Source organism: Balaenoptera ricei, chromosome 20 (genome assembly GCF_028023285.1).
Source record: "Balaenoptera ricei isolate mBalRic1 chromosome 20, mBalRic1.hap2, whole genome shotgun sequence".
Classification (NCBI taxonomy): Eukaryota; Metazoa; Chordata; class Mammalia; order Artiodactyla; family Balaenopteridae; genus Balaenoptera; species Balaenoptera ricei.
The window spans coordinates 47300739-47372827 of NC_082658.1; the positions used below are offsets into that span (position 1 = coordinate 47300739).

A 72089-nucleotide genomic window follows, 5' to 3' on the forward strand; every position below is an offset into this window, starting at 1 on the left:
AGTCCCACTCGGGAGCTTTTAAAACATATCAGTGCCAGGGCTCTACCCACAGATTCTGATTGAATTGGTCTTGACATCAGAGTTTTCAAGCCCCTCCCTCCTGGTGATTCTAGTGGGTAGCCAGGGATAAAAACAGCTGCAAGTGATATGGGTTAGCAAGCAACTCCCAAACCTAGAGTCTGTTGCCATAGTACCCTGTGTGAGAACAAGTATATTATTATACTATAATTATTCTAAAGTTGTTTCATGTGTGTGTGACCTCCCCCCATAAAAGGAACTCCCCAGGGACAGGACTGGTGCCTCCCACTGAAACATAGAGGGTTCTGTCCATGGTGTGTGCTCAGTAGATGCTAAATGGGTGTCTGGTGGCCGGATTTCTATTAATGAAGACCTCCTTTGGGCTTATTCTCAAATACCTGACCACACTAGAGGGATCGCAACCTTCTGTAGACATTACATGACAATCGTAAGGAAAGGTAGCAGAGAAGTAGGGAGAAGATCCTACCAGCCTGTGGACACAGAGGGTGTCCCATTAACAGTAACAACTCAAAATTCCCTGACCCTTGTGCCATATACTCATGTACTTCTGGGAGTTTCCCAAAGGTGTTTCACGTGCGCCCACGGCTGAGGCCGCTCCTGCTGAGCCTTGGCTTCTCCACGGAGCTGTCACAGGGCACTACCATGGCCACCAGGCATCACCACCTCTCATCACAGCCAAGACCCAGGAACCCTTGAAATGTGAAAGTTGCAGGGGGTTCTGGTGCAAAGAGGAAGACAGGCCTTCTTTGAATTATACTCCTTTGAGTTGCCGGGGGGTGGGGGGTTCCCTGAACAGTCCATGGGAGGCTGGGCAGGTGTACAAATCTGGGTGAGAGATCATCAGTCACTGGCCTCTTTCCCTGCCTCAGTCATTCTTTTTTTTTAAAAAAAACATCTATTTATTTATTTGGCTGCATCGGGTCTTAGTTGCGGCAAGCAGGATCTTTCGTTGCGGCGTGCGGGCTTCTCTCTAGTTGTGGTGCTCGGGCTCTAGAGCTCATGGGCTTAGCTGCCTCATGGCATGTGGGATCTTAGTTCCCCGACCAGGGATCAAACTGCATCCCCTGCATTGGAAGGCGGATTCTTAACCACTGGACCACCAGGGATGTCCCCTCAGTTATTCTTTTTTTTATAAATTTATTTATTTATTTTTGGCTGTGCTGGGTCTTCGTTGCTGCGCATGGGCTTTCTCTCGTTGCGGTGCACAGGCTTCTCATTGCGGTGGCTTCTCTTGTTGCGGAGCACAGGCTCTAGGCCCGCGGGCTTCAGTAGTTGTGGCATGTGGGCTCAGTAGTTGTGGCTCGCAGGCTCTAGAGCGCAGGCTCAGTAGTTGTGGCACACAGGCTTAGTTGCTCCACGGCATGTGGGATCTTCCCAGACCAGGGATAGAACCCATGTCCCCTACATTGGTAGGCGGATTCTTAACCACTGTGCCACCAGGTAAGTCCCCCCCTCAGTTATTCTTAAAGTTTCCTTGTTACTCATGGCTGTATCGCCTTCTTTATTTAGAACAAGCTCTTGGGGCTTTTCCATTCTTCATGCAAATAGGGTTCTGGAAAGCCATCCCACTGGGTCTTCAGACATGTCTGAACCCGAGGTTGCATTCAAGCTGGTATCACCACTCAAGTCACAGTCTACATACCCAGTGGCAGCAATCAGTACTAGACGGCAAGCAAGGCACCTCCAGAATATAAAGATAAGGGGTGCCTCTAAGAGGCAAACCAGTCAAATCAATACTTAATATATGAGAGTAGCCACCTGAAATAGTGGAAAGCGGAGACAAGGAACATTTCCAGATCACAGATAGTTTTCTAGATATTACATCTATTTCATGAACACCTTTAGGAGGTGGGTATAGTTACCCCCATTTTATAGATGAAGAAACAGAAGCTCAGAGAGACCATGTGGCTCAGATTTTGATCTCAGAGATGTTTGCCCTCAGTGATCTACTTTCTGTCCCTACAGTTTTGCCTTTTCCAAAATGTCAAATAAGTGGAATCATACAGTATGCAGCCTTGTAAGCCTGGCTTCTTTCACTAGCACAAGGCAGTTGACATTCATCTGTGTTATTATATGTTTCTTTTTATTGTAAAGTAGTATTTCATTGTATGGATGTGCCACAGTTTGTTTTTACTTCTTCAATGAAAGGACATTTACATTGTTTCCAGGTTTTGGCAATTACTAATTATACACCTATAAACACTCACATACAGGTTTTGTGAGTATTCATTTCTCTAGGAGTGAGATTTCTAGGTCATATGATAGATGTATGTTAACTTTACAAGAAACTGCCAAGGTGTTTTCCAAAATGGCTGTAGTATTTCTGCATTCCCACCAGCCACGTGTAAGAGATCCAGTTACACGGCATTTCCAGAATTCCAGTTAGTCAGCATTTGATATTGTCATTACTTTTTATTTTAGTCATTCTAAATAGTGTTATATCATTGTAGTTTTAATTTGCATTTTATTAATTACTAATGATGTTGAGCATCTTTTCATGTGTTTACCATATATCTTGCCATCCATGTTTTTGCCATCCACATATCTTCTTTGGTGAAACATCTGTTGAAATCTTATGCCCTTTTAAAATTATGTTGTTTGCTTTCTTATTGTTGAATTTTGAAAGTTCTTTATATACAAGTCATTTATCAGTTATGTAATTTGAAATTATTTTTTCTGAGTCTATGACTTGTCTCTATTCTCTTAACAGTGTCTTCTGAAGAAGTCCAATTTACAATTTTTTTCTTTTACAGATCATACTTTTGGTGTTGTATCTAAGAAATCTTTGTCTAACTCAAGATCACAAATATATTCTCTTATTTTGTTTTCTAGAAGTTTTATAGTTCTAGGCTTTCCATTTTGGTTTATGATCCATTTCAATTTAATTTTTGTAGATGATGAGAGATGTAGATCAAGATTCAATTATTTGTATGCAGATATCCACCTGTCCCAGCACCATTTGTTGAACATCCTTGTCAATTTTGATCTAACATTACAGTCTTTTTCTGCCTGTAAATTTTACCTTTTCCACCATATGCCAATTTCTTGGGTCATTCATTTGCCCATCCTACCATCATCCACTTCTTCTTGCTTACTTAATTCCAGCCATACTGGTCTTCTTGCTGTTCCTCTAACATGCCTATTATGGACCTGCTGGGTCTTTGCACTTGCCATTCCCTCAGTCTGGAATATTCTTCTTCCAAATATCCACATGATTATAATTTTTGTGACTTTCTGTTTGAATAAAAAAAAAAAATCCCACAAATATCCACAAAGCTCACTCCATTTCATTCAGGTCTCTGCTCAAATATCACCTTATTTAAGAGACTTTCTTAAGGTCTGAAGACTCTGTTTAAAATGGCTCTCCCAACCCTATCTTGTGCTACTGCTTTACTTTATTTCTTTTCACAGCATGCATCACAATCTGACATTCTTTCTATCTATCTATCTATCTTTATTTGCTTATTGACTATATACTCCTTCCCCCAATGCTATCAGAATATTAAGCACCATGAGAGCAGGAATATTGTCTGTTCTATTCACTAATGTATCCCTGGTGTCTAGAACAATTCCTGTACACAGTTCATACTTAATAAAGAGTTGTTGGGGCTTCCCTGGTGGCGCAGTGGTTGAGAATCTGCCTGCCAATGCAGGGGACACGGGTTTGAGCCCTGGTCTGGGAAGATCCCACATGCTGTGGAGCAACTAGGCCCGTGAGCCACAATTACTGAGCCTGCGCGTCTGGAGCCTGTACTCCGCAACAAGAGAAGCTGCGATAGTGAGAGGCCCGCGCACCGTGATGAAGAGTGGCCCCCGCTCGCCACAACTAGAGAAAGCCCTCGCACAGAAACGAAGACCCAACACAGCCATAAATAAATAAATAAATAAATAAATTTTAAAAAAATAAAGAGTTGTTGATCTTACCGAATAAATTCAAACAAGAAATATTTACTGAGTGCCTACTAGGCACCAGGCACAGTGCTAGGCTCTGGAGATACAACGGGGAGAAAAACAAACATGGTCCCTGCCCTTATGGAGCTCACAGACCAGCAGGACAGACCAACGTTAATTAAATAATCACAGAAATGAAATGGATAGTAGCTTCTGGGCCTTGAAGAAGAAATACATGGTGCTGGGGAGCTTTAACCTAGTCATAGGGAATTAGTCATGGAGGTGAGGGAAGGGTTCCCAAGAGGCAGCTGTGACCAACCTGAGAAATAAGGATTAAAGGTGGTTCACTAGGTGAGGAGAAGGGAGAAAGGGCCTTCCAGGTACCTGGCACTTCCTGTACAAACACCCTGAGAGGTTAGGGAGCTTGGCATGTTTGAGGAGCTAAAAAAAGATGGGTGTGCCCAGTGGCAGTGAGTTAGGCAAGGAGAGAGGCAGGCAATGAGGCTGGGGCGCGAGCCAGGAGCTCACAGACCAGGTCACGCCAGCCAAGGAGGGGGCTGCTCTTTACTTTAAGAGCAAAGAGAAGCCATTGAAGGTTGGTTCCACCTTTTTAACCACCCAATGTACATGGAACATAATAAACACTCAATAAAACACGCCTGCATGTTGAAATCAGTCCTACATGTTACTGGTGGAAGTGTACATTGATCCAACTTCTATGTAGGGCAATTTCACCACACCGTTCAAAATTACAAATATAAAATATATATACCTTTTCACCCAGTAATTCCCTTCTCGGAACGTATTCTACTGATATACTTGCCCATGTATGAAATGACATTTGCTCAGGGTTATTCACTGCAGTGTTGTTTCTAACAGCAGGAGAATGGAGACAAACCAGATGTCTCTCAATAGGAGATTACTGAAAAAGTTGTGATGCCTCCATGCAGTGGACTAAAATGAACCATAAAAAAGGGATAATGAAGCCTTTAATGCATTTTTTAAAAAAAATTCCAAGACACATTATTAAGTTTTAAAAAATCAAGGTCAGAGCAGAGTTTGTAAATGACTACCATTTGTGTGGGTTAAAAACAACAAACAAACAAACAAAACCCCAAAACAACAACAACAAAAAAACAGGCACAGGGAAAAGAGATACGTACAGCTTTTCTGTGCTTAGCATATCTCCAGAAGGAGACCTAAGAAACTGGTAATGTTGTTTGCCTCTGGAGAGGGAAACTGGATGGCTGGGCAGTGGGTTGGAGGGAGACTTTTACAGTGTACCTTCTGAATTTTGAACCATGTGAATATCTTACCTATTCTAAAACTAAATAAATTCACATAACAAGTACTCACTGGTTAAAGGAACTAACGAACTAGAAAACTAATTTATTAAACAAATGGCTTCCATCCAGTACTCCTCTCTGCTATTTAGAGGAAAAGGTTACAGGGATTCCTAGCTTCTGCCCCTTCCCTAATTCCTGGCACAGTCCCCATGGGGAATCCACCAACAGAGGATCCCTTGTGGCCTTTGGAAAGGCAGGTGGGAGGAAAATATTTATTCCGGTCAATTGGCATAATTTCCAGGAAAGGCCTCCCTCTTTCATCTTGAAACCACGCTTGTCATGCGGCCCCACAGAGACACATCAGTTGGAGGCCTTTGCCAAGCTTGTTTAATTAGGTTCCTTGCTGAAAAGCTGCGCCATTGGTCTCCGAGGTGGCAAGTGGCCCCAAAAGATGGAATCACTTTTCCACAGGGAACTCTTATCAGAAAGGCTGATATTTAACGCCTTCCTGCATAAAAACAAGCACCTAAAATTTATTTGCAATATTGAGAAAAGCAAAGTGGTCATGCCAGAATGTCTTGAGCTCCCGAATTGCAACGACCCAAAGAGCTGGTCTGTGAGTTCTGATTAAATTCCAGTGGAAAGGCCAGTGAACAGCACGGGTTCGTGTCTTGGGCGGCTTGGTGTCATCACCCGGGCTTGATAAGGAGGATGAAAGGGAGACCAACAGGCTCACCTTCAGAAGGAGTTCCCTGTTCCTCTGGGACCAGGAGGCGGCTCCAGGTGCTCCAGGTACTAATGAAGGAAAGCAGCTGGGCTCTGCCCTGGAGTCCCCTCCGGAAGGCCTAAGGCTTAGGCAGGCATGCGGGTCTAGGAGGGGCCCAACAACGAAAGGAGCAACAGAAAAGAATGAGAAGGAGGTGAGGAATGGGGATCTTCAACCCTTCGTCTCCGTTTGTGCTATAATGTGATCATTTCTATAGCAACCCTATGGAGAAAAGGATTACCGCCCCCTGCCTACCTCATTCTACAGATGAGGAAACAGGCTCAGAAAAATGCAGTAACTTGCCTAAGGTCTCACAACTAGCAAGTTTCCGGCTCAGGGCATGAGCCCAGGGCTCTCTGATACCAGAGCCCATTCACTTTTTTTTTTTTTGGCCATGCCGCAGCATGTGGAATCTTAGTTCCCTGACTAGGGATCGAACCTGCACCCCCTGAGGTGGAAGCGCAGAGTCTTTACCACTGGACCACCAGGGAAGTCCCTGTTCACTTTTAAGTCAGAAATAAACATTTAGCTTTTAAGAACCTGTGCCATTTTTCTCTTAAATATTGCATCTCAATGTGCTACTTGACATCTGTACATTATTTCTATTCCAAAGACAAAGAAGATGAATTCTTTCTTTTTTCTTTCCTTCTCACCTTGAGTTCATCCATATGAGCTGAACAGGGGATTCTCAAATCCTTTTATCAGTCAAGAAGACAAAGAGAAAATACCCAGGAGGCCCAGGGCAGCCAGAGCCCCTTCCCGGAGGCAGGATCTGGCTGCTCCAGTTACTTGGGCATTCTAGATGCCAAAAGCTTTCCACAGGCACAAGACCAGTATATTTTCCATGCTGGGACTTTCCATAAACTGTGTCTTTTGCCTCTTCTGAAGACAAAACCAGGGAAAACAACCTTATGTTAGCAGTGTGGGCTTGAGTTAGACATAAGAAAGAACTTCCTGACAAATAAACAAGGGATGTTGGATCATAAAATGAGTGACCCAGAAAGGACAGTCTTGAAATAAACTGGTTGGCAGGTGCCATGCACATAATCCAGATTCAGGGGACTGTAGTCGATTTGATTATCTCACTACCTCCTGAGACACCCTGCCATCTAGTCTGCGTCTTGTCACAGCCCCACATATATTTCTACCTCTGAGCCTTTGAATCTTGCTGTTCCCTCCATCTGAAATGCCGTTCCCTCTCCCTGACTGTCCCAATTCTATCTATCAAGGTCTAGCTCAAGTCCCCGGGTCTGCTCAAAGCTTTCTCTGCCCACTCCAGCCCATGTGAATCTATTCCTCCTGGAATTCTCCATAGTCTGGAACTCAGTCATGATCATCTTGTTCCTGCAAAGTCAGGTGGCCAGGTTATTATCAGAGAGAGGGGGAAAGGACGCTGGGAAGCAGAAGCAGCAACTGTCACAGCTGTCTACTCTGCTGGAACCTGCCACACCAACCACGTGACCATTGTCCACTCTGCCGAGAACCTGCCACATGCAACCATCTGACCCTCATTTGCATTCTGTGGGCCCCTCTTCTGGGAAGAGAATGCCCTGAAGGCACACACAGATATCTGCCAACTATATTTCCCAAATGACACCATATTATGAAGCTGGCATTCTGGAACATGCCAGTTTTTGTTGGTTTGGAGCACAGTTTCCTCAGCATCCAATCATCCCTGATACAGTGATGTGTTATCATTTGAAAGGTGCTCTTACACATAAGAATTAATTTTATCCTCATAACAATCCCGTAAATCCCATTTTATAGATGAGAAAACTGAGACTGGGGCAGGGCAAGTAGTTTGCACCAGCTCACATGGCTAGAAGATAGCAAAACTAGCACTAGAGGCCAACCTCTTCAGACAACGGGCCAGGGTACTTTTCATCATACGATACATGGTTTGAAAAATGTCTGTCCTCTGCTGCATAGCACAGGGAGATCAGCTCGATGCTTTGTGATGACCTAGAGGGGTGAGATAGGGAGGGTGGGAGGGAGGCTCAAGAGGGAGGGGATATGGGGATATATGTATACATATAGCTGATTCACTTTGTTGTACAGCAGAAACTAACACAACATTGTAAAGCAATTATACTCCAATAAAGATGGGAAAAAAAAAAGAAGAAGAAAAATGCCTGTCCCTAAACCCAACCCCACTCCAAACTGCTGAGATGTACACATAGTGGACATTACCCATACTGTCATTGACAGGTGACAAGCCTGTCAGTGTTCGTACCAGTTAAAATTCAGACTTTGACCTTAGCATAGAAATACTCCCACTTAGTAATGTCTTGGTCTGGCATTTGGGTTCTGTTGTCCACCTACATAATCTATACAGGAGCATCCGGGTCACCTCCATTATTTCCTGCAGTTCACACCAAAGGCAGGGGATAGACCAGCCTGGCATACCAGGCTCTGAGTGTGATGCAACTTCTGCCATTTGAGCTGAGTCGAGAAACCCCAAAGCTGTCTGTGCCAGTAACCTGGCTCTCTTGGATTATTCCCAACCTGCCTCTCTTCAGGTTCATTTCTGCCAGACACTGAGAACTTGACTACAGACCACTCCGCAGGGTTTGCCTCTGTTTTCTGGTTTGACTCTTGACTTTCCCAGATAGACTTTGGCCTCCTGGTACCAGAAAACAGAGGTAGATTATAATGGGTCTTTATGTAAATTAATTAATGTTTGTAAGGTGCTTAGAACAATGACTGGCACATAGTAAGCACAAAGTAAGTGTTTGCTATTATTGTTATCATTATTACCCCATCATCATCATCATCACCATCATCTACCACCTGCTTGGTATAATACATCTCAAATACTTAATCCAGCCTTCCCAATCCCTTGGTGTAAAGTCCCAGATCCATAGCATAGCTCTGCCTGGGCTCTTCTAGATCATCTCCTGTGGCTCTCTTCCTTGTGCTCCGAAACACCTGGACTTCCTTTAAGTCCACGGATATGCCAAGCTCTCTACATCTTTGCCCTGCTGTATTCTCCATTGAAATGCTCTTCATCTCCTGTCTCCCTCACCACCAAACCCCCGCAACCCCACAAATTTCATCCTTCAATTCTCAGCTGGAATCTTACTTCCCCCAGGACATCTTCTCTGTGTCAATTCCCCACCCAACACATCAAGATTAGGTTAGGTCTTCCTGCTACACTTTCTTATAGCAACCTTTAGTGACTATTCTAAATAGGTATATAATTATGTCTTTAATGTCTGTCTTCCCACTACACTGTAAGCCTCATAAGAACAGGAGCCACAATTAAAGATTCATTGCTGTATCCTCAATGCCTAACAGGATTTTTAGAATGAGAAGGAGCTTAAAAACACACCGAATTGCACTGAACTGGATCAAGATAAATTGAAAAATGATGTTGGCATTGATGCCAATGAAACAATGACCTTAAAGCTTAATGTGCTATTATTTATTGACTGTATTTGCCATGACCTATTCAAAACCAGAACCTAGAATGTAATGAATAATAAAAGGATGAAGAATGGAAGAAACAGATAATAGAATCAATGTTTCTTTGTGCATCCATAACTATTGCTACCCTGAAAGGAGATATTAATTAAAGCTGAAAGGAAAAGATGAAGGTCATGGGTATCAGGGATCAAAGATCAATGAGCAGGGCTTCCCTGGTGGCACAGTGGTTGAGAATCTGCCTGCCAATGCAGGGGACATGGGTTCGAGCCCTGGTCCGGGAAGATCCCACATGCCGCAGAGCGACTAGGCCCGTGAGCTACAACTACTGAGCCTGCGCGTCTGGAGCTTGTGCTCCACAACAAGAGAGGCCGCGATAGTGAGAGGCCCGCGCACCGCGATGAAGAGTGGCCCCCACTTGCCACAACTAGAGAAAGCCCTCGCAAGGAAACGAAGACCCAACACAGCCATAAATAAATAAATAAAATTAAAAAAAAAAAAAAAATCAATGAGCAAGTTACTCATCTCTGATTGGTCAACCCAGAGGATGCTGAACTTTGCCTTGTGCACAAGGATACTGCCCAGTACTATTGGTGATGTCTTTTGAAGACCACTGAAAATGTCTTCGCCAACCCAAACAAAGCTGAAATGACCAACAAGGAAAGTAAAGGGCACCACAGCTACCTGCCTTTTCATAGTGATGGTTTCCGTGTACCAGGACCTAAGGTTCAATTCATTTCCAGGCAACAAGGACCTGCCCAATCCCTCTCTCTGCCCACAACAGCTCACTGAGTAAGTTCTAATTTCTATGATGAGCACTGGAGGGCTTGCCCCACAAGATCCATCAGGTTCTGACCCATCGCTGAGAACTTTTGTTTTTCCTGTGGATTAAGAGTAAGAAGTTCTCCTGACAACTCACTTAATGGAAGTGAGAGCTAAATGAGATAATGATATGTGATAGCTCTTTGAAAAAGTTGAAAATTTTATATTCCAATGTCATGATTTTATTGCTGTTAACAACAGCGATTGTTTCTTGCTTTTCCCAGTTAATTTTTTCTTTCCTGTTCTTAAAAAAAAAAAAGAAAATAATAATTGCGGCATCCTTCTCAGGAGAATGGGAATGCTGTTTAATGAGAGCTTTCTAAACGGCTGTTTATTAATGCCCACAGAATTTCCTCTTTTACACACCTCTGTTGGAATGGAGAGTCCTCTAGGGAATGGATGGCATCATCTACTCTTTATGAAATGCCTCTTGGGTCTGACTCAGTGTGGATGATAAAGTTGGGTGATTAATATGAACGCCATGACTTCCCCCAGCTGCATTTCTGCCTTCTGCTTCCCCGACCCAGCCCTCTACCCACAACTTTTCCTTGACTCCATCTGCAGTGCTTGTGAAGGGGTTTTAGCCTCTCCATAATTTCTATCAAGCCACTGTAAAGCTGCCTTACAGAAACATGCAGTCCATAAAAAGCAGTATGATTGTTGCCCAAATGCAGCTTCAGACCACTGGAAGGGAAGGAAGCTTCCCTTCCAGACTGTTACTCCAAGCCCCTCCTGTCAGGGGACTGTTGAGAATGCACAGCGACTACCCACTGTAGCAGCAACCACCTGCTGAGTAACCCAATTCAACCCGGCAAAACTTGATGGAATGTTGGAGTCACACAGACCCAGCGTCAATCCTAGTTCTACCATTAATGTCTGTGAGAGCCTGGGCCAGTCCTTCACTTCTCTGAGCCTGTGTCCTCATCAGTGGAAACATGAATGCATCCTCACATGGTTGCTGCCAGAATTCGAGGTAACATACACCGAGCACCTAGCTCCATATCAAGTGCCCACTAAATACACACAGAAAGGGTGGATATTGAGTAAGTGTGAGAAACAGTCTAGAGACGGTAGAATTCTTACGGAGAGATCAGGGTTGCCTGTGGATAGAGGTCAAGAAAGACTTTGCAGAGGAGCCTTGTAAGAGCCTTGAAAGAAGGGTGAGGGGTTTGGCAAATGGACTGAGGGGAGGGCACACTGGCCAGGGGAACAGCACGAACAAAGCTGGGACTAGAGCCCAAAGCACTGGGCCCACTGGGGCAGGTAACAGGATGCAGCTGGAGCAGAGTAGGAGTGGGGAGGGAGCCCTGGGAGAGGAGGCCAGAGCCAGGAAGCTAGATCAGAAGCACCTTTCAGGGTCATTGTTAAGTTGTAGGGGACATGGTTTTGCCCACAATATAGCGAGATTCTTGTCAGCAAGGGCCATGTCAGAATACATTAATTACAATAGCAATCGGATAATGAAAATTGAATGTCGTATATTAAAACCCCCAAAATGTAAGGGTCTCTGAACGATGGAGACATTTGTATCATCTGAGAAGAGGTTTCCTAATCAGAGAAGATGGCAGAATAATGAGAAGATGGGGAATAACGATGAGACTGGTTTAGGAGAACTGAGTCCTTTGGATGCTTCTCGTATTGGTGCATTAATGATGTTGTGAAATCTAGTTCCTCTCTAGTCCCAGAGGCTTGGATGGCAAGTCAGGTCTCCAAGTCAAGTGACAAGTCCTAAAAAAACAACCTTGGAGAGTCTTTCTATTTCAACTCTCATTGTGTTCTTACCACACACAGGGCATTGCTTTTGGCTTTGGGGGCACAAAGATGAATAGGACCCAATCTGTCCCATAGGAATTTACAGCACAGCTGGGGAGACACAGACAGGCCTCAGGGCCCACCCCAGACTGGTACCCACAGTGAATGTTCAAAGATGGTCAGAAGCTGGCTGAGGCTGGGTCTGAGGGGTTTTCCTGTTATTATATTAGACCCGTGCTTCATTTTATCCACGTTGGAGTGGCCATCTTTTTAAAAAATATATATGGGAGTTTTTTTCCATTAAGGAAAATGTGACAAATTCAGAAAGCTAGAAAAAATTACCCATAATTTCACTACCACTCTTCACATTTTGGTGGATCCCTCTCCAATTTCCGTTTCTCTACATAGGCAAGTTTGTCTGATGGTGTGTTTGTTAAATGATCTCACTGTACATACACTTTTGTGTACTACTTTTTCTCAGGAGCTTCATACCATAGGCATTTTTCTTTTCACTAAAGATTATTTTTAATGATCATCTTTTTAAAACCTCATGACATTTGATCACGTGACTATGTGAGAGTCTACTTGGTCATGTCCCTTATTGCACTGCAGGCTGTGTGGTATCCAGTGGTGGGCACAGGCTTTGGAGTCAGGCAGACCCGCGTCCTCTCTAAATCCCATTCTGACACTTAGCTGTGTGGCGTTGGACAAGTTACTTAATCTCTCTGAGCCTCCGTTTTGTCATCTGTAAAATGAAGATAATCAACCACTTTGCATGGTTATAAGGATCAGAGCTAACACATGTAAAGCACTAAATAAAGCAAGTTAGAGTCCTAGAAATGAATGATGTTCATCTTAAATTGGAAGATCTCAGAGGCCAGGACCTAAATCTAAGCATTTATACATAGAGCCTAACACAGCCACTGGCACACACAGGCACTTTTGCAGAGAGAGGCCCCAAAACGACCAATAGGACACCCCCTACAGCAGCAGCTATCCAAGGGTAGTGGTACAGGAGGAAGAACACGGGATTTGGAGCTTGACCGTGCTGGGTTGGAATCTCATGTCTACCACTGCGTGCCTCCGCAACTCATGTAACCTCCCTGAGCCTCACTTTTCTCATCAATGGGAATCATAAAACAGGACTTTGCCAAATTTCAATCAAATGAACTATTGCATGGAAAGTGCTTAACACTGTGAACGTAATAGGGGCTTAATACATCTTCCCGCCCCATCCTCACCTCCCCTAGAATCTTTCTGGTTTTCTGGTGATGAGATGATGAACTTGGAGACAGAGCATAGAGATGCTCTCCCTGGATTTGCCATACACTGCCCCATTTCAGGCCTCTTTGTGCCTCAGTTTCCCTCACTATACACTGGGGACAATAACTCCTGCTGCTTCCTTCACACAAGCGATGGGTAGTCAAGAACCGGCGAAAAGGAGAACGTGTTTGGGCCTCTAGAAAGGGCCCAACCTGGGAGATGTGTGTTTTTTTGTTTGTTTTTTTTAAATAAATTTATTTATTTATTTTTGGCTGCATTGGGTCTTCGTTGCTGCACACAGGCTTTCTCTAGTTGTGGCGAGCGGGGGCTACTCTTCGTTGTGGTGCGCGGGCTTCTCACTGTAGTGGCTTCTCTTGTTGCGGAGCATGGGCTCTAGGCGCGCGGGTTTCAGCAGTTGCAGCACGCAGGCTCAGTAGTTGTGGCTTGTGGGCTCTAGAGTACAGGCTCAATAGTTGTGGCGCACGGGTTTAGTTGCTCCGCGGCATGTGGGATCTGCCCAGACCAGGGATCAAACCTGTGTCCCCTGCACTGGCAGGCAGATTCTAAACCACTGTGCCACCAGGGAAGCCCGATATGTGTGTTCTTGAGATGTGGCCTTGGACGTACGTCTTAGCCTCTCTTGGCTTGTTTCTCTCTGAAGAAAAGTGAGAACTGCCCCAAAGGATTACAAAGCGAGCACAGTGGGTAAAGAAGGCATGAGGATTGGCCCTCATTCCCAGTAGAAAAATTCAGCCTTGGACACCACTGGAGAGAGAAGACAATTGTTCCCTTCAAAAGAAACTAATCAAGGAGAGAATTTTCAAGAAATTAATGATAGTTTGGGTGTTACCTTCCAGATGCTTTGGGATTTATTCAGTTTTCTCCTGGCATTTTATTTTATTTTATTTTTAGGAGTTTTATTGATATAACTCACATACCACACATTTCACCCATTTAAAGTATACAATTCAGTGGTTTTTAACATATTCACAGAGTTGTACAACCTTCACCATAATCTAATTTTAAAATATTTTCATCACTCCATAAGGAAACCCCACTCTTCCCAACACCAACCCCTCCCAGCCCCTAGGCTAATCTACTTTATGTCTCCATAGATTTGCCTATTATGGATATTTCACATAAATGGAATCATACAATATATCTTTGTATTTTGTGTCTGGCTTCTTTCACTTAGCATAGTGTTTGCAAGGTTCATCCATGTTGCAGGGTGTATCAGTACTTCATTCCTTTTTATTACTGAATTACATACTATTGTATAACTACACTACATTTATCTATTCATCAGTTGATGGATATTTGGGTTGTTTGCTTTTTTTTTTTTTTTTTGCTATTATGAATAAAGCCATGAACATCTGTGTACAAGTGTTTTGTGTGGATGTATGTCATTTCCCTTGGGTATATACACAGGAGTAGAACTGCTGAGTCATATGGTAACTAACTCCATGTTTAACATTTTGGGAAACTTCCAAACTGTTTTCCAAAGCAGCTGCACCACTTTACATTCCCACCAGCAGTGTATGAGGGTTCCAAGCTCCTCAAGCAGCAGTTTCTGACACAGCCAATTATGCATAGGGGCCTAGACCAGAGAGAACATGCATCAACTCTGCAGCTAAGATGAAAAAAAGAATGAGAATGTTCATTTACCTACATGCCTAGAGGCTGGATGTTGAGGCTAGACTGACAGTTTGGCGCCTTGGGCAATTCTCCTTATCACTCCAATTCAAGAATTTTAAAGATTTACGGTAATAGTAAGGTGAAAATGTCAGAAAAACATGTTTTCAAAGTCATTCACCATTTCTCAGCCAGACTTGTCAGCAGCAAATGTTATGTGTGTGTGTGTAAATGTGGGCTAATGTCTATAAATAGGAAACATTCAGGAAAAAATATATATATATATTTTTTAGTTTGATTAAAAAACTAGATTCCTATGGATAATCATGGGTGCCCAAAATGAAATCTCTCCATACATCTCCAGAAACCATACAGATCAATAAGGAGAGCAATTAAACCATCCATAACACAACCTTAATGAAACTATAGATGGAATTTTTGATACATAAGAGGTGCTCAATGTTGGCTGAATTAATGAATTAATGAATAAAAGGCAAAACAGCAGAGGAAATGAAGTGTGATTAACATGCTAGATCCACATTCTACTAATTCTGACATGCTGGCCTTATGAGCCAAAATCAATAGGAAAATGTAATTGGGATCCAGGTTAAGGCCTTAAATTTAGGTACCCTACCAACACCTGGCACAGTGCCTCACACATAGTAGGAGCTTCACATACATTTGCTGAATGAGTTGAAGTCATGATCCTTGCCACTGGAACTCACTATCTTGTGGAACAGAGAGACCTTTAATTCCATAAATACCATCCCGTCTGAGAAGTACAGGGGTCTATATGGGTAGCAGTGGGTCCCAAAGGAGGGGCATGCCCTTGAGTGGGCACTTGGATAGCTTCATTCAGGATCAGGTTTCTCCAAACCATCAGAATATCTCTATCTCTACCTCCTAACCTTTCATCAGCTGCTGTCAATACCATGGAGACACAGCATCTCTGAAGAGAATGAATCCCTTTCCATTGACATCTGGGGAGGCACCCGTTCCCTTTCAGCTTTGAGTAATGAATGCACAAGAGCTTCATGAGAACTCTGAAACTGACTAGGGCTTATAACCTTGAGGTTGGCTGAGCCCAAGAGCCCCTATGCCTGTTAATTTCAGCCACTGGCCCAAAGCAGGCCTCTCTAATCACCGGTCTCACCTACTCCTATTCCCAAACTGATGTGGGTTTTCCTACCCCCACTGCTGACCTCCCTCTTGCCATGTCCATGATGTTCTCTGGCACCCTTGTACCTTGCAAATAAATTCCTCACTCTCCCAGCACCCCAACCTGTTCATGCCATACATATTTGCCCATGCTTCTCTTCCCATCTGCAATGCTCTACTTGCCTCACTTATTCACCTGAAAAAACATTCTTTTCTCTATGAAGACTGAGCTTAAGCATTACTTCTCCTATGAAGGTGTCCTTTGCTTCCCTTAGCATCGTGTCTTCTAAGATTTTTTTCATGTTAACTGCCGAATGCAAACCAATCAGATGACACTGGTTCTTTAAAAAATGAATACAATCTTAGGCCAAATTAACAAAGGCATGGTATCAAGAAGGGAGGTAAAAATCTACTTTGTATTCTGCTTTATTCAGTGTACATATAGAGACAGTGATTTTCAAGTATGGTCCATGGACTCCTGGGAATCCCTGAAATTCTTTCAGGGGATTCTCAAAGTCAAAACTACTTTCATAATCATATTAAGACTTTATTTGAGCATCAGTGATAAGAACACACACACACACACACACACACACACACACACACACACCAGTGCTTGGCCAAGAAATAATCACCACCTTCCAGCCTCCCCCATTATTAAAAAGCAATAAACACTCTAACAAAAGAGAGACATCAGGTTGCCTGGTATTATCATTCTCCCATTCAACAAATGCTTACAGCTCACCACCTGGGCAGCAGGCACACAGCTGGCCCAGAACATTTTGCACTGACCAGCACATGGTCCCTGCCCTCCAGGGGTTCACTCTCAGGTGGGAGACAATTACATAAAGAGATGATTGTAGAACTGTCTCTTCCATCCACAGTGTCTCAACCACACTGAACAGCGTGGGAGTTCCTGAGCAAGTGGTGCTATTTGGAGCCTTTGCTTAAACTGCCCCTCTGCGTGGCATGCCCCTCCACTCCCTCCCCACCCCCAAGTTAGCAACGGCCGCCCACCCGTGCCCCCTTCTCTGACAGCGGGTTTCCCACTGCAGCAGATCCCAACTGGAAGAGGGGAGATACCACCACCTTAATTCAAGTTCAAGTTTTGAAATTTTATTTTTACCTAGGATTGGACATTTCAATTAATGAATTAGGACTCTGAAGAATGATCCCTCCCAGGCAGCTTTCTGTTTGCCTATCTCTAATCCTCAACATCTAGTATGACAGCACACAGTAGGGAACAACATACACCAGAGCTTTCACAAATTGATGTATTTACTTCATTATCTGCTGATCAACTGAGTGCACGTGGGCGTATCTCAGTCACTTTAAGTCACATGACTGCAAGGACACAAATGTACGCTAGCTCATCCTCTGGTTGAGAGTCCCTGGGGGACACTCGCATCCTGGTGTGGCTTCCCTCTGCATCTTCTGGCTGCTCTGCCCACTCCGGCCAGTTACCCCGACATTCCCTGCTGCTCTCCCTCTCTCCTCCCTCCCTCCCTCTCACCCTTCCTTCCCTCTTTCCCGGCTGCTCTCCTTTCCCTCCTAAATCTATAGTATTTGGTACATTCACAGACCTGGCTTAGCAGTTTTGTGACCTTGAAAAGGGGCTCAACCTCTCTGAGCTCCCTTCTCCCTGGCTCCCCAGGCCGGGTTCTGGGTGAAGCACTTGGTGTACATTAGGGCTCATGACTCCTCACTGTGGCCCCGTGAGGTAAGTACGGTCATTACTCCATTCCTCCAGACGGGGAAACCGAAGCTGAAGGAGAGGAGATAAGTCACCCAAGAGTAACTTGTGTGCAGTTGGGATGTGACCCAGGTCTGCATTCTCCACCGATTTCAGGCTCACGATAACCTCATGACTGCTGGCTTGCTCCTCCCCGCTTTCCTGCTAAGATGGAGTAAAGTAGGCAAGGGCCGGTCAAAACAGATCACAGGTTCACACAGCCTGAACGCGCCAGCGTCTACTGCAGCTGCTCTGGCGTTCTTTGTTTCGCCACTCTGGGACACAATAAACCCCAAGATGGCAAGGACCAGGGTTTCTGCCTCTCTGGGCTGATGTCAGGAAGAGCAGCTGCTGGGCGGACCGCTGGGCACAGTGCAACTGCCAGGGCTCGGGGGCCTGCGGTGACAGGCAGGGACGGGACCAACCCACAAGGAACTAAGACCTGATGTGGAGGGAGCTAGAGAGATGTGTGACCGTGGGAGCAGCAGAGGACGGCTTCCTCAGAGGGATATTTACTGGCCCCACCGCATACCAGGTCCTACGTCAGGCTCTTTGATTTCATCTTATCTAATCCTAATGAAGGAGGAAACTGGACTTGAAGCCAACACCCTTGAAAAGCCTCTGAGCTGAGATTCAAATCCAGATCTGTCTGGTTCTTAAACCCATGCCCTGTCCTCTGAACACGCAGCTCTAGGAGGGCACATCGGCTCTGGGTCTCAAAGAATGATGTCCAGAATAAATGAATCACTTTCAGTGCAAAGTGAGAAAACACATTCTCCCCAAATCTCACATCATAACCAGCTGGAAAAGCAAACATAAAGGAGACACTGGAGACACAAACATGGCAAGAAGATCGTCTGAGCAAATATCAGCTTCTCCTACCCCTGATTTCCTGCTCCCAGCCAACGAGACTAGTGGATATTCCAAAACTGCTGCTGCTGATTAGTGCCAGGCGAAGTGAGGGCTCTCAATATCAGTGTCTCCAAGGCAGCTGCACTCACTATGTCCTGGAGTCTCAGTTTTGTTTTTTATACTGTAAGACAGAGAGATCATTACAAGCGGGTGAGGGAAGCCAGCGGGGGGAGGGAGGACCCGGGAAGTCCTAAGAACTGTGGTCACTAGGCCTCAGCCGCCTCCTGCAAGGGCTTCTTAGAGGCAGTGGAACCCGCTCAGCAGGCATCAGACAGTCAAGTCTCTAGTTGGTTCCAGTAGAAAAGGAAGCTGATGGGGTTGGGGAGAGAGGGTAAGAAAGACACTGGGAACAGTGGAGTTGAAAACTGTGGTGTGTCCAGTCTTCCCTTCAAGCTGAGTCTCGTTCAGAAGAAAAAAAAATCTCCGGTTATAGAAGACAACATTCAGAAACCAACTAGTCCGATCACTGAGTTTAAAAAACAAATCCTGGACCCCACCTTTGGAGATCTGATTCAGAAGGACAGAGTGGTGGGGTGTGCTCCAGCTCTCAAAGCTGTTCTAATACCAAGTGTAAGGACCAGCAAGCCTGTCTGTATTCCTGACTCCCTTCCTGCCTCTACCAAAACAGATACTTGAATGTTTCCTCAGTAACCCTGCCTCACCCAGCTTTCCTCTCTGAGCTGTCACAAGGCTGCTGCCAGCTTTGGCACTATTGCTACCAGGAAGACGGTTCTCTTCCTTCTTCCTGTGGCCCCATCTCAGCTTATTCAGCACCATGAGGCAGAAGTTTGCCTTTAGGGATTAAGGATGTGCACCCCCTGGCAGAAAACGCAACCAGAAGGGCATCTGCCATCACCTTTGGGCTTCTGGAGGAGGGGAGCGGCTGGTGAGGGGAGGGGGGACCTCCACAGCGCTGATCGGTCTCAACTGTGGGGCAGGGGCGACCCCTGGTGGTCAAGGAGATTACAGCCCTCAACCCCAACTCGCAGGTGGAAGTCGGAGCCGAGCACTTACTTTGTTCAGGATCCAGTCAGCATCTTCAATGGCTCTTTTAATAATCTGCTGGATCCTCTCAGGGTTGTCTTCATCCGAATGAACTCGGAAACTCTGGAGGTTTAAGCATAGGGAAAGATGACTAGGCAAAAATCACAGGACTGGCAGCTTCAGAGCTGCAGCTGTGGGCCAGGCACACTGTGGGCACTGTACACTCAGCATCGCTCTTACCCCTCCACAGACCGTTATGATGATCCCACCCTGAGATGAGGAAACAGGCTCAGAGACTCTAACTTGCCGTTAAGCAATGGCACCAGCATCTGAATCCTGGACTATCTGACTACACAGCCTGTACTCCTACCAGCAGGGCAGCCGTGAAAAGGAAGACTGGCCCCAAGTTACCCCCAAACCAAGCTGGGCCCAAAGGTTATCGGGTAGCAGAGGCCTAAGGGAAACTTCCATCTCTCTGCTTCGTTTGCTCTTCCCAGGAAGCTGCTTTCACCAGGCTGAGCTCTCTGCATGGCTTCACCACAGAAAAGAGCAGAGTTTCTCCAGACCCATGCTGGAAAGCCATGCAGGGAAGGGAGGGGCAGCGGAGAGGGTGGTTTTGGAAAATCCAGCCAGGCCCAAAGCAGAGCAATGCAGGGCTGCTGTTTGCTTTGACCAGATGTTCGCCTTTGAAAAGCAACATGAGATTCAGGTTCACTGGTGTGGCTCTCATGGCCCTTCAAAAGAACTGGTTACTTCCCTCTGATATGTCACTCTCAACCCCACACGTCCTCCTACTTATCTTTAGGAGCACCTCAAATGCTCACCTCCAGGAAGTCCTCCCAGACTCCCTCAGATAGCTAACTACTCCTTCTCCATGTTTCCACAACCCTCTGTTGCTACTTCTATTTTTTTACTTTCCATACTATATACAAATTTTAGCTTCTAACTTTTTATTTGGAAATAGTTTTTAATCTACAGAAAAGCTGCAAGAATATTATGAAAGAATTCCCTACCAGAATCACCAACTGTTACTATTTTGCCACATTTGCTTTATCATTCTCTATATGGGTTTGTATAAAAATTTTTGGAAGCATTTAAAGTTTCAGGTATCATGCCCTTAACCCCTGAATACTTCGGGTGTGTAAGCAAGGGCATTCTCTTACATAATCATAGTAATCAAATTCAGAAAATTGAACACTGATATAATACTATTATCTAATCTACAGTCCATATTCCAGCTTCATGAATTTCCCCAATAATGTCCTTAATAATCATTGCTTTTTTCTGGTCCAGGATCCAATCTGGGATCACTCCTTACACTTAGTTGTCACATCTCTTTAGTCCCCTTTAAACCAGAGCAGTCCTCTGCCTTTGTGCTTCAGGACGTTGACACATTTGATGAGCACAGGCCGATTGTGTGGTAGACGGTTGCTCCGTTTGGGTTTACCTGATGTTTTCTCATGATTAAATTCAGGTTGTGCATTATTGGCAGGTATGCCTGTCAAAATGATGTTATGTCTCACACTCTATTTTAATCATCTGTTTAGCTGCCTTATTCAAGCGCTGGCACAGAGCTGCTGTGCTGGGTGCATCCTGTTTCCGGAACAGAAACCAGCGAGAGGAGCTGGGCTGGCCAGCGCTGCTTTCCGGTGGCTATTAGGGAACTGCCACCCCCACCCCCACCACCGGAAAAACCATCCCTGCCCACTGCCCCTGGCCTCCAACCCTGTGATAGGCCCCCTATTACAGGAAGCCCCCCACCCCAAGCCCAGTGGACCCTACTCCCACCTGCCTGACAGCATGCTTATAATGCTCCTGGATGCCCTTGGTTGGCAGCTGCCGGCAACAGCGCAGCAGGTATCGGTAGAGCTGCAGCGGCCTCTGGACCAGCTCTGCCCCCGGTAGCGGGGCCATCTGCAAGACCTCTGTCCCTGGAAAACACAGAGCATCACTTCTAGGCATCAAGCCAATACTCAGCCCTGGCCCCCAGCTTCCAGCGCTCTGGGAAGCAGACGCATTTGATACAGTGCGGAGCCAGGTCCCCAGGGAACCCAGACCCCGAGCTCAGGCTGGGCATTCGGCCCTGCAGAAGTCTCAGCTCAGAGCAGGCCTGCAAGAACCAAAGGGGAGAGGCACAGCCTCATCCTGTTGTCTTCCTTCTGGAGACCAGCTTCAGGTGGTGGATGAGGAGGTGTCACGCCAGGAGGAATAGGGAGATGAGCAGGAAGATCCTGCGTCACAGTCACTGAGAAACCAGCTGACTTCAGGCAACAGAGGGGAGAGTGCCCAGAGGTCTGAGCCTCGCTACTCAAAGTGCGGTCCTGGACCAGTAGCATCGACATCACCCATGAGCTAATTAGAAACACAATGTCACCCCAGACCTACTGGACAGAACCTGCAATTTAACAAGATGCTCCACAGGATCCTGCCTGGACCTCTACTACAGCATCTTGCCTGGTGTCCCTGCCTGAAGCCTGTCACTCCCCAGTCGCCCCCACAGTGATGCCAGAATGAGTGTTGGAACCAGTTTCTCGGCTCACCCCAGAGTCAGACACAAGGAACTTGTCCCAGACCCTTTCAGCCGGCAAGTAGGTCACCTCTTGTGCCTTTGCACACACAGCCCCCTCAGCATGGAGCTCCCTTCCCCGTCTCCTCCATGTGAGGAACTTGTGTTCATCCTTCCAGGACCAGGTCAGTGTCACTTCCTCTGGGAAGCCCTTCGTGACTGTCCCTCCCTGGAGGGGGTGGGGGGTGCAGTGCCACGTTCCTGGAGCTGTAACAGCGCTTCCCACACTGCTGGGGATTCATCAGCTGCCAGACCTACTGAGCCTGGCCCGGGCCCCAATGCTTCGTGCCCTGTTTGTTGAACTGGACTGAATGGAATCTGTTATCTCCTCTGCACAGATTTCCCCTCTCTGAGAGAGAAGCTCACTGTGTTCCAAATGGAGATGCTAACAGACCAAGATTAAGTGAGGGGCCTTAGTTTTAAAGTAACATAAAAAGAAGACAATCCCCACCCACTCAAAAAAAGAGAACCAGAATACTAAATCTAAATACTAATCTATCTCAAATTAGGAAAGGAAACTTACTAAGGAGCTAGTTTCAGAGGCTCCTTCATTCCATTTCCAGCATATGATCTTCCTGGCAACAATAAATGTCTGTCTCCACAGTTTAAATTTGCCCATTGCTCCTGGTACTATGGCCTTTCACTCTGACACTGGGGTGGGCAGGTGGCCGCCTGCCCCCCCAAATCCTCCCACCTGGTAACATCCTGGGATGAGCCACTGGGAATCCACCCCTCCAGGTCTCAGCCCACAAGGTCTGGGTGGGGCTCCACTCCAGGCCTGACCAATCAGAGCCTTTTATCCACATGGTCACGAGGACTGGTTCACAGATGGGCACATGACGAACTGGTCCAGTCAGAGCAAACCTCAACACCAATGCAGGAGTGAGTGGAAAGGCTTCATTCTTTCCCTCTAGACTTGATGCTGAGAGGACTTCACCCTCAGGGAAGCCATCTTGCCTCCTCTTGAAGCCTGAGATTGAAGGCACAGAGCAGACGGCAGAGCTGAGACCCTGATTGAAACCAAGTCTAAAGAAGTCACCTGGGGGACTTCCCTGGTGGTGCAGTGGTTAAGAATCCGCCTACCAATGCAGGGGACTCGGGTTCGAGCCCTGGTCTGGGAAGATCCCACATACCGCAGAGCAACTAAGCCCATGCGCCACAACTACTGAGCCTGCACTCTAGAGCCCGTGAGCCACAACTACTGAGCCTGTGTGCCACAACTACTGAAGCCCGCGCACCTAGAGCTCACGCTCCGCAACAAGAGAAGCCACTGCAATGAGAAGCCCGTGCACCTCAACGAAAACCCAACGCCTCCAATAAATAAATAAATAAATTTATTTTAAAAAAAAAATAAAAAGTCACCTGAGCCCCAAAACCATGCACCTGAAGGCAGTCCCAGATTTGCCTAGCGTCCCAACAAACCGCAGGTTTGGGTTTGTTGTTTCGTCACTTGCAACCAAAAGAGTCCTAACCGATGGACAGATCTAGCCCTCCCAAATTCTGCTTCACCAATGAGCTCTGATGGTTCCAGCTCTAAGGAAGAGTGCAAACAGGGCAGGGCTCTTCAAGGTTCTCTTGCCACGTATATCAACCTGCCCGTCCGACTAGTCCCACTTCAGCACAACAAACAGAGGGGAGCCACATATCGTGGGGACAGAGACCTTCAAGGGCCACCACAGAGGACACAGCACCGAAGACTGATGGGCAGACTCCACTGGCAGGCTTTCCCAAACTATATAAAGTGCTAATCAAATATTGTAAAATGCTAGTCGTGTAACAGATGGTTACCATCTGCAGTCTTTAAAATTAACACTTGGAAAGAACACAACTTTGTTACATTACTTAAAAACCCAAGCAATACTTAGAAACCAACCCAGCAAGTATGGGCGGGAGATTATTTTCAGCTCAATTATAATACTTAGTCATTCTCAGTAATAACTAGAAGAGAATGCCTGTGTGGGTCCACTCAGACGAGTTAAACTAAAAATGTTTTAATTTAATTTAAAGCATGGGTTTGCTATTAAGGCGCAATGAACCTCACAGCATCATTGCTAAATCTGTAGTCAAACCCGGTAGCCCTGGGAACCCTTGCTTCGCATATCCTGCTCTTTGGATTCGACCTTAGCCTCCCCACCTGAGTTCCCTGCCTCTGTAAAGACACCTCTGTCTTCCCAGGCAACCAAACCAAAGCCATCACAGAGACAACCTGCCTCCTCCTCAAACCCCATGCCACTGGTCTCTAAGTCCTATCAAATTCTACCTCTGGACGCCCCTCAAATCTGTCCCCTCCTCTCTATTTCCACTGCACATCCTCGGTTCAGACTCTTATCACAACTCAGGCAGACACCTGCAAGAGTTCCCAGCAATCTATTGTCTGACAATCTATTCTCCACTCAACAGCCAGAGTGAATCTTTCCAAAACATAAATCTCAGCATGTCACGTTCCTGCCTAAAACCCCTCATGTCCATCCCATCCCTATCACTCATGACAACTTTTCCCAAAATGTGGGACAAAGATGAAAATATTTTAAGCAGTGTATGGACCAACATCTTTTTATTGTCATGCTTTTATATTTATTTTCATGTGTAATGAGAAAAAAAATTCCATAATCTCATAGGTATTATGGCTTACAACAGTTTAAAAAATGAACGGGCAGAAAAGTGATTTTTAAAAATGTATCAAGCAAGTAAGAATGCAGTTGAAATCTGGATATGCCAAGAATCATGAAAGTGGTATTGAACTTTGGAAAAGCACTGGTCTACAGAATAAAATCCATACTGCTTTCTATGGCCTCCAAGACCCCCTCTTGCTCTGGCCCCTGCCCACCACCCCGCATCACATCACCCAACACTGGCTACTGAGTCCAGGCAAACTGAGCTCTGATGGCACACGACAGTCTGTGTCATGTTTGCCTGCTATAGTCTCAGCACCGTGACAGAATGCTTGGCCTATAACAGATGTATTAAGGTTCTCCAGAGAGGTAGAACCAATCACATATATATACAGAGAGAGAGAGAAAGAAAGAGATTATAAGAGATTGGCTCACATGACTATTGAGGCTGGAAAGTTCAAAATCTGCAGACCTGATATCCCAGTTTGAGTCAGAAGGCCAGAAGCTGCTGCAGAACCAGGAAGAGCCAATGTCTCAGTACGAAGGCCGCGTCAGGCAGGAGAATTCTCTCTCGGTAGGGAAAGGCCAGTCTACTCAGGCTTTCCAGTGTTTGGATGAGGTCCACCCACGTGAGGGAGGGCAATTTACTTTATTCAGTCTCCTGATTTAGATGTTAATCTTATCCAAAAACACCTTCACAGACACACCCAGAATAATGTTTGGCCAAATATCTGGGCACCCCATGACCCAGTCAAGTTGACCCATAAACTTAACCATCACAGATGGCTTTCCATCACCTAGTGAATAAAGTCTTAAGCTCTTCAGGCTGATGCCAATTCCTAAAGCATCCTCATCTGCCCAGATTCATCCCTCCTCACTCTCCTACCTGCCAGGCACACTGACAAAAACCACCTATAGTTCCTTTAATGATAATAACAATCATCATCATCATCGTCATCATTTACAGTTATTATTACAACTGCCTTGCTGAATACTTATCATGTGATAGGCACTATTCTAAAAATGGACAAGAATTAACTAATTTTAATCTTCTCAGTAACTCTACAAGAGGTACCATTATGCTCTCCTTTTACATATAAAGAAACGGAGGCAAAAAGAAGGGAGGAAATTTGTCCAAGGTCACACAGCTGTGAGAGCAGAAGCCAGGCTTTCCATATGGGAAGTCCGGCTCCAGAGCCCGCGGTGAGTGCTGCCTGGAACACTAGCCCCTGCCCCCAAAGGACTTTTATTCATCCTGTAATACATTTCTGTGGTTCTTCCTAACAGCTTCCTTCACCCCCAATTTTCTTTTTGAGGGATGACTCCTTCCCATTGAGCGTGGCCTGCTGAGACTGCCGCCAGTGGCTGCATCTCTCCCGGCCACAGGGAGAGCATCAGACCCAAACTAGGCCACTTGAGTATCTGCCACCTCTGGAAATAGGTTCCTGAACATGGTGACAAAGAGCCGGCAAATGAGTTTATGGACCCCTGAGAAGTGTGTCCTGATCAGCTTCTTCCTGCTCTGAACTGTCCTTGAAGGTCCTGCTGCCTGGCCTTCCAGAAATGTCTAGATTCCTGCACACTTCTCTAGGCTTCTCCCTTGGTTCTGGGAGCTCCTAACACTCTTCCAATAATTTCTTTTTGGTTAATTCCTCCTATCCCTCTTACCCCCACACAGAACTAGACTCCCATCTTTATTTGTGCGTCCACAGCCTGTTGCACGTGCAGGAATCACCCTGTGTTTGCCTGTCCATCTCTCCCACCAGCCCACGAGGGCAAGGACTGTGTCAGATCCTCTGCCTCAGTGCCTAGCACAGTCCTAGCACACAGTGGACTCCTCCATCAATGCCTGCTGACTGAACAACCTCAAAATCCAGCCAACCCCTAAGCTTGAGAAAACAACAGCTCAGCCTCCTCCCTGCCTTCAGGCCCTGGAGGTCCAAATGTGGCCGAGATAGCCTGTGCTCCTGCCCGTTATAAAGCGAGGACCGCTGCCCTCTGCAGTGTCCTCCATGCCTCGGTACTCCTGGCCATCCCCTCTGGCAGAAACACCCTCCCTTTCCCACCCAAATACTCCAGGCCTCTTCCAGTCTCCTCAGCCTCCCTCCAGCTCACCAGCAGGAACTCCCGCAGGCCACTGACACCTCCTACCTCACTCAGTCTGGAGAGGTCATCAGACAAGAATATCCTCGGCTCCCCACCACCATGAAATTCAGCCTCACCTGAGAGCCGACTGATGCGTTAGGCATGGTGCAGTTTTACAACTACCCTCTGACAAAAAGCATTATAATCCCCACTTTGCAGATGTGGAAACTGAGGCTGAAAAGTGGGCTGACATGCCCATGGATACACAACCAGGGAGTGGTGGAGCTGGGATGTGGGCTCCGGCTCCAGCTCCAGTGCTCCAACCTCCCTGAGTTCTTGAAGGAAAGGGGGCCCCTCCTTTTCCAAGGACCCGTTAGGCTCTCAGAGACTCTCTCCAGGATTAATCCAACACCCTTCTGAAACGTCGACTCTTCAATCCCTCCCTATGCTCAGCCAGAATGAGCCTCTAAAAACAAAAATCTCATCTGTGAGCCCCTTGCTTGACATCCTTTAATGGCACCCACAGAACAAACTCTAGGGTCATTAGTATGTATGCATGGTGATGGAGGGGTGGGGTGTTGAAGACTTTCCCCAATCAACCACCAACCTCTCTCCCATCTGTAACCAAATCCCCACGCACTCTACGTTCTTCCCGGCTCAGTCTCCTCTGTCACTTTATCACTCCCACAGTGCCTGGCACACAGTGGCCACTAAACAGAGGGGTGTCAGATTGAATCCTCCCTCTCCCCAACAACTTTCAGGCCACTTTTCTGTCCCTGAGTACTGACTGCGTGGAAGAGTCAAGCATGTGGGCCCCAAACCATGGCAAGGCTGATGTGAGGATTAAATAAGAGACATAGACGCCTGGTTCATGGTAGCAGCTCACTGAGTATGAGGTTCCTCTCCCAGGCCCTTCTCTGCCCCTGGAAGAGCAGCAAAAGGGAAAACAATACGTTATGATGCCCTTTTAATGCTTCTACCCGAAATAGGAATGGCCTGCTAAAGGAAGCCTCTGGTGCAGACTGAGGTCAGAAGAGGTTTGTGCATTTCATTGATTCAGTTAGCTCTCTATACATCCGGGAGAAAAAGAAATACATCTTTTTTTTACTTTTAAATCAAACTACAGATCACGTGAAACTTATTTAGCTTTTTCCCAAATCAGAACTGAGTTCTGGTTACTCATCCTGCGGCCACCGAAGTAGCAGGCTCTCAGGAAAAGGTGTTAACCTGAATGAATAGAAACAGGGCAAAGTAGGCCACCTTTCAAAAGCAGGATGCCAAAGAGCTGAAAGTGACCTTCTCCCACTCGGTGTCAAAGAATCTCTTCTCATTGGCAGGGAGTCACCCACCTTTTCTCCCTCAAAGCGTTCCCTCTAGGCAGGGCGCTGAAAGTCCTTTCGCTTCTGAGCTAAGATCTGCCCTGTAAAATTCTACTCGCTGTTCTGAGCTCTGCCCTTTGGGGCTAAAGTCTCCCTAACCTACCACCAAGTCCAGTCTGTCATTATTCAAAGTCACTCATCCCAGCCCCCAAGTCATATCTTTTCCGAGATAAGCATCCTGAAGGTGCCGTAACCCCCAATGCTTCCCCATCTCACCGCCCTCCTCTTTCTGGACACACACACATCCCTTCATTATCCATCTCACTCTTAAACATATTGCCCAGAGGGAAAAACCATGGTTTGCTTGTGTTCTGACCGGCTCCGTGGGCACTGGCGCTCACATGGCAATGCCACCTCCTTCACTTGGGAATCCAAGGAATGCAGCCCAGACTGCATTCTCTGCTCTGGCCCTCACATGGCCCTGGCATTCGGCTCAAAGCAACCTTTTTTCCACGAACTATTCTTAAGTCTGTTTCCCCATCTTGTATTTTATTAGTTCAGTCCAGAGTCACAATCTGCCACAATCTCTGGGATACCTGATCCTGTCTGTTATCCAAGTCAATTCAGCACAACAAAAGCACAGAAACAATCAAATACGAGGTACAAAGGCGGTACAAAGAGAGAGAGTAAGCCCAGCAAGCTGTGTCAGTCACCCATGCAAGGCCATTCTGAGCATCTATCCCGTGTGTGACTCTGGACTCAGCCCTAGGACCACAGAGATGAACAGCCTGATGTGTTACATGGCTCTCCTACCCCTGGCCTTTGCAGAGCTGATGGCATGTCTTACTACCTACCATTCAGGGAGTGATTAGCATATGTCAGGGAGGTGTTGACAGCTTTACATGTGTTATCTCAAGTATCCTCACAACAATCTTATGGAGTAGGTATCATTAGCCCCATTTTACAGATGAAGAAACTGAAACTCTTGAGAAACCTCTCAAGTAACTTGCCAGAGGCCACACAGCTAGTACATGGTCAGGTAAGGAATCAAACCTAGGCCTATTTTATTCCAAAGCCCATGCCCTTACCTGCTTCTAACACTACCAATGTTTATATCTGAGCCACTCGCAAATGCTGCCCAGATCAGGGCTAAGGACCCCACTGAGAACTCTCCCCAGGGCTCGTTCAGGGCCAGGTCCAAGCATTCATGAAAGCACCTGACTATACTATATCCAGTTCTTGGTTTTCAACCTTCTCCATAAACCCTTGTTCCATGCTTTTCAGAAACCCAAGGACCTCATCTATGGCTTCCCCCTGCATACAGATGAAAAAACAAGTCCTAAGACTAATGTCAACTACACAAAGAAAAGGGGCAACTAGAGAAATACTAAAAAAAAAAGCTCTTAGGAAACCCAAGGAGAATGTGACAGAATAAAGGAAAAGAGTGAAAATAAAGTCACAAAGGGAATTTCCTGGGAGCCAAATGGTATCACCATTACAGATCCTGAGAAACAGGCCTTCGGCCCCATTTAATCCCACTGTCTTTCCCTAACCTGTGCCCTGACATAGGGCACATAAAAATAAATGGGGAAAAAAAAAAGTCATACATTAAAAAAGAAAGAAAAGAATGGAACTACAGAAAATAACCAGAAATTATGCCCCACTGAGCACTGATAAAGCTAAATTAAGCCTGCACAGGACATTGTTTAAATATGCAATTATTCTTCTGGATGGGTCAAGTCACAATATAGGAACAGAATGGTTCTGCTCCCCCCAACTCCGGGGCTCCAGCGTGAACGCATGTTCTCCTAAGCCAGAAACGGGGAACAATCCTCGCTCCTCCAGTCTCTCTCCCACATGGTCAAGGCTCTCAAGATCCAGCCCCATGGACACTATTTCGGTTCCCAGCTTTGTAACAATGCCTCCTTATCAGCCTCTCTCTTTCCAGTCCAGCCCTCACAGTGCCACCCAAGGCCACGTCCTAAAAAACACATCCTTCTCCAAAACCTCTGTGGAATGTTCTTTATCCAAAGCCCTCTGAAGTCTGGTTCCAACTTCTCTCATTAAATTCACCTTCTCTGGCCTTTGGCTTCCTCCTCTGTAAACTGGACAACAGAATATGTATGTACCTCATGGGGGGTTTGCAAAGATCACTCAAGCTAACATCAGTACACTGCCTAGCCCAGGGGCTGGCACGTGTTAGGTGCTTGGACATCTTACCCTTTCCTACTCTACCTGGCTACCTGTGTTCCTTGCTGTTTGTCAGCTTCTGGAAGACAGAGACTATATTAGTCACCCTTCCATAGTCAACAGTGCCCAGTACATAACAGAGGCTCAATAAATGTGTGCTGATGGATTCCCACTTACCAAAGAGGAACTAAAGCCAGGAAGAAGGGGACTGTCCTGAAGTCACAAAGCCAGCAGGTGGCAGAGGCAGGTCTCAAACTCAGATCCTTTGGCTCTGAATCCTCAGCTCTTTCTACCACACCTGTTGTCTCAAAGGATCCTGAACATCACATTTGTCAGCCCAAACCACCCTGGGCCTTGAGAGTTTGAAGTGAACCTGGTGAGCTATTCCAGCCAAAGCAAACCAGAAACATCATCCAAAAGCAAACATGCTGGTTGCAAAGTAGAGCAACCAGCAACCTCAACTGAAACTGAATCTAGTGATATTAGACTGCTTTGTGCCAATGGCCTTGCCCACACAGGCCACAACACACTCTTCTCGAGGGCCAAAGACAGGAACTGATGTATTGTACAGCTACCAGGTGTCAGATACTGGGGCTGGGTAATTCAAAGGGCCTACTTAAGCTCCAATCCTGTTACTCCCACTTTACAGAGGAAGAAAACTGAGGCTCAAGGTCACACAGAAGAACCAGCTAAGAGCCACAGCTGGGCTTCTCCCTTCCTAACTCAAGCTCTTTCTACACACACCCAGGGCTTGTCTCCAAGGACCCTTGAGCTGAACGTGCCTGGTTACCCTTTTTCTCTCGTGCTCCTCCTCCCTCTGGCCTCCTCGCCTGTCCTCACATATACCCAACCACTCTTCCAGGCACCCACGTGGCTCACACGCCCATGTATCCAAGTCTCACTTAAGAGACCTTCTCTGAGCACACTATAGTCCCTTCTTCTTTTCTTCACGGCACTTTTTTTTTTCTTCACGGCATTTTTCACCACGATATATATTTACTTATTTGTTTGTATTCATTCCCCCACTGGAACATAAGCTCCAGGAGAGCAGGAAGCTTATTTTGGTCATGGCTGTATCCCTAGTACCGTACAGAGTCTGACACACAGAAGGCACGTGTGTGCTGAAATAGTCATTGGGCACCAATAAAGTGTTAGCTGCTGGCGTTACGGAAACAAATCAAGGCAACCCCTAACCCCACAGAACTTACACAATAACAGAGGATAATAAAAACCAAGTATTCAATTATAACTGAATACTACAAAGTGGAATTCAGGTCCCTGAGAGACTGGCTCATGGGGTCCCTCACCCAGTCAAGGGTCAGAGAAGGTTTCTTGAGAAAGGAACATAAAATCTGAGGTCTGAAGGACGAGTAGAGTGTGGCTGGGTGGACGTGGACGCAGAGAGCGCAGCCTGCGTCCTGCGACTAAACTAAAAGATACTGAATTGTGCACTTGAAGTGGGTGAATTGTATGCTGTGTAAAAACAAACAAAAGGAAAAATTAGTCCTAAGGCCTCAGGGGTTTCGGCCACGGAGTGACTTGATCAGTTAGGCAGAAGCGTAAACCAAAAGGTGAAGGTGACTCGAGGTAAGCGCGCTCACGGGGTGCTGCGGGCACTCGGCCCGTGCAGGGGCTACGACTGCTTTTGAAAATGGGCAAACTGAGGCCGACGGCGGAGACGTGTGCCCGTCAGGAACATTCCACCAGCTGGCCCGGCGCCCGCATACCCCTGGGCTCCCCGCGGCGCCCCCAACCCCCCGGCGTCCTGGGCCTCCTCCGCCCGAGCCGTCCCCGCAAGGCCTGCGGCGCGTCCAGGAGCCGCGCTCCGGGGCACACGGCTCTCCGGAGGCAAGAGGGTCGGCGAGGGAAAGGCAGCGGCACTGAGTCTTCCACAAGCCGCGCCAGGCCGAGGACGCCCGAGACCTCACATCCCCAGCCAGTCCCCGCCACCCCGGGTGGCTCGGGCCCCCGTGCGCCCGCCCGCGCTCCCGCCCTCCGCCGGCGCCTAGCGGCTCACCGGCCTCCACAGGATCACGTCAGCCTCGGACGCGGCGGACGCGGCGGCCACCAGTGCGCTTGCGCTCCCGGATCGCCGAAGCACCGCCCCCGGATCGCCGAAACACCGCCCCTGCAGGGCGACTTGAGCCGAGCGCCCTCTATCGGCCGCGCGCGGGACTTGGGGTCTGTTAATGAGGAAACCCTACTGGGTGCCCTTTCCCTGATCCGAGTACACCCGGTTGAAAAACAAAGCTGTCCCACTCACAACCTTCTTTACCTTAAACATCCACTCTTCCTTTTGGCTTTTGCTACCTCGGATATAAGCCCTAAAGACAGGCTCTCCCCATTTTCCTGAGTATGGATTGCTGCTAAAATATGAGGGGTGTTCAAGATCCGTGAAAAGGCTTGCAGACGGACTTTTCCTAAACCACTCTTGTTGATGACAGGAATTATATTTGGATGGGAATCTGCGTTTTGAGTCATTTCATCAAATTACAGTCCCATAACACCTGTCAAAAGAATAAATATGAGAGTAATAGGCATGCTTCCTTTCAGACCCATCTATAATTATAATTGAGGAAAAGAATACAGAATTTAAACTCACAGCGACTGCCAGTATCATTCTTTGAAAATGAAATAATGCTGTTTTATTAAATAGGCTCTCCCCGCTTTCTAATGTTTAGAGCTAAAGTGCTTCTCTGAATTGATTTAAATACAAGTTTTATATCCTGAAAGAGATAAAGATGAGTCTTTATCTTAAGACAAACCCCCTGTTCAATGATGCTGCTGATCTTCTCTCAGCTGATGCCTAAAAGGGAGTTAGGTTGTTAGTGGATAATATTGCTTCTGTTCACGTCTCTCTTCTCTAGGGCTTTTTAAACCTATTTGTAATGAAAAGGCCGATTTCCTTACACAGACAGACTCCATGTGTAGCTGATTTAACAAGACAACTTTTTACTTTTCCTTTTCTTTTTTTCCTTTTTCTTTCTTCTTCTTTTTTTTTTTTAAGGAAGACATTGCTCCCTGGTGGCACCTGGGGATCTCTTTTTCTCCTTTAAGGTAAGAAAAGCAGGAGATATTTCTTAACAGAAGTGTTTTTTAAAGTTTTTCTCTTTTTTTCCTAACCTCCTTTAGAGTCTCCTTCCCCACTTCCTCCCTTCCTTCCTTCCCTCCCTCCTTCCTTCCTTCCTTTCCTTTCTTTCTTTTTTATCCCTCTTCACCTAACATACTAGCCTTCCTCCAAATCATTTGGGGGTTCCTCCCCTGAAATATTCAGATAATGACCTCAATCCTTCAATTTATTTTCAATATGTAGACTTGGACCAAATATATCTGAAACATACGATTGTATCCTCATAAATCAGCCCCCTTATTTACACACGCATAGTCAAAGGCACATCGTTAGTGTAGATCCAATCGATAAATCATTAAGCTTTTAGAGCCCTTTTAAGGAACAATCTGCAGTCACCAGACATTCCTGTTTTCAGCCTTAGGATCACTTAATATTTTGAAGAAATATTACAGTCTGTTCTTTGGCCCTATCTCCCTTTTGTTCCTTGATCACTGTGTTCCTGCATCAGAAACATTGTTCTAATACCTAGATCTTATAAAATATTCAAGATGCAAGCTGTTCACTTTACCTCAGAAAGACTCCACCTTCAGAACCATGGGTGCCTGTTCTGTCTTTACAAACACACGAGATTTTACCTTTCACAAACATTCCTTATAAGCGTCCAAGAAAAAAATAATAATAACACAAAGTAGAGTAGGCTTGGATACCAATTTCCAATTGTTTTCCAAATCGTAATGGAAACCTAGATTGTGAACTAATTGGATTATAATACTTTTAATGTGACAGCAACCTTGGGTTCTTACAGCTTCAGTAGTAAAACTGGAGAGTTCTTACCAGTCCAGACCTTCGCTAAAATGACACCAGGCCCACAATCTAATGAAAACCCAACCATTCTTACCATGTCATTTTCCTTTCCACTGACATTTTAGCGGATGAACACCCTCGTGTCAGACAGTGCATGATATTTTGAGATGAACAGAATTGAAAGACTTTTTACTTGAAAACTTTGTCACCCAAGAGTTGGCTGTCCAGGGGACATGTTTTCCCAGGGGCGTTTATCGACTTTCCTAAGAAATACATCATTCCGTTCTCTTGATTTCTGACAATATGTCATTTAACCTGACAACTGCAGGTTTATAACCATATTTGTGGGGAAAGTTACAAGTTCTGAAGTTTCTTCTAGTTTAAACCTGTTTTTAGATTTCAAAGAGACAAGATACATTTGCATCCTCTGATTAAATCAGGTTATTGTCTCAAAGGCTGACCATGTAAATAATTCAAATTCATTCATCACTGTACAATAGATTTAATAAGCATAATAAACACTTTGAAGAAAACACTTAGGACGCTTGGTCTGCCCTTGTTCTCATTCCCCATTATCTCAGATTTCCTTGTGAACAGATTGAGTGGTACTACGGGGTTCTCTTCTCTTCAAAGTATGCAAAGTTGCTTTTGACCAGTTTGCAATTTGCATGTCTCAAATCCTGCCAGAACACAGGGTGAGGGGCATGAGGTGACTGGTGAATGTGCCAAAAGGGGACATCAGGATGAAAATGGAAACCCCAGTGAACAGATCTTCTCCACCCTGGGGTATTGCAAAACATAACCCTCGCTGACTACTGAAGATTTCTTTTTTTAAGACAATGAAGATATTGGGTATGAAAGGTTATGTGAAATCTCAGACAACTGGTGTCTTTTTTCTTTAATTGCTGGGTTGAAGAACGGGATGAGCAAGGATTTAAAGATACTTATAAAAAGAGTAAAGAGGGAGAAGGGTACAATTGTGACTGTTTACAACACACACTTGGAGAGTAATTTACTGCCTGGGTTTTAGCCTTCCTGGACCTCTCTCTGTCTTGTGTTACTTTCCGCAGCTCCATAAATCTAAACTTGCTGACTGGTATATATCATTCTATATTCTTAGTGTGTTCTGTGGTCATATATTTACAGTGGCCACACGTGAGACCACACTGATGATCAGATGTATGTTATCTCTGAATACTGAGTCTCTACTTTTTCATCTCTTGAAAATATGCTCAATGTCTCATGATTTCAGATTATAAATAACATGCACACAGACATGAAATTTTTTGTATAAATCAGCTTTGGAATGGAATTTTTCCCATAAAAAATACACGTGCCTGCTGGGTGTGTATATGGAGATATTAACAAAGGAGTGAATGTGCTTGGGAATATTTTTCTTTTTTGCATTTTGATGGCATTTGACTAAAGATCCACTTTAAAATCACCGTGTCCACAAAGTGTAATTCTGTTTCCACTGACTACATCTGCAGAGCCTTAAGATGGCCACAGACAAGAATTAAATGCCACAGTTAATAGAAATGGAGACTGTTTGAAATGATCAACTTTATTAAATAGGATTATTTGGAGGAAGATGAGAGACAAAGTATAGAGGGGGAGGTGGGAGAGAGAAGAACGGGACAGAAAAAGGAGAGGAGTGGAGAATGAGAAAAAGTAAAAGGAAGTTATCTTTTTGATCCTTCCCCAAAGAGAAAGGCCTGATAAAGTTAAGTGAAGCAGCCCTGAACAAAAGAGCATCATTAATTAAGAGAAACCATTATTCATTTTGGCCAGGAAGTAAGGTGTTTTGGTCAATCAAATAAGTAGTTAACAGTTACCTTCCACTTCAGCAAACATTTGTTGAGACTCCTCCACGTGCAAAACTCCGTGCAAAGCCCGGAGTCTTAGCAGGAGGCTCTGGGCTCCATCTCTCCCAGTCCCGCTCTCCTGTCCTTCTCCGCTTTTTGTTAGAAGCACATCTGATCTTGACACTGTCCTCCTTTAGCCCCTGTAATGGCTTCTCAATGTTCTCTGAATAGATATTCCAGACTCCTTACCACATCCAGCAAGATCCTGCAGGGTCTGCCCTCTTAGGCTTCACTTGGTGTTCCTGGTCCCCTGCTGCGGCCACTGTGGGCTTTCAGACCCTCAAATGCCCCATGTTCCTTCCATCCTGCTCCTCCTTTAGATCAACTTCCCTGATGCCCCTACTCCCACTAGACACTGGGGCAGATAACCCTCTCCTCCCAAACAGTAGTCTGTACTTCTCTCTGAGGCATGCATCACAGTTTATAATTATATAACCTTAGTTTGGGTTCCCCCAGAAGAAGATGACTTTGAAGTGAGGATTCGAGAGCAAGTAATTTATTTAGAAGGTGAGCCTAGAAAATATCCATTAAGGGCAGTGAGACAGGGAAGGGAAGGCAGCCCATAAAGAGAATCTTGCCCAGCAAGTTACCACCAAGGGCAACAAGCTTCATCCTGCTGGGGAACCAACGTGGAACACACACCTCAGTTATCCCACCAGAGGGTCGTGGGAGCCGGGGTACTTATACATCAGTCCCTGTTAGTTACTGGTTGAATGATGCTCTCAGCAGCACTGACCCCCTGATACTTCTGGCTTGCAATGCTCTCAGGCAGAGGTGCAGATGCTGGCAGTTGCAAGTCAGCCAGGTATGCACAATGTAAGGCTCAAGGAATTATGGGTGAGGCACTGACAGTTCTGCTAGTTATATACACATGTACATTCACATTTAATACATACACATATATGTATGTTGTCTTCCCCACTAGAGCCCCATGAGGGCAGGGACTGAGTAGCAGTGTTGCAGTGTCCCCGTGCCTGTGCCCCACTTCCTGTGGTCCACCATTAAAATCACGCCCCCTTACCAACACCCTCGACTCCCTGGTTCCTCTTGCCCTCTGTCACACGTGCTCTGGATGACCCTGTCATCCTCCTTCTCCAACCTGCACCCAAGTGGATTAATGTTGGGAAAATGACACAATAGAGCTGACGAGTTTCACTTTATTATTGTTTTAAATATTTATTTATTCATTTATTTATTTTGGCTGTGCCGGGTCTTAGTTGTGGCATGCGGACTCTTAGTTGCGGCCTGCGGACTCTTAGTTGAGGCATGCATGCGGGATCTAGTTCCCCGACCAGGGATGGAACCCAGGCCCCCTGCATTAGGAGCGCAGAGTCTTACGCGCTGGACCGCCAGGGAAGTCCCATGTTTCACTTTAAATTTATGATCCAAACTCAAAGGCATACTGGATGCTGCCTGGAAAGAAAATGACAATTTCTCAGAACTCCCACAGCCCACCTCCACCTTCCCTCTCCGTTGATGACCTCATTGAAAAGTTAGACACCCTCAGTCAAGAATTTCCCTTCTCACCCCTTCTCCTTTTCTCCTGTTACAAGGAGGATAGTGTCCTTTTGCCTTTGAAAAAACCAAGCCCCCTGCTGGTTCTCTGGATTCTGTCCCCTCTGCCTTCCTGCAGTTTACCCCTCTCTCCCACACCATCAACCTCCTCTTCTCCACCTGTTCATTTTAAGCAACGTACCACCGTGGTCCAGAGGCCTTGCTACTCGAAATGGGATTCACGGACCAGCAGCACAGGCCTCACTTGGGAGCTTGTTAGAAATGTAGAATCTCCCACCCCACACCTACACAATTAGAATCTGCATTTTAACAAGATCCCCAGGCATGTTAAAGTTTGAGAAGCACTGGGCTATTTCTCCAGTCTATTTCTCCACCCCCCACCACAGCCAAATTTTATCCATTCATTCGACATATGTTTAATACCTACAGGTACAAGCAATCTTCTAGGTTCTGGGGATACAGAGAAATAAAACATGACAAGATCACTGTGCATGTGTGGCGTCCTGGTGGCAGAGAACAGCAAAGAAAGAAAAAACACACGATCAGATCATAAATAAGTGTTTTGCAGAGAAATAGCATATAGTCATGTGATAGTCACCAGAGGGCTACTTCAGATCACTCCAAAGAAGTGACATTTAAATAGACACCTAGGGACCTCCCTGGTGGCACAGTGGATAAGCATCCGCCTGCCAATGCAGGAGACACGGTTCGATCCCTGGCCTGGGAAGATCCCACATGCCGCGGAGCAACTCAGCCCGTGCGCCACAACTACTGAGCCTGCGCTCTAGAGCCCGCGAGCCACAACTACTGAAGCCCGCGCGCCTAGAGCCCGTGCTCCGCAACAAGAGAAGCCACCGCAAGGAGAAGCACACGCACCGCAACGAAGAGTAGCCCCCGCTCGCCACAACTAGAGAAAGCCCACGTGCAGCAACGAAGACCCAACGCAGCCAACAATAAATTAATTTTTAAAAAATTAAAAAAATAAACTGATATCTAAGTGAAGAAGCCATCATTAGTTGTCTACACAGGCTGCCTCATTTCTTCACTCATTCACCCGTTCACCCTTTGGGGGATACAGTTGGCTTCCATCTTCATGCCACTGAAGCTGCTCTTAACAAGGTTTTCAGTGGCTTCCACGTTGTCATAAGCCATAGCTCATTCTCTGTCCTTAGCTTTCTCTACTTCCCAGCAGCCTTTGCATCAGCTGATGACACCTTCCTTCTTGAAACATTGTCACATTAGGTTAGTTACGTAATTAACATTTTCTTCGCCATATAGTGTTCAACATTAGCTCTTGTTAGAAAAAAAAGACTTTTGTGAGTAAAAGAGAGGGCAGAGAAGATAAAGGGGAAGGAGATAAATGAGATATATTTTATTCAAGCATAAACATGTAATTCCAAATCGGACAAAAAAATACATTTTATGTTTTTAAAAACTCTTATGTCGTGTCCGGTGTATCTGGAAGTGAGAGACATAACTGCTTTGATCCAGGTCACAAAGGAAAAGGTTGGTCCAGTGTTCCTTCCAGACCAGCCTCTCTGAGCCCTACATTAGTTCTCAGGGGACCTGGGCAGGAAGGAGAGCTGGAGGGGGCTAGGAGGCTTCCTGCAGGACCAAGAGTCTAAACCCCCCTCCCAGTCCTGGAGGGCAGGTTGGTGAGGGACGGGGAGATTTCGGAGGAGGAAGATTACTTGCTGGAAACTACAGAATCTTACCCAGGAGATAGATGGAAGGTATTATTAGCCTGCTGATGTATGGAAAGACCTAATTCAGCACCGGGAAGTTGGTTTAGGGATGTCAGTGTGTAGTGTACCAAAACGTGGGTTCATAAAAGTAGAGGACAGTCTGTGTATCACATTTACCACACACGGATTGTTAAGGAATTTCTTTTTGATTACCAAATACTGTTAAGCCCAGCGGGAGCGCTGCCCTAGTACTTGCATGCTGAAGCTTGGTCCCGGTCCACAGGGCGATAGACCCACAGCCACCGATACGTGCATACACCATCATGGTTGCTTGACACCCTGACTTTGTGGTTCTCTGCCGCCCTGGATCCAAGCTCATCAGCACTTGGCTCTCTGTGGTTATGGGGATATGTTCCAAAGTAAAGAAAAACTCAGAGGTTAGGAGATGGTTACAGCTTCATGCCCCTGCCTACCACAACAGCAGAGGAGAGTAGTAAGCTCAAAAGAAGAATATATTGTGACACGTGAAAATTATATGAAATTCACATTTCAGTGTCCATAAGTAAAGTTTTATTGGAACGTAGTGATGCCCATTCAAGTACATGTTGTCTCTGACTGCTTTTGTGCTTTGATGGCAGAGCTGAGCCGTTGTGACAGAGACCACGGGTCCCTCGAGCCCAAAATACTCTCTGGACCTTTAGAAAAAAAAAATTGGCCAATCCGTGGTCTGCAAAAAGCGGTGCAGGTGTTTCAGCCTTGGATGCTAAGTTCTGTGCAATGGAGCCCTGACCTACCTTTGCAGCATTCCCTCTAGTGCTTTCCTTCATGTCCCTCCTGAAAAGGCCATGGTAAACATCTTGTTCCTCATTTAAATTTCATGCTGTTCCACCTCTGTGTTTTCTTCTTGCCGTTCCCCTCTTCTAGAAACCACACCCTACACCCTCAGTTTGCTTTTATGCCAATTTGCCCCAACCTTCAAGCAGGCCTTCCTAACTCCCTCAACTATAATTTATTCCTCCACCCTCTTTTTTGGCCATAATTCTTTCTGTACTGTCTCATGACACACCAGTTCTCTACTTTGCATTATAATTATTTATGCACATGTTTTATTTCCCTGCTAGACTATAAACTCCTTGAAGAATGCATTGGCTCATTACAAAATTAGCATTCTGAGAACCCTGATTTGCATCACACATAAGATCTCTTGTCTTCAGCAAAAAGGAGTATACTTATGACACATATAATTGGCACTTATCACACAAATCAGTGATAATGGGGAAGAAGGGCAAGATGGTTAATTAAAACCCACAGCAAATTCCTCCAAAATTCATTTGCCTTCCCCACCATTTTACCAATATGATATGCACTGGTTTGTATTAGACCCCCTTTCTGCACACTTTGTAGATGTGTAACTGCACTGCTCACCATAAAGTGAGTAGGAGCAAAAAGACCAGAAGTGAATAATCCACCAGCTGAAATCATCAAGCCTCCAGTAATGGGAAGCTTTGGGGGCATTCTTTCCGGGGAGGGTTATGAGCCTCTGAACTTTCCACCCCCAGGGCTGCATAAAGATTTGAATTTGTTTGTATGTCATTTGCAACTTAGACATGGAATAATAATCTTTTGGTATAGCCCTGATACTCAAAAGAATAGGCAAATTTAAAGTTAAAAAATAAATCAAACAATCAAGTTCCCTGCACATATGTTTGATAACGAAGGCCAAATATTCTATTGCAAACATTAATTCAACAAGAGATGATAAGGAAATAAAATAAAGATGAAGAATAACCCTACTTGCCAAAGCACCATATGCGTTTGGGATGATTCTCTGCACCCATGACTAGTGTACACAAATATTGTGTTAAACCTCTCCTCCTAATAGCCTTATTTCTCACATGCTCTTCAGAGGGAAAAATGTGATGCTAATTTAAGATGACTTATCCTGCTAAGCACATAAATAAAAAATAGTTCAGAATCCAGAACATGACAGAACTCCCCTTTCACATCTAATTAAGTACTTTTAATTGGCAATTCAATTGGCAGACTGTATATTTCAGGCTGGAGAGAGGAATGCAGAACAGACCCCTAGTAAGATCCAAAAGAGGAGATGTGGGGCATAGACAATTGCTTTATCGTATGAGATGCCGAAATGGGATGCCAGGCGACTATCTGTACATCTGGGAAGGAATTAGCAGTGAACAGGGCAAATGCTAGAGGGACTGATCATGATTGTAAAATGGCATTTAGAAAGATATTTACATTGTTAATTAAGCAATGAAGCTGATAACTGCTACGCTGCAAATTGTGCTAATTACCCCAGTGCCTTGGAAGGTTTTCTAATCAGCCAGATCAATAGGCTCCTGGTTTATGCTAATAATGCAGTGTCATCCTCCGAAGTGCTTTGCTTACAGCAGTCTGAACCCAGTACAGCTCCCGCCCACTGTCCTGTGCTAGAGGCAGCCAGCATTCATCTGTCTGCCCACATCACAGTGGTGAGACTGATGCCCGCTCACTCCCATGGCCCACAGCGAGGAAACAAGAATCCCACCATGCACTGCGCCTCCACCAATTGTTCAGGAGAGAGGGCTGAGCCTTTGTGCTCTGTGAGATTTTTATGTGGCCACAGCCCTGTTTTCTTCCGACCATTAGAAATATCACATAGTCCTGAGAAATAAGGGCCACGAAGGAAGACCTAGATGCAAGTCTCTGCTCTGCCATTGTCTTTGATGAGATGACCTTCTTTGATGAGATAGTCAAAGAAGGTCAAAGAGGAGACCTTTTTCCAGTCTCCGTTGTAGCCATCTCCAGCCATGTGACTAGGTCCTGAAAATGGGATGTGAAGAGATGGGAGATGTGCTGTTTCCACCTTTAAAAAGGTCATCTCATCAAAGAAGCAGGACACACCAGTTGTTTCCACGAGGCTGAGTGTAGACCAAGTGAGAGGGTCAATTCAGTTCAACTACTGGGTGGACTTTTAGGGTCTTTTGTTTGTTTAATCACTGAATTAAGTGATTGTTAGTATGAACAGACTGGTCTTTGAGCCAGAAGAATCAAACCGCTTCCAACACAACATCAGCCTCTCTGGAGCCCCAGCATGACAATAAGGGATCTGAAATATGTGATAAACGACAGAAACAGTCTAATGCCACGTGCTCTCATGTGTTCACCTGGCTCTTGGTCATCCACAGGAAGGGTGAGAATGTGCATGAAGGAGACCCAGTCCTTTACCTCATCACAATCTGTAGTTTTTATCTTTCTCCCCCATTAAAACGCAAACCAAAAATCAGCAGCTGGTAGCCAAGTGGCCTGGTTTGAAGATGAATTTTCTGTTTCTCTCTCCTTCCTTGGTAGGTGTCCTAATGAACAGTCAAGATCCCAGTTGGGGGGCTTCCCTGGTGGCGCAGTGGTTGAGAATCTGCCTGCTAATGCAGGGGACACGGGTTCGAGCCCTGGTCTGGGAAGATCCCACATGCTGCAGAGCAACTGGGCCCGTGAGCCACAATTACTGAGCCTGCGTGTCTGGAGCCTGTGCTCCGCAACAAGAGAGGCCGCGATAGTGAGAGGCCCGCGCACCGTGATGAAGAGTGGCCCCCGCTTGCCACAACTAGAGAAAGCCCTCGCACAGAAACAAAGACCCAACACAGCCATAAATAAATAAAAATAAATAAATTTTAAAAAAGATCCCACTTGGAGGGTAAACAGGGCAAAGAAGAGAATTAGCAAAGGGCTTGGGTAACTCACGGGTTGATAATTTGTCTCCAAATTACCGAGAGTCAACTACACATGAACTTTAAGGTGCAGCCAAGGGAGAGCTCGGAGGTGGAAAGCCAGGGTGAGAGAGATGCAGAGGCACAGTAGGGGTGGGAAACAGCTGGCATCCATTTCTCCTCTTGAGAAACAGAACTCCTTCTGTGTGCCTCTGCATGGGGCTCCCCAGCTTTCATCGCCAGCTCTGGGGCCCCCATGGGCAGAGCCTCTGAGTTCAAGGCCAGCTCCTGTGCTGGGCTTTGGGATGGGGCCAATTTGTTGAGTTGTTTCAGTGCTTTGATGTGTAAACTAATCATCCATCATTGTGCTCTAATTAAACTTAAGTGGTGCAATGGATTTGCTGTCATAGAGGCCAGGGCCCTTCCTGGACTGGGGGAGGGAGGGGCAGTGTCTGTTGGCCAAAGGCAGCCCTGCCCCAGGAGTGCAGACAGCGAGGAAATGCCAGACAGGAATATGAAAGGAGCTGGAAACGCTGTGTTTTGGGTCCAGGAGGCTGGAGGAAAATGTGACAAATCAGAAACTAGGGCAGGTCTATGAGTCTCTGATTTCCTGGGTGATGTCGCCCTCAGCATGAGTGTCTAGACATAACAAGCTCGGGTCAAGTGGGTAATCACAAGGTGACCTTACTGTTTGCCATGGTAACAGACCTCTCAGGGGCCAGCTGGTCCTGGTATTGCCAAAATGTAACCCAGATGCATAAGGTGGATGAGCTATTTCCACTTCTACAAGCCAAACCCGCTGATCAAAATGTACAGGGGAGGTAGTATCAGGACTCTTTAGAAACTGTAGATCCTCATGACTATTTACTCACCCCTGCCCCCCTTGGTATTTGTATTCTAACTTAAAAGAAGTGTTTCTAGAATTACAAAGGGGAGAGTGGGTCCTCCTTCTGAAGGAGAGCCAGAGGAAAGGGGGAGAAGATGGCGGCGGTACAGTTGACATCGTGACATGTGTCCTGGGAGTAAAGTCACTGGTCCTAGATCTGACTCTTCCCTGGCTCAAGTGATCACCAAAGGGCAGGGAAGAGGATGTTTATGTCCCTTACTGCTTCCACATTTTGTGAGAACTCCACATGGATGATACTGGTTTATTTGTACTGTTGACTCAATGTAACTGATAAATCCCATTCCATAGAGACAAGGTAATGGCATAATGACAAAACTCTTCTCTTCTTCACCCATGTATTCATTCAGCAACTATTGATTGAGTATCTAGGTACAAGGCATGCTATACGATCAAGGCTGTGCAAGATACAGATGAAAGAATTCATGCTCTCAGAGGACAGACAAGATGACCATACATGATTTAACAATTGCAAGTAATTCAATAGAAAATATACCTTGGCAAGAAAAAAAATAGGTCAAGCATATCATATGGAACTATCTGGACATCTACAATAAGACAGTATAAGAAAAGAGAGTATAACCAACAAGGTCCTACTCTATAGCACAGGGAACTATATTCAATATCCTGTAATAAACCACAATGGAAAAGAATATGAAAAACAATATGTATACACAGGTATAACTGAATCACTTTGCTGTACACAAGAAACAAACACGACATTGTAAATCGACTTTACTTCAATAAAATAAATTTGTAAAAAAAGAAAAGAAAGTGTGGCAGACACTGCTACTTCTGCCCTCCCCACACCCCCGTATCTGTTCTTTCCTTCTCTAGCAATAGAATTTTAATCTTAGATGGCTGACCAGATGAAAACTACCTTTTTCCAGTCTCCTTTGTAGCCATCTCCAGCCATGTGACTAGGTCCTGAAAATGGGATATGAAGAGATGGGAGATGTGCTGCTTCCACTTTTAAAAAGAAAGTGGTCTGTCTTCCCTCTTTGCCCCTTCTTGCTGCCTGGAACGCAGATGTGGCAGTGAGCCGCCTTCACCCGTGCAAATAAATGGCGACATACTACAGGTGACAGAGCTACCGGCCAGCAGGATCCTGGGTATCCCACACCATGAAGGCACCTTATCACTGTGGACTGCTTCTACTCTTACTCTTACGTGGAAGCAATACACTCTTGTTTAAATCACTGATGTATCCCAACCAATAAGGAGTGGAACAAACCAATTAACAGAATGGTGCAGAGGAGAGGAAACTCATCATGAAAAATATTCAATTCTTCCCAAAATTATTTTTCTTATCAAGAGCTTATTATGTGCCAGGCATTGTTTTGTCTCTGGGGATTCAAAAATATATGAAGTCCCTGACCTCAAGAAGGGAACACAAAACACAATCTTTTTTTTTTTAATTTTTAAAAAATTTTTATTGGAGTATAGCTGATTTACAATGTTGTGTTAGTTTCAGGTGTACAGCAAAGTGAATCAGTTATACATATAAATATATCCACTCTTTTTTAGATTCTTTGCTCACAGAGGCCATTACAGAGTACTGAGTAGAGTTCCCTGTTCTATACAGTAGGTCCTTATTAGTTATCTCTTTTATATATAGTAGAAAACACAGTCATTTAATACGGAAATAGCAGTGATAGAAATAATCACAGGGTATCATGAGTGAATGGGAAATGGACAGTTATTTTGGCCTAAAGGCATCAGGCATTCAACCTGGGCCCAGAAATCCAGGATGGATGTTAGTGGGGAAGATGGGAGTGGAGGAAAGCCTGTTAGCAGAGACTGCCATCTTGCCTGGCTTGCATTAGTCCCACGACCTGGTATTGCTGCCTGGGAGGGTCTCCTCTCTCTCCAGGTCCTCGCCATACTCACAAACATGGTGTAAATTGCCACCTTCTCTGGAACATTCTGCTGAGCCTCCCTCGCCCTGACCCTGAAGTAATTTCTCCAGTGACACTGGTGTTGGGCTGCACCCTGCAGGCTTGCAAGCCCTGTACTTGCCCAGCCTCAAGACCAAAGAAAGAGCCCTGAGTCAGCGAGAGAGACATCAATGGTTTCATGGATGGAGGGGCTTACATGTCTAAAGCAAGGTCCTGGAGCAACACCCCACCTTGCAAGGCAGACGGCGGGCAGGACATGGCAGCAGTCTTGCTACCAGGGGAAGAGGGAGGTTACCAGTTAGAGGAGGAATTGACGTCAGGTCGGCTCATCGGTTGCCAGGGAAACCAGCAGAGGGGCGCGCCTCTCACCGCCCCTTTGATAAAATATCCTAGTGGAGATAGTTCTGACCTAAAGATTAGAACAATCACTAGCTGGGTCGGGGAGCAAGTACATGGGCATTTGCTGATTAGTCTCTATGATTAAGAGGGAAGGTCAGTCAGGTGAGCAGGGTGTAGGTGAAGCAGGCACTGGTCGAGGAGGGGGATGTACAGAGAGCAAGAGAACAGCCATCCGGGGTGGCCTGATCATACAATTGGCATTTAACTAGCAATGCAAGGCCATATGTCAAATAGGTCTGCAAGATTGTCTTCCCTCTCCTTTTGGGTTAAACTCCTCAAGGACTGGAATGATGTTTTCTGAAGTTCTGTGCATCCCGCCTCACACATGACACAGAGCCAGAAACTGGGGAGCCCAGAGCAGGATAAAAAGAACTTGCCCTTTGAACCAAGGCTGATAGAGGTTCAGCTCCCAACCCTTCCATTCGTTGGCTGTGTGGGACTTTGAACAAGGTACACATCCCTCTGAGCCTCAGATTCCTCACCTGTGAAAAGAGGAATAACAGAACCTATCTGGAAAAACTGTTGTAGCAACTGAAGAAGATGATGTTTGTAAAAGTACCTAGCAGAGTGCCTGGCACAAAAGATAATTTCTTTTCCTTTTTTAAAGAAATATTTGTCCAAAAAGAATCCTTAACTCTGCACATGTTATATCATTGATTAGAAACTGCAATGCACAAGCACTCTGCTCATTCAAATTGACTGCATGATGAGGAGTCTGGAAGATCCCAGTAGATAGAGCCTAAATTCAGCTGATTTGTGTCATGATCATCGCTGATACTAAGCAGGGGAAGTGTGTGTTGATTGTGTGAAAAGCAGATAGGAGGAGTTTGCTGGTCATTTCTGCATCTCACAAAGTTGGCTGTTAAGACTTGCCAGATAGGACCTACAAAGTAAAAGTTGTTGTTAGCGACCCAAGCTGGGAAAATAGATCATCCATGTCCTGGATGCCTCCTAGTAACATTTTTCATAGAAAGGAGATAAGACATGGTATTTGCAGTTGCCTGACCTTGAGTTTTCGATCCCTCCCACACACAGTCCCGTTCCCCCACCCCCACCCCCCAAAAAAAGCCCATTCCTGCCCTCGTCTTCCCTACATCAATAAATGGCACCACCATCACCCAGTTACCAAAGCCAGAAACCCAAGCTTGGGTTTCCTTGATTCCCTTTCCCTTTCATCCACATCTGTCCTTCAGTGTCGATCCTCTCCCAACCTATCTCTTGAATCCATCCTCTTCTATCTATCTCACCACCAACCTAGTCTAAGCCACCATTATCTGTTGCATAGAGCCTTGCCACCCAAAGAATGGTTTGGGCACCAGCAGCATTGGCATCACTCTGGAGCTTCTTACAGATGCAGAGTCTCAGGCCCCCACCTAGACCTGGAGAATCAGAATCTGCATTTTAATAAGATCCCCGGGTGATCCATTTGCACATTAAAGACCAAGAACCCTGCAAAAGAATACAGGAGCCTCCTAACCTGGTCTCCCTGTCCTTGTCCTACCTAATTGCAACCCATTGGTCTGGGCCCAATTTGCTAATTCCCACACCACTCAGATAGTGTAATTTTTTTTTAATCTACCGTCACATGGCACAGGATGCCAGTTCTAATTTTTGACAGATTATTTCTCCCACCAGACCAAGACAAGATTTCTTGTTTCCTCCCTGAGCTGGTGAGGGAAGGTATTTTAAGCCATTTCATTGGGGATTGGGAGACCACTTTCAGGGTCCTGCGTTTATGAACGGATTTCAGCTCTAAGTCCCCTTTTCAAGCGGGCCCAGCACAGACATGAAAACTCCAGCCCCCATCCATTAGGGTTTGTATTCTGGAACTTTCTCCTGGCCTCACTCCCTTCCCCACTTCCCCAGCAGCCAGAGTCCACTCAGGATCTTCCTCTTCTGTGTTTAACTTCCCTCTCAGTCTCTGATCCAAGATTATTTGCCTTTCTTTCTATCAAACTCAGATACACATAGCTCAGTTTAATTTTGTTTAGTTTTGTTTTTTTAAATGAAAGGCATTCCTATGTGTTTGGGGGTGGGGAGGAGAAAAAAAGGATCCCTATTGGCCCAACTTATCCTGTTACTAGGCAGAGCCATCTTTTTAAAACTGAGATCAGACCCCACCACTCCACTGTTTAAAACGGGTCAGTGGTTTCTCCTCTTGTTTAGAACAAAATCCCAAACCCTAAGTAGGCACTCTGGTCCCTGCCTACTCAACTCTTCAGCCATTTGTGCCCAAACACACAGCCATCCTTTCTGCACCTCCCACACCAAGGACTTTCCAGCCTCAGGGTCTTTGCACCACCACTGGCCTCCCCTGGAAGGCTCTGCCTCCCGCTTCACATGCTGATTCCTTCTGTCCTTAGGTTCTAGCTCGGATGGCCCTTCCAGAGAAGGCTCCCCATCCCCTCACCCCCACCTACCACACTCAAATGCCCTCCCAACTCACTCTGAGGTAGCTGCTCATCACAACCAACAATTATTTTGTTTATTTGTATGTTTACTTCTTTACTACATCATCCTCTCTAAAATGTAAATTCCATGAGGTCTCAGACCAGATAGGCACCTCGCAGGTGCTCATATTTGAGGAATGATGTGGTTGAAAAAATTACGTTCTAGGACTGTCTCTCTGATGCAGTAGCCACTAGCCACATAGGGCTTCTGAGCGCTTGAAATGTGGCTGGTCCAAACTGAGCTGCGGGGACTTCCCTGATGGTCCAATGGTTAAGACTCCGCGCTCCAAATGCAGGGGGCCTGGGTTTGATCCCTGGTCAGGAGATTAGATCCCACGTGCTGCAACTAAAAGACCCTGCACGCGGCAACAAAGATCTCGCATGCCGCAACTAAGACCCAGCACAGCCAAATAAATAAATAAATATTTTAAAAAAAACAAAACAGAAAACTGAGCTGTGTGCTCAGTGCAAAATACACATTGGATTTCAGGATTTAATGTGAAAAAAATGTGAAATGCCTCATTAATAAAATTTTCTATCGACATGTTGAAATGATCATACTTTGAATTTTTGTGTTAAATAAAATATATTTAAAAAATTAATTCCACCTGAAATATATGACTACTAAAGAATTTCAAATGTGTGGCCCACGTTATATATATATATATATTTTTAACATCTTTATTGGACCATAATTGCTTTACAATGGTGTGTTAGTTTCTGCTGTATAACAAAGTGAATCAGCTAAACGAATACATATATCCCCATATCCCCTCCCTCTTGAGCCTCCCTCCTCTCCTCCCTATCCCACCCCTCTAGGTGGACACAAAGCACCGAGCTGATCTCCCTGTGCTATGCGGCTGCTTCCCACTAGCTATCTATTTTACATTTGGTAGTGTATATATGTCCATGCCACTCTCTCACTTCATCCCAGCTCCCCCTTCCCCCCCACCATGTCCTCAAGTCCATTCTCTACATCTGTGTCTTTATTCCTGTCCTGCCCCTAGGTTCTTCATAACCATTTTTTTTTTTAAGATTCCATATATATGTGTTAGCATATGGTATTTGTTTTTCTCTTTCTGACTTATTTCACTCTGTATGACAGTCTCAAGGTCCATCCACCTCACTACAAATAACTCAGTCTCATTTCTTTTTATGGCTGAATAATATTCCATTGTATATATGTGCCACATCTTCTTTATCCATTCATCTGTCGATGGACACTTAGGTTGCTTTCATGTCCTGGCTATTGTAAATAGAGCTGCAATGAACATTGTCGTACATGACTCTTTTTGAATTATGGTGTTCTCAGGGTATATGCCCAGTAGTGGGATTGCTGGGTCATATGGTAGTTCTATTTTTAGTTTTTTAAGGAACCTCCATACTGTTCTCCATAGTGGCTGTATCAATTTACATTCCCACCAACAGTGCGAGAGAGGGTTCCCGTTCCCGTTTCTCCACACCCTCTCCAGCATTTATTGTTTGTAGATTTTTTGATGATGGCCACTCTGATCAGTGTAGTTTTGATTTGCATTTCTCTAATGATTAGTGATGTTGAGCATCCTTTCATGTGTTTGTTGGCAATCTGTATATGTTCTTTGGAGAAATGTCTATTTAGGTCTTCTGCCCGTTTTTGGATTGGGTTGTTTGTTTTTTTGATATTGAGCTGCATGGGCTACTTGTATATTTTGGAGATTAATCCTTTGTCAGTTGCTTTGTTTGCAAATATTTTCTCCCATTCTGAGGGTTGTCTTTTTGTCGTTTTCATGGTTTCCTTTGCTGTGCAAAAGCTTTTAAGTTTCATTAGGTCCCATTTGTTTATTTTTGTTTTTATTTCCACTTCTCCAGGAGGTGGGTCAAAAAGGATCTTGCTGTGCTTTACGTCATAGAGTGTTCTGCCTGTGTTTTCCTCTAAGAGTTTTATAGTGTCCGGCCTTACATTTAGGTCTTTATTTTTATTTTTGAGTTTATTTTTGTTTATGGTGTTAGGGAGCCACATTACATTTTTATTGGATGTCGCTGGTCTAAGAGTGAAGTCCCAGGAACCGGAAGTGGTGGCCAGCATCATCTGAACTCACATCTCGTTTCTGTCTGCTCTGGTCTTACTGGGTGCCTCGGGAAGGTCAGCGATTTGGGAAGCCATTCGTTCGGGGCACCGAGAGCTCATCCCTGACTGTGCTGAGGGATGAGCCCTCTCACAGGGGAAAAACAAACAGCCGCATCGGGCTTTGTTCTTAATGCTCCTCCTAAGTGCTGATGACACCCCTGCTGGGTCCAGCCTCAGGGGAAACAGTGGGGAACTGATTGACAGCCATTAAGAAAATGGAATTGAATGGCTCAGATCAGACATCAAGGCAGAGTCTTTATCAAGCAAGCATCAGACCCTGTCAGCTCTCCAGCTAGGAGGAAGGCTTGCCTGGAGAACCTTAGTTGCTTGTGATTATCTGACAGTCTCCTATGCAGCTTAATATTTTAGGATTAGAATTGTAAAGAGACACTAGCGTGTACTGCTTGCCGTTCATTAGCCGTGTGGGCAAGTTAGTTAACTTCCACCTCCCTCGGTTTTCTCACATGTAACGTGGTGATAATAATTGTACCTACCTCAGTGTTGTTATGAAGACAAAATGAGCATCGAACAATGCACTTAGAACACTGCCTGGCACACAGTTAGTGTTCGGTGGAGACTAGTTGCTATTCTTATTATTGCTGTTTATGTTTAATATGAAAACTTTCGTACAAAGAGCCTTTTTCTAGAGCCAAAAATCTTAAGCTAAAGCCTAGAGGTGTGCTGCTTATTACCCCACAAACAGGACAGCTGGGCCTGTTTGTTTGTTTGTTTGTGTGTTTTTTCGATCTTGTTAGTTTGTTGAATAAATCAATCCTGGGTAAGGAAAAAACAGAACTAGCTTTGGGGACAGAGGTCGGGGAAGTGAGAGAATCCCCCGGCCCCTGTGGTGTGGGTAGAGGGGTCGCTTGTAAAACTCATGCTCCCGTACGTCCTTCTTGATGACTGTCTTATCCACCATTGATGGACCCATCCTGAAATATTTTTAATCTGAGATTCTTTTGCTGCTATAGTGGTCATTTATCATTTTGGCTGTCAAGTATGCATCTCCCTTTTTCCCAGTACCCTGATTTTCTTTTGGGAAATAAAGCTTCCCTCATTTTCTGTGGGTGGTAATTCCTAGCATCCCTCCCGGTATAAGCCCAGGTCCTGCCTCCGGGTCTGGGTACAGACTGGGGCACGCATGACCTAAGCTGCTCAGCTGGACGGATGTCCTCTTGAGCACCTCACTCAGGGAAGAAGGAGCAGGTTCCAGGTTAGTCTCTGCAGCCGCAGTGGGCTCGCCAGGCTGCCCGTGCAGTGAGTCCGTTGCTAGGGCCCCACTGGTCCAGCCTGCACAGCACTTTTTCCTGTGAGCTGTCCCTCAACAATATTCTTCAAATCCTTTCCTTTTTCTGCAACTCGGGGAAAGTCCGTTTCTGTTGCTTGCAACCAAAAACCCCAGTGATGAAATCCTTATCCCTCCCTTTACTTTCTCCCCTGCTCCCGGCTCCAGTCTTTGTTCCAAGTGTCACCAGAATATAGAGCAGACCAGATGGTCAGAGGAATTGGACTTCTATAGGTTCTTTCTTCAGAGTTCGAGGGTAGGAGAACATTCCACTTTTCATTAAACAGCCTGAAATCAAACGTCCTCTAACCCGCAGTGTTATGACGGGAGAGGCAGCATCCTATAGTGGAAAGTAAACTTTGTAGTGTGAGGGACCTGGATTCAAATCCTGCCACTTCCTGGCTACGTGACCTTGTGCAATTACTTAATTTCTCTGATCATCAGTTTTCTCATATGTATACACACACACACACACACACACACTCTCACAATTGTGGGGGCTGGTAAGTCTAAAATCTGTAGGGCAGCCTAGAAAGTCAGGCAGAAGATGATTCCTCAGTCTTTTTTTTTGGCTGCGTTGGGTCTTCGTTGCTGCGCGCAGGCTTCTCATTGCGGTGGCTTCTCTTGTTATGGAGTATGGGCTCTAGGTGCGTGGGCTTCAGTAGTTGTGGCACGCGGGCTCAGTAGCTGTGGCCACGGGCTTAGTTGTTCTGCGGCATGTGGTATCTTCCCGGACCAGGGCTTGAACCTGTGTCCCCTGCATTGGCAGGTGGATTCTTAACCACTGCGCCACCAGGGAAGCCCCAATTCTGCAGTCTTGAGGCAGAATTTCTTCACCAGGAAACCTCAGGTTTTGTTCTTCGGGCCTTCAACTGATTGGGTGAGGCCCACCCACATTACTGAGGGTCATCTCCTTTACTTAAAGTCAGCTGATTGTAGATGTTAACCATATGTACAAAATACTTTCACAACAATGCCTAGATGAGTGTTTGAGTAAATAACTAGGTACTATATGCTACCAAGTTGACATGTGAAATTATCACAGAGATCATAATACTACTCTGTATCCTTCAGGATTAAACAAGGTAAGTGCCTATATAGTTCTTAGCACAGTGCCTGACATTTACTAGGTACTTAATAGATGGTAGACTCTATTCTTAGAGGCAGAAAGGATAATATCATTCATGCAAGTCCTATGCACTGGACTCTATTCTAAATACTTCACAAATATTAACTCATTTAGTTTTATCCCCCACCAATCCTAGGAGTTTGGTAGTGTTGTTTAAATGAGAAACTGGAGGTCCAGAGAGGTTAGGTAAGTTGCCCAAGGTCACACAGCTAGCATGCAGTAAGCCAGGATATATGTGACTGCCCCTCTGAATCAGGCTGCCCCTGAGTGGTCTCTCCGGCATGTGTAACTCAATTTCAGTTAAAATTCTGAGATGATGCGTGCCCTGCCTTGTCACTTTAAGTAAAACTCCACAAAATCCCACCAACCTGGCCAGATTTAGCTGCTAACATGTTTTAGAAAAATATTTTCCGGTAAAATATCACACCCACACCACACACCCACTGCACTATCACCTGCCACCCATGATGATAAAAAGCCAACACCTTTCCTTTAAGGAAACTTGGCAGAGGTCTTCCCACACATAAAGAGTGGCTCCTTCTACCCGCTTCCACTAGGAACATCACACAACAAATGAATTTTCCAAACAAAGAAATGTTGAGTCAGAAATAAAATCACTCGTTAGTTGTGGTTTTTCTGGAATGGATGACTATATAATATCCTAATCAAAAAGTTGGAATCACATTAGCATTTAGATAAAGGCTTATTAGAAAAGAGATGAGGATAAAACAAGGCTCTGAGACTATGGGTGCTTCCCCAAGGCCAGTCATTACCGACAAGGGCAGGCAGCCAGCAAGTCTCAAAGTTGCCAGATTTTGGTCAAGTCCAGGAGGGACTCCAGGGATGCCCCTTCATGTCCAAAAGGTCTCTCAGGGGCCCCCCAAATTCTGCATCCACTATGACCATTAAGGGCATTCAAGCAGCTCCTCTACCGATTTGAAGTTAGCTGGAATCCTCTCTGATAGCAGGTGTTTTTTTGCTTTTCAAGAATGTGCAGGAAATGTAATATTCAGAGTGCCAAAATAAAGATGTTAAGATCAAGGGCCGGCGAGTTCTTAACTGTGACTACTTTTTTGGGACAGAAGACAACTCCATATGGCAGGGGTGGGATAGTAAATACACAGGAAGACATTCCCAGGTGCTACTGCCCTTTTGGAATAAGAAAGATCCCACACAGACCGTGGGCCACGCTTGGGCACAACCGTGAAATACAGACCTCTTATCTCTGTAGAGCTTCGCATTTTCTGTCTTCTTATTCCTCCCTGACACCAAGATTTTTTTCTCTCCTCTCCGGAAACTGGACTCTGGGAGCCCCCAGTCTAGAGACTGGGGCTGTCTGGTTGGGCAAATGGCTCCTCCACATGTCAATTCCAGAAGCCTCTCTCCACTTCCATTCCAAGAGGTGGAGATTCGTATGCCAGGCCGGCATGATCCTGGATCCCAAGGATGAATTTGGTGGCCCTTGAATAATACTGGTTAAGCCCTGGCGTTTGGCTTCTCTCTTGTCTTTATCTGTCAATGTCAGTGTCAAATTAGGGAGAGAAATGAAATAGGACAAGCCAAGGGCAGCCTTTCTGGGAGTTATGCCAGGTTGGCAAGATGAGGCAATGTGCCGGCAGGAGGTCACGACCGGGTCATATGACAGAGACAGAGGTGTGTGCAGGGACAGAGGGGGCGCTTTGAGTCCAGAGGACTGAGCTGAGGTCAGAGGTTGGGGAGGTAAATGGGAGGCAGTGTTCAGAAATGCAGACTGGGCAGGAAAGACATGGTCTGAGCTTGAGATCCAGGCCAGTCACAGAGAAAAACAGACTCAAAAGGCAACCTCCTTCCTGGGCCTGGGGCTAGAGAAGAAATGAGGTTCATGAATCGTAAAGGAGCACATTTCACTGGTCCTCTTCCCTGTCAACAACTTCAGAGCCAAAAGTCCCCTGAAAGACATTCTTTTGTTTTGTTTTTTTAACATCTTTATTGGAGTATAATTGCTTTACAATGGTGTGCTAGTTTCTGCTGTATAGCAAAGTGAATCAGCTAAACAATATACATGTATCCCCATATATCCTCCCTCTTGCGTCTCCCTACCACCCTCCCTATCCCCCCCACCCCCCCATCCCCCCACCCCCACCACCCCCCACCCCCGCTAGGTGGACACAAAGCACGGAGTTGATCTCCCTGTGCTATGCGGCTGCTTCCCACTAGCTATCTATTTTACATTTGGTAGTGTATATATGTCCATGCCACTGTCTCACTTTGTCCCAGCTTACCCTTCCCCTCCCCGTGTCCTCAAGTCCATTCTCTACGTGAAAGACATTCTTATTGCACCTTCCAGTCATTTCAAGGAGTCCAGAGAGATTCTCAAGTGGTGGCCCTCAAATAAGTGGCAACCATGAGGCCCTAGTTTTCCCTTTCTAGGCTCCTTTCTGCAAGATTCCCTGTGGGAACCTCCACTGCCCTGACAGAGCAAGCTCATGCGTCCATACCATCCGCCTCCCGCATGCCCGGATCACTGAAGTACCCTCCGAGGTGCTCATCATCTCTCCTGGGCCTCCCCGCTGCAGCCACACCTGCATCTCCTTGCCTGAGGGCTTTCTGGGGTGGTGGGACCCCGCTCCCCACACAACAGCACAGGGCAGAGAATGAACACCTCTGCCAGCCACAACAGCAGCTTCCCTCAACCAGTGACTGAGGGAGTTGGTATAAATACCCACCTTCTTCATCCCAAGGACGACATCCCATCCCGAAGGTGGATGTTTTACACTGGCCCGCAGAGCTCCTTGGGAATGTTAAGCTCTGGTTTTCCGCAGTGGTGACTCACTTAATGCACCTTTCATCGATCCTCTCCCTTCCCTGTCCCACTTCCCTGCGTCTCCACTGTCATTTTCTGGGATCTTCTCCCAAGTAAATTCCTCGTACTTAATGTTTGACCCAGTGCTTCTGGGTGAACCTGATCTAAGACACCTCCCCGTCCTCCCTGTGCTCCTACTGTTGACTCTTCCCATGGCAACCTGAGTGGCCTTTGACAATCCGTCAGAGCAGATCACTGCCCTGCTCAAAATTTCCAATGGCCTCCCATTATGTCTAGAATAAAAATGCACAACTTTTATTATGAACTGTATGTTAGTCCATCTGGGCTGCTATAATAAAATACCATTCATTGGGCAACTCATAAACAACAAACATTTATATCTCATGGTTCTGGAAACTGGGAAGTCGAAGATCATTGTACCATGGGATTCAGTGTCTGGTAAGGCCCACTTTCTGGATCACAGATGGTGCCTTCTAGCTGTAACCTTACATGGTGTATGGGGCAAGGGAGCTTTCCCAGACCTCTTTTATAAGGGCACTAACCGCATTTGTGAGGGCTCCTCCCTTATAACCTAATCACCTCCCAAAGGCCCCACCTCAAAATACCATTACCTTGGGCAATAGCTTTTCAACATATGAATTTGGGGGTAACACAAACATTCAATCTATAGCAGACCGCAAGGCCCTGTATGATCTGGCCCCTGCTTTACCTCTCTGTTCAGTCACTCTGCCCCAGACCCAAAGGCAATCTTGCTGACCCTCAAACACTGAGTTTTTTCCTGTCTTCTGTCTCAAGCATCTGCTTTCCCCTTGCCTGGAGAACTCTGCACCCAGATCTCCATGTGGCTCACTCCTTGTCAGTGTTATTCAGCTCAAAAATCACCTCCTCCAAGAAGTCTTCTTTGACTACCCACTTTCATGTAGCCCTACCCACACACCCAACACCTCAGTCACTCTTCATGATATTGATAACTACTTAAAGCTCTCTCGGGTACGTATTTTTTTACTTGTTAATTTTGTGCCTCCCGCTCTGACCTCAGTGCTTGGAACAGTGCCCAACACTTAGTAGGCACTTGATAAATATTTGTGGAATAAGGAATGATCCAGACAAAAGAAGAGGAGTTGAATCAAGACAATGAAAGTAGCAATGGAGAGGAGGAAGCTTTCGGAAAAATATTTGAGAGGAGGAATCAATGGTATTAGACGACCAGCTAGATGTGGAAGGTGAGGGAAAGGAAGGAGAAGTCCAAGGTGACCCCAAGCTTGGGAGCCTGCGGGAATGGTGGTGCCATTCATCATGACCATGAGTACAGGAAAGGGGAGGGCCTGGTGGGAAAGATGATAAGTTCATGAGGACATATTGAGTGTGAGGAGCCTGTGGGATGTCCAAATGGAGACATCTAGCAAAGGACTAAAAACATGGGTCTGGAACGTCAGAGAGGGGTGGAAATTTAAGATTTGGAGCATGTGGAATTAAACTATGGAGGAAGATGACATCACTCAAGGAAAGCATTAGAGGAGGAGCTGTAAATTCAAATGCTTTCAGAGGCCAGGAAAATAATTTAGATGTGTGAACTAGCTTAGATAAAAACCATAAAGAGTGGTGGTTACTGCAGTGGGAATTAAAGATGATATGTCCTATATCTAAAGACATTCATAGTAAATATTATTAAAACATTGTGGGGACCAATCAAAACACCTTGGGTGGGCCACTAATTTGAGACCCCTAATGTAGAATGAGAAGATGGGTTTTCCTGTGTCACTAGACCCTAGGAACACCAACATTTAAGGGGCAGGCATAGAACTAAGAGAGAGGAAACCCAGGAGAAAGCCACCGTGCAGAAGTCAAAGAAAAAGTAGTCAACATTATCAAGTGCTGCAGATAGGTCAGGCGGAAGAGAAGCCAAAAGGGACATTGGATTTAGCCAGTGGGAGTTCACTGATGGCCTGATCAGGAGTAACTTCAATAGGAAGGAGGGCAGTGGGCAGAAGCCAGGCACAGTTCAATGAGAAATAAATGGAAAACGAGGATGCGGCAACAGCAAGAGGACAGACCAACCTTTCGAGAAGTTCATCAGTGAAGGACAGAAGATAAAGAGGACCCAGCAATTTCATTCCTGGATATGCAACAGAAAAGAGTGTTTATGTGCATTTAAAAATATAGAAATGTTTATAGTAGTTTTATTAATAATAGCTAGAAACCAGAAAATACCCAAATGTCCAACAATATTAGAACAAATAACTTATGACATGGTCATGCAATGGAATATTACACAGCAATGAAAAAGACCAAACGACTGCTACATGCCCCACATGATGAATCCCACAGATACAATGTTGAGTGAAAGAAGCCAGACACAAAAGAATACATACTGAATTATTCTGTTATATGAAGTTCAAGAATAAACAAAACACATCTACAGTGGTAGAGGTTAAAATGGTGGCTACCACTTACAGATGGAGAGAACAAACTAGCTGTTACCAGTGGGGAGAGGGAAGGGGGGAGGGTCAATATAGGGGTAAGGGGGAAAAAAGGGTTATTATGAGATTATATGAAATCATCTGTGTGAAACTTTCAAAAATTGTAAAGCACTATAGAATTTAAAGAATCTTTCATTCAATAAAAAATGAAATAAAATAAAATAATAAACTGGTGGCTGCCTTTATGGAAAGTGAATTAACTAATAAGGGGCACAAAGAACTCAGCTAGGGAGTTGGCGATATTCTGTATCTTGGTCTGGGTGGTGGTTATACCGGCATAAACGTGTAAAAATGCATCAAGTTGTATGCTTAAGATTATATACACATAAGATACACATAAATTATACCTCGATTAAAAAGTAAGAAAAAAAGGAGAGAAAGAGGACAATAGACGGAGAAGGAGACTGGGATTTCCTTCTAGAATGAGCTCAGTTCCCAATTTAGACCTAATATCATATCAGAGCTGCTGTAGACATTTTGGCAAAGAAGAAAAAGCTGAAACTAAGAAAGGCTATTTTTGTTATTATTTATTAATTACAAAGGGAAAATGGTAACTGTCTAGTAAAGAAAAACTAAATGACCAAAGTTAACATCACCAATATTGGAACAAACCAGCATCACGTACCCACTGATATGATGTACCAAAAAGAACACGATATTATTTCAGTGATATTTCTGCTGCAAATGTATATAACCTGAATCTAATCGTGAGAAAACACCAGACAAGCACAAATTTAGGTACATTTTGCCACATTACTGGCCTTTAATCTTCACAAGCGTCAAGGTGAAAAACACAAAGAAGGACTGAGGAACTGTCCCAGATTAAAGAGATCTGATTATTTAACACACTGTGCAATCCTGAAATGGATTATAGACCTGGAAAGATATCTATAAAGGGCATTATTTTGATAATTCCAAGAAATTTGAGTATGAATTATTGATTAGATAATACTCTTGTATCAATAGAAAATTTCTTGATTTTGGTAACTACTGTGGTTACGTGGTTGTTCTTAGGAAACATACACTGAAGTATTTAGGAGTAAAAGGGACGTGATGTCTCCAACTTATTTCTTAATGGTTTAGGAAAAAATGCAGAGAGAGAAAACAAATGGGGCAAAATGTGAATAACTGGTGAATCTAAGTGAAGGTTATACGGGAATTCCTTGTACTATTCTTACAACACTGAAATGATATCAAACCAAAAAGTTATTCCAAAAATATAAAGCAAAGCATGACAATTTAATAAACAAAACAATACTCCATCTGTAAAAATCTTTTTAAAAAATAAGAGGAATGTGAAGTATCTGTCCCTTTCCTTGTACCTTTGCCATGGAAGCAGAGAGCCAAGGCCAGTTTTGAGAAAAATTAAGGAAAGGGAACACCCTTTTTACCCAGGGTAACATGCCTTTCCTGACTTGAATTAGGAAATGAAAGAGGCGCTCTTGTCCCAGCATATCTGGACAAACAAGCAGAACACACCAGATGGCTAAAAGACTGCAATCCCAGCTATGAGGATTTTCTGGTTAAACTAACAAGACATTACAGAATTTTCTTCAGTTACATAGTTCAAAAACAACCAAACAAAACCCAAAACAAAAAACCCTACAGCAAGGAACTCTCTTGAGACTAAGTTGTGTTCATCCTGGAGTGACAATACATCAGAGCAGGTAAGGTCACAAGCCTTGGAGTTTATTTGTTTTGGGTTCAAATCCTGACTCTACCACCTACCTGATGGATGGCCTTCAGAAAGCCCACATGATCTCTAAGGGCCTCAATTTACTCAGCCTTAACCAAGACTTTCAATAGTACCTATCTCCAAGGGCTGTCGTGAGAAATACACAAGACAATGAATAATCGTACTGGGCCTGGCACATGGAAAGGGCTGAAAAAATGGAAACACAAATGTAAAAAATAATAAAATGATCCTAGGAGTTAGATGTGTTCAGAAAACTGGTTAGGGACTGAAGGGTTTTCTAAGAATAACTTATCATAATGCTATGGAATATTTACTCCATGCCTGGCCCATGGAATACTTGAAATTCCAAATACTTGGAATACTTTCACCCATTTTACAACTGAGACTGTAAGACCTAGAATGGTTCATCTACTTACTGAAAGTCACTCAGCTAACAGGATTTGAATCTACTTTAGAGAGCTAAGGCAACCCAGTTTGGTTCAAAGACAAAGAGGTAGAGAGGTGATGTGAGAAGTCAGGTGACTGTCTTCAAGGTTGTCTGCCCTTCATCTGGTTACCTGGAAGGGTTAGCCCCTTTGGATGGGGATCAAGTAAGTTCCAGGGTCAAGGGACCTATAATGACTTTTGAAGGAAGTCAACAAAAGCTATTGCCTAAGATACTCCAGCCTTCTCAAGGCTTAGATGACAACCAGCAATGACTCAGAAATGGGTCTGGCTGCAGCAGGAAACAGTACCCTTGGCATAGATATAACAGCTCTCAACACTGGGCATGGCCTCAGTATAGATGCTGGCGGGCATCAGCAGCCATGCATCTTCTGTTGGTATCAGCAGGAAACACCCGTGACAAGCTGGAGCCTTAGAGCAGGAATATGGAGTTGAGGTGGGGAGAATTGAACAAGAGAACCAGACCCAGGGACACATATTAACACCGCTGCCAGGGGCGACCAGCCAGAGGTTGGACCTACCCAGGGGAAGTAGAAGCAGAAAAAGAATATTACTGCTTGGTAAGAGGACTGTATTTTTTATGCCCAGGCTGGAGGATTGATTATAGCTTACATTTCATGAAGAATTCTGATGCTCATATGATGCTAGCCAAATGGTAGACAATACCTAGGTGATTTATCTTCTTATATCTTACATTAGTGAAAGTTTTGGGGTTTGTTTGTCTAATAACCGCCCTCATTTAGATCTTTACGAACAGCTTAGAATGAGAAATGTCCTTACCTGTCTGAGAACACACAGGATTCAGAAGCGACTTTCTAAGAATAAGACTCACCCATCAAACTTCAAAGGCACTGACTCCTGTCATTTCCTCGGAAATAGCCTGCACGGAAAATCGGCCTGCACAGACGGCATCGTGTGTTTTCTTTTTTTTGGCCTCACTGCGGCAGCACGTGGGTTCCCTGACCAGGGATCAAACCCGTGCCCCCTGAATTGGAAGTGCGGAGTCTTAACCACTGGACCGCCAGGGAAGTCCCTCCTGTATGTTTTCTGCTGGTTGGTTTTGGAGACATTGGTATAATGAAGACTATTAGTCAGGAATGAGGCATAGGTCCCAGGTGGGCCCTAGGACACTGGGCTATTAATTTTTCTGGGCTTTAATTTACTTATCTGTAAAATAAAAAGGACCTGAATATATGACCGAGAAGGCCCAATCCAGCTCTGAAATTCTTGATCTATGTCTCCATATCAGTCCTCTCTAGAGATCTAAGATTTTATTTATTTTTTATTTATTTATTTATTTTTAAATTAATTTATTTGTTTAATATTTATTTTTGGCCGTGTTGGGTCTTTGTTGCTGCGCGTGGGCTTTTCTCTAGTTGTGGTGAGCGGGGGCTACTCTTCCTTGCGGTGCACGGGCTTCTCATTGTGGTGGCTTCTCTTGTTGCGGAGCACTGGCTCTAGGCGTGTGGGCTTCAGTAGTTGTAGCACATGGGCTCAGTAGTTGTGGCTCACGGGCTCTAGAGCGCAGGCTCAGTAGTTGTGGCGCATGGGCTTAGTTGCTCCATGGCATGTGGGATCTTCCCGGACCAGGGCTCGAACCCGTGTCCCCTGCATTGGCAGGCGGATTCTTAACCACTGAGCCACCAGGGAAGTCCCTCAGATTTTATTTAATGTCACGTAGATTCTTGGGTTTCTGCCATTCATGTCCACTTTTTAAATTCTCCCATAAACTTTATAAAAGTCTTTGTAGAATCAATTAAAGATTTGATGAAATAACAGTATCAATTATAAAAGCTCAAGCAACAGGAAAGAAAATGATGCTTTATAATCTAAGAAATCTGTCCAAATGTTAGAATTTTTTCTCTGAAGCACATCACAGGATGAACAGTGTCTTCTCTCTTGGCTGGAAAGTCAGCGTTCCTTTTATTCCTACCCTATTCACCCCATTTCTAAGTGTCACTTGGCAAACTTCTGAGCAGGTGAGATAGACTCAACCGCTTGACTTGTGGTTATTTCTATATACTTGGTGGAAGAAGCATTCCAGAACAGTTCTTCCAGCAGCTCTGCCAGACCAGCTGGCATCACCTTCCCACCTGTCACTTTCATAGGGTGACTGATGCCTCCTTGTTTTTGTCGATCACATTTCTGTCTTTCCAAGTATAAGTGGTCAGTTTAATTACATGCTAATCGTCCTGTCTTCTGAGTATAAGGCAGAACCTCAGCTGAACAGACAGGTGTCCTAGTCAGGCTTTTCCCATAACAGAGCAGTTTCTGGTGCTTAAAATTATACCTTTTGGACCCCATATCAGTTCATGTTCTTAGTTGCATCAAATGCCAACTCTGAGTGATTGAAGCAGAAAATTCATTTATTAAAGGATATTTGTAGTTCGTGGTATCTCTGGAGAGGCTAGGAAACCAGGTTTGAAGGTTATACAGAGAGTGTCCAGATCACACTTGGAACTGGCCTGAGATGACCAGGGAGCTGGTATTTTTAGCTTCCAGGGTTAGGTAATGGGCTCTACTTCTTCCAAAACTCATTAGGTGGAAACACTGGAAAGCGGCAGAAGCTGGAAGGCCAAAGAGAATAATAAATGTTCACTACAGTTTCACCCTCTGGTTTTTATACTATCCCTGAAACATCTTTTTTTTTCTCCAGGAGTCTCAAAGTTGCAATGCAGTGCACAGTCAGGTAGAAGGAAACTGGCATTTATCTAACACCAACCTTGTGCCCAGAAGGTTTACTTACAGTATTTTAGAACAACTCTGCAACGTGGGTCTCGCTACCAGCATCCTTATTATGTAGTGTATTATTATCCTCCAGGGATAGATTAAGTAATTATTACAGGTTGAATTATGTACCCCTCAAAATTATATGTTAAAGTCCTAATCCCCAGGATGCGACCTTATTTGGAGATAGGGTCTTTACAGAGGTAATCAAGTTAAAATTATTCATTAGCGTAGACCTTAACCCAAAATGACTGGTGTCTTTATAAAAAAGGGGAAACTTGGAGAACTATTCACCCAAGGGGAATGCCATGTGAAGATGAAGGCAGAGATTGGGTGATGCTTCTACAAGCTAAGGAGCACCAAAGATTGCCAGCAAACCACCAGAAACTAGGGGACAGGCATAAGACAGATTCTCCCTCAAAACCCTCTAAAGAACCAATCCTGGTGACACCTTGATCCAGGACCTCTGGCCTTCAGAAATGTCAAACAATACATTTCCGTTGTTTAAGCCTCCCAGTCTGTGGTACTTTGTTACGGCAGCCCTACTGAAAGAATACAGTAATTCACCCAAATTCTCATAGCCAGTGAGAAGCAGAGCCAGGTTTGAACCCAAGTCTGACCAATTCCAACACCGCAGTTTTCTTCACTATGACTATGTCATAATTCCTCTCTACAGAAAACCCTGGGATGATCTGTAACCTAGGCTTAATGGTGATCAAGTATTTTAAGTTGAAGGACCTAAGTTGGGTGGGAAAGATGTCAGCTTGGGTTCCAGGTGCCTGAGGATATCCAGGTGTCCAGTGAACAGCTGGATATATGAATCTGAAGTTCAGGGAGATAGCCAGGCTCAAGAGAGATGGTTGAAGTCATTAATATATAAGTGAAAACTGAAATCCTGAGTGTGAATGAGATGAACGAGGAAGAACACACTGGGTAAGAACCAGTGGGCTGGGGATGGAACCCTGGTGCAGTAGAGACTTCTATTTGCTTGCCCTCACCAATATCCATTCTTTCCGTCTCCCATAGCAATAGAAACTTTAGCTGAGCACATGACTTACCCAAATAAAGACTGCATTTCACAGGCTCCTTTGCCTCTAGGTGTGGCCGTATTCTGGCTAATGGGATGTCAGATGTCAGCTTCCTGAACACGTTCCTAAGAGACAGTTCATGCCCTTTTTACTCTTTTTCTACATCTTTCCCCTATCCTGCTCCCTGGAATTGAATGCTGCCTTGAATCACAAGGATGAGGATCACTCCCAGGGAATTGTAAGCAGCAATTGAAAGAGGACTTCCTGAAATAGAGATGCCGTACCAGCTCTGGACTGCAAATTTCTGGACATTTGTATGAGGGTTAGTTAAATTGCTATCTTGTTCAAGTCAATGTTGCTTTTTCTGGTTATACACTGCTATACCGAATCCCAACTAACATACCTGGTGAACACTGGCATTTAGAGGGTAGATATAGGAAGATGAGAAGGAGATCAAAAAGCAATATAATGGACATCTAGTGCTCTACCTGCTCATAGGAGAATCATTCTTCTGGAAATACGTCTTCTAACCAGATGGCTCCATTGGGAACTGCCATCTATTTATAGGTCCTGCCCTCCTGACTACAGTGATTGGTCCAGGGATGGGCATTTGACTCAAGGTAAGTTAAACCAGAGGTCCTCCTTGAGATTTTTTACCTTGAGGCCAGAGAAAGCAGTTCTCAGACTCTCTAAGATGTTTGAGGCCAGGAGCCATGTCTCTTATCGCATAGAGAGACCGGTCTGAGAGAATGAAGACACCAGGGAGGAAGGAGAAGCAATGAAGGGCCTGGAGAGTCCTACCACCATGGTCCCTGATTCAGTCACTCCTGAGTTCCATCCATACGTCTGCCTTTATCAGAAACCCAACTTGAACTAAGCCAGTTCACGTTGGGTTTCTGTCACCTGTGACCAAAAGAATCCTGAGCAATACAGTCAGGGAGGTAGGAGGAGAACCAAGAAAGTTTACTGTCACAGAAGAAGGTGTTAAAGAGGAATCAACAGTGTCAAGGGCAATCAGTTATAGACCAAAAACTGTCTGATGGATTTGTCAATTAAGGTGGTCACCATCATGAGAGCAATTTAGTAGAGTTGGGGCTGGGACTCCAGTGAGTTTCAATGAGTTCAAGAGTGAACAGAAAGTTAAGAAGAGGCAGGGAGGGGAAGGGGGGGAGGGATAAATTGGGAGATTGGGATTGATGTATACACACTACTATATATAAAATAGATAACTAATAGGAACCTACTGTATAGCACAGGGAACTCTTCTCAGTACTCTGTAATGACCTATATGGAAAAGAATCTTAAAAAGAGTGAATATATGTATAACTGATTCACTTTCCTATAGAGCAGAAACTAACACAACATTGTAAATCAACTATACTCCAATAAAGATTAATTTTTTAAAAAAAGAGGCAGTGAGTACAGAGACCTTTTCCGAGGAACCAGAAGGGAAAAGAAAGGGAGGAAGTTTGAAGGGTGGTTACAGGGGACCTTGGGTTAGGGGGAGTTTTGTTAAAAAGCAAAAATCTTTTTTTTTTTAAATATACTTTCATTAAGTTAATTAAAGATGTTTCTTCCACATATTATATACATTAATGGTTTCTGAAGGCAGGGGAAATAAGTCAGGAAAGGAAAGAGAAAGAGAAAAGAGTCTTTCAGAGAAATTTTAACTATACAATATGCATTTAAAGTATAACTGCAACATATCTAAAATAGAACCTATGCTGTTTTGTCCTACATAGCTTTCAGAATTATTAGAAATTCCAAATAATTCCATGAAATACTAGAATACTTACTTAGTTATCTATGTGATTAATAAAAACTGTGAATCACCGTAATTACTGTTTTTACTGCACAGTCATTAAAAAGGAAAAATCTTGAGCATATTTATAGGCTGAGCAGAAGCGGTTGGAGATATGGGAAGGGGAAGGGTCATAAAAGTTGATGAGGCAAGGCCCAGATTGGAATGGGAGGGGATGGAACTGAGGACAAACGGTAGGTGTTGAACTGGAGGAAAGATACCTAATCTTCCGAAGGAAAGGAGGTAAGGATGGGGGTGCAGTGGGCAAAGTTGGAGTCTCTTACCTTTGATGGCCTCAATTTTCTTCTTTTTTTTTTTTTTTGTTTCCACTTTTTCTTTTTTGAAGTATAGTTGATTTACAATGTTGTGTCAATCTCTGCTGTACAGCAAAGTGACTCAGTTTTATACATATAGACATTCTTTTTAAAATATTCTTTTCCATTATGGTTTATCCCAGAGATCGGTTGTAGTTCCCTGTGCTATACAGATGGACCTTGTTGTTTATCCATTCTAAATGTAAGAGTTTGCATCTACCAACCCCAAATTCCCAGTCCATCCCTCTCCCACCCCCCGTCCCCCTTGGCAACCACAAGTCTGTTCTCTATGTCTGTGAGTCTCTTTCGTAGATATGTTCATTTGTGTCAATATTTTAGATTCCATATATAAGTGATATCATATGGTATTTGTCTTTCTCTTTCTGACTTACTTCACTTAGTATAATAATCTCTAGTTGCATCCATGTTGCTGCAAATGGCATTATTTTGTTCTTTTTTATGGCTGAGTAGTACTCTCAATTTTCTCATGAAGAAAGGCAGACTCCCCAGGTAAGATGGAAGAGGGCAAGAGTGAGAAGGAATCTCGAGGCAAGTAGAGAAACTTTCTTCTTTGATTGACGAGGGGAATTGGAGAGGAGGTTGCTCTGGGACAGCCCTGATGGCTGGGCTGGGCCTAGGGCCCAAGAATGGCAGTTCTGAGCCATTCTGCAATTTTCTCCAACAGCGGTCCTCTATCTTGGTCAAGCAATGAGGGAAGCAACAGTTGTGCTATAGTAGGATGGAGTTTGCCAGGCAGATGAAGGCAAGGATTGGAGAACAGAGGTGATGGGGAGAGAGTGTTCTGATGCTATAATACAGGGCCTGTGCCGGGTAAAGGAGAGGAGAGGCTGAATGCCTGGCATTGGGAGAAGGGCACAGATGCAGGGGAGATGGAGGACAGGAGACTTACGATGCGCGGCCCAGAAAACATAGAGGCATCTCTGTATGAGGAAAAATAATCCACGGACTCTAAATTTTAAAATAGGATTTTACTGTTTTTAAGACCTGCCTTCGAGAGAGGGAGAAATGGAGTGCTTGCCAGCCAGGCCCTGGGCATCATCATACCAGTTTCTTAACACATTTACTTACATAGAGGCTCTCTGATGCACCTGGGTATACCCAAGACCCAGTCTCACGCACACAAGCTTCCAGGAATTGCTATGTGGTCCACAGGGGAGAGAGGTCACATGCTGGCAAAAAAAAAAAAAAAACAAACTCCAAAAGAGAAAACCAATAACTTGCATTTGCAAATAGGTCAAATATGCATTTGAAAACAAGGGGAGTCAGAGTAGTCCAAAGAAGCCAGGGGGGTATGAGGCTGAAGTTCTGTAAAATGGCCATGACGGTAGATCAGTAGAATAAAACATTAAGGACCATTTCTGTTGATTTAGTTTTTAACTGAATATATGACATGAGCTTCTGATTTTGAAGAGGTTAGCTTCCTCATCACCTTCCATGATTCTGCACAACCAAGAGTCTGCTTTCAGAGTGACTCCTGGAAGAGATAGGGGTGTAAAATGCAGTCTCCCCTCCCCCAATGACTACAATGCAGATGAAGGCAAACACAGAGCCATTCAGTTAGGGGCAGAGTGATGCAAACGGTGCAGCCCCAGCTCCAGGGATGCAAAGATAAGAACAGCTTTCCACAGACAGGGACAGACAGCAACCCAGTTCTATCAGTCTGAGCATTGAGCAGGTAAAGAACTAAATGCTTGGTTTTAATAATAAAGATCTACGGGGTAGAGGCACTCTGGGCCCGAGCTCAGGGCAAACCAGTGGGAACCCAGGGAGAGGATCCTGGCTGACCAGGAACTCCTCGTGCAGCCATATTGGGCCACAAGGCCCTTCCTTAGGGAGCGGGGAACCGACTGCAGGAACCACTGTGAGGCTTGATCTTTCATAGTCTATAAATGTGGATCACACTTTACATCTAGGTCTCATTTCAGAGTGTGGACTCACTTACCCTTAACAAATCCTATTGTCACTTTCAAAAAGTCCCTGCTTAGAGAAACCTATAAAGTGGCACCCAGACCCAAGACAGAAACCCAATTTAAACTGGCTTAACAGGGAATTCCCTGGTGGTCCAGTGGTTAGGACTCCATGCTTCCACTGTAGGGGGCCCAGGTCCGATCCCTGGTCGGGGAACTAAGATCTCACACGACACGCGATACAGCCAATAAATAAATAAATAAATAAACTGGCTTAACAAATAAAGGGATTTTATTAGCTCATGTATCCAACAAATATTTATTGACAGCCTACTATGTATGTGTCAGGCAACTAAAAGTTTGGAGGCAGCTTTAGCTTCAGGCAAAGACTGATCCAGCAGCTTAAACATTTTCACCAAGGACTGATTTGTCTCTTTGTCTCTCTGCTCTTCCTTCCACACGCTCATTCTAAGGTCCACGTGGTTGTTCCATTCTCACTACCCCTCATCCAGCAGCTCACCCTCCTCACGTTGCACTGTCACGTAGAAGAGACGGACTCCCCAGATAGTTCCCTCAGAATCCCCATGACTCTCCTTCTGGGGCCATGTACCTGTCCCTTACCAATCAGGGTGGCTGGGGATGGGATATGCTGATTGGCCCAAACAAATGAAGACCCACCCCCTGGAACTGGGGATGGGGCCACACCCACCCCAACCACCTTGGGGAGAGGTGGATTCACAGAGAGACTAGAGATGCTGTTGGCAGAGGAAGGGTGAATGAATGCTAGAGAAACAAGCACCAAATAGTGTTTACTGCATCTGATCATTGCTCCAGCTACTTGGAAACTCCACATAGTGGTTAGAGCACAGACTGCAGTTATCCTACCTGAGTTAGAATCCAAGGACCACGCTTCCGAACTGTGTGATCCTGGGCAAATTACTTAACCTCACTGTGCCTCAGCTTCCTGTAAAGTGAGGATAATGATAGTACCTGCCTCACAGGATTGTGATGAGGATTAATTGAGTTAACGTTTGTAAAGCAGTTAGAACAAAGATTAGCATTTAACAAGCACTTACAAGCATTTGTTAAATAAACGTGTTCAGAACTAGTGGGGGATTGTGCACATAGCAGAGAGGCCAGTAAATGCTTGCAGACTAAATGGAGTGAGTGACAAAGCTGGGAGCAAGTCCCAGTACTGTCTAGACTTTCCTCCCCAGCCCCTCCATTTCTCAGGGCTGGTCCTCCTGCCCTGGGGTTCGTTGTTTTGAAGCTGTTTTCCGAGGAAGCTGGCAGCTGGGTAGAGATAAGTGCCCCCCCCCACACACACACACAATGATTAAGATGGCACTGCCCTAGAAGGCATCATTTGAGCAACATCCTTTCCTATGAACTGACAAGAAATCCATAGGATGGATCCTGGGGGCCCATCAAGGCGCTTCTGGAATAAATGATCTACATGTGTCACGATCATCTGTATGATGATTTAGGGCTGGTTTATCCCCAGCCTGTGACTTTTCACGCTTCTCAAGCTGTATAAAAATGAACTGTAATCAAGCTGATCTATAGATAGACAGTTCCTGTTTCTGAGCATGCTGAATGTGATGGGTGTGTTTATACATTTGCATAAAGCTGATGGATGTAGAGGGCTATGGTGTTTTGTTTTGTTAAAGATGGGGATGGGGTCTCCTCCCAGAATCAGAGCCAGAAGAGAAAAGGTGAAAATAAGGAAGAATCTTAGCTTTTCCAAATGAAAAGGAAGGAGGGATTAAATACAAGGTAAAGTTTCTCAATACTCTGTCTGCAAGGAAAGAATGAGCTGGTTTAAAAAAGAAACTGACCAGCAGGTGAATGTGAAGGACAGGGGAAGGGGTGTGTGATCTGACTTTCCTGTCTACCTCCTCCCTGCCCTTTTCCTGTATACACATTAGGGGAAGATGTAATCGTCTCTGTTTTCTATGTACAGGGATATTTAGATATGCAAATGAGCACAGCTTGTTAATGAGCCAAGGGTGATTACACTGCAGGGAGCTGCCAGCCCCAGCTGAACAATAGGTGAAGGGACGCCAGGTGTCTGCGGAGGGATGGGGCGGGGGAGGATGGATTATTCTAAGCCCCACTCCCCGCCCTGGCCTCAGTTCCACGGACCTGACTGCAAAATGAAAATGTTGGGCCAGGTTCTTCCTTCTGTTCCTTCTAGGTCCCAGATTCTAAATCTAATGAGTTAAGATGAGAAGTGGGAGACCAGGTAAGACCTGGGTCTCATCAGGGAACTTCCCCAGAGGCTACCGAACTTAGCTGGGAGCAGGAAGGGTGGATGGGTAGCCAGTGAAACATGGGCTTCTTCAGTTGGGAAGGACCACCTAACAAGTACAGTGGAATTGGGGTCGGGGGGAGAAGTGGGACCCTGAGGAGTGGGCAGGTCACTTTGTGCCTCTTTGGGCAGCATTTGTTTGAAAAATGGTGATTGGGAAATCTGCATGCTTTTCAGAACTCAGGACAACGTTTTGCAGTGGGAAACAGGAAATGAAAGAGACTGTGCTTTGGATTTCTAGCAAGAGATGCTCAGTATTATTAAAAAGGGTGGACTTTGTACAGACCTGGGTTTCTTGAGCCAGATTCACCAGACCTGTTTTATCCATGAACCCTGGCTAAGTAGGTGCACAGCTAACTTTCCCCTACTGATAAGATACAGGACTTGGCCTGTCATATATCAATATTATAGCCCTGACAACCACTTGAGGGTTACCTAGCCTAGGAGGAAATTACAGAAGAATCTTATGTTGCCCAGGCAGGTGCCCAAGACTGAACACCCTGGGTCAGGAGGAGTGGTCCAAGCCCAGCCATCTTGAACAGGATCTGTAATACACTTTTTGTTTTGTTTTGGTTTGGTTTGGTTTGGTTTTGGCCACGCTGCATAGCCTGCAGGATCTTAGTTCCATGACCAGGGATGGAACCCGCACCCCCTGCCGTGGAAGCACAGAGTCTTAACCACTGGACCGCCAGGGAAGTCCTGTAATGTACTTTCTGAACTGCTGTTCTGTGAACAATAAAATAGGACACTGTCATTTCCTGTCAGTCCCCAGTCTCGGTGACACCCAAATAAAGAAGCATGGGCTTTTCTCCCAAAGTGAGATGTCTCTGCTTGAACTTTTATAGATTCCCACGGAAGGCTTGAAGCTATCTCAAAACAGCCTAGGACTTTGTTAAGTCCCCTCAAGTCCCTTACATCTGCTGGGTGCCTGGATTGCTCCCACATGAAGACATGTCCCTAACCTTCTATTAAGGGCATTTGACTTCGCACCATGTCACTAACAGCATCACTCAACCCTGTCTATTAATATGGATGCTATGCTAACAAGACGTATTGCTAATTTAATGACAGTGAAGTACAGGCTTGTGTGCTGCATACATACACAGCAAATGGTATTGAAAAATGGGAAAAATAATTAGAGTTTAATGAATGATAATTTGTTCCTTGCTGCCGAGTATATCGGAGGTTGGAGAAGGATAAAATAGAGTGGGGCCTTCCAGAAAGTGAAATGGAGATAGCGGGTCTGCCATGACAGCTTTATTTTGATTCTAATATTGCCAAGGATTGAAGTTAATTCTCATTTACCT

At 45.1% G+C, this 72089-nt stretch overlaps 1 protein-coding gene across 1 annotated transcript; it reads right to left on the bottom strand.

Annotated features, from left to right (window-relative positions):
• Window positions 1-18710: 18710 nt before the first annotated feature.
• Window positions 18711-32500, bottom strand: LYRM9 (LYR motif containing 9). Its single transcript, XM_059908957.1, has 4 exons — window positions 32450-32500; window positions 21449-21591; window positions 19691-19783; window positions 18711-18797 (listed from the first exon to the last, which is right to left on the bottom strand). Exons 2-4 carry the CDS (start codon window positions 21572-21574, stop codon window positions 18780-18782), a joined length of 237 nt encoding a protein of 78 aa, XP_059764940.1. The 5' UTR covers window positions 21575-21591; window positions 32450-32500; the 3' UTR covers window positions 18711-18779.
• Window positions 32501-72089: the final 39589 nt, after the last annotated feature.

Bases quoted from the DNA above. Each gene is read 5' to 3' on its own strand.
- LYRM9 (XM_059908957.1), bottom strand. From the start codon at position 21,574: ATGGCCCCGCTACCGGGGGCAGAGCTGGTCCAGAGGCCGCTGCAGCTC. The intron at 19,784-21,448 runs GTGGGAGTAGGG...TTAAACCTCCAG, and splicing joins ATAAGCATGCTGTCAGGCAG to AGTTTCCGAGTTCATTCGGA.